The sequence below is a fragment of the Ambystoma mexicanum genome, chromosome 13 (assembly GCF_040938575.1).
Source record: "Ambystoma mexicanum isolate Mex_15411 chromosome 13, UKY_AmexF1_1, whole genome shotgun sequence".
NCBI classification, from domain to species: domain Eukaryota; kingdom Metazoa; phylum Chordata; class Amphibia; order Caudata; family Ambystomatidae; genus Ambystoma; species Ambystoma mexicanum.
The window spans coordinates 775,789,770-775,861,085 of record NC_090938.1 but is presented as its reverse complement, the minus strand read 5'-3'; the positions used below and the strand labels follow the sequence as shown (position 1 = coordinate 775,861,085).

Sequence of the window (71,316 nt, the reverse complement as noted above, 5' to 3'; positions counted from 1 at the left end):
TGCCTGGGTCACTTTATACCAGGACTTCCACTTCTGTCTGGGTCACTTTATACTAGGACTTCCACTTCTGCCTGGGTCACTTTATACCAGGACATCCACTTCCACTTCTCCCTGTGTCACTTTATACCAGGACTTCCACTTCTGCCTGGGTCTCTTTATACCAGGACTTCCACTTCTGCCTGGGTCTCTTTATACCAGGACTTCCACTTCTGCCTGGGTCACTTTATACCAGGACTTCCACTTCCACTTCTGTCTGGGTCACTTAATACCAGGACTTCCACTTCTGCCTGGATCACTTTATACCAGGACTTCCACTTCTGTCTGGGTCACTTTATACTAGGACTTCCACTTCTGCCTGGGTCACTTTATACCAGGACTTCCACTTCTGTCTGGGTCACTTTATACTAGGACTTCCACTTCTGCCTGGGTCACTTTATACCAGGACATCCACTTCCACTTCTCCCTGGGTCACTTTATACCAGGACTTCCACTTCTGCCTGGGTCTCTTTATACCAGGACTTCCACTTCTGCCTGGGTCACTTTATACCAGGACTTCCAATTCTGCCTGGGTCACTTTATACCAGGACTTCCAATTCTGCCTGGGTCACTTTACACCAGGACTTCCACTTCTGACTGGGTCTCTTTATACCAGGACTTCCACTTCTACCTGGGTCACTTTATACCAGGACTTCCACTTCTGCCTGGGTCACTTTATACCAGGACTTCCACTTCCGTCTGGGTCACTTTATACCAGGACTTCCACTTCCACTTCTGACTGGGTCACTGTATACCAGGACTTCCACTTCCACTTCTGCCTGGGTCACTTTATACCAGGACTTCCACTTCCACTTCTGCCTGGGTCACTTTATACCAGGACTTCCACTTCCACTTCTGAATGGTTCACTTTATACCAGGACTTCCACTTCCACTTCTGCCTGGGTCACTTTATACCAGGACTTCCACTTCCACTTCTGCCTGGGTCACTTTATACCAGGACTTCCACTTCTGCCTGGGTCACTTTATACCAGGACTTCCAATTCTGCCTGGGTCACTTTACACCAGGACATCCACTTCCACTTCCGCCTGGGTCACTTTATACCAGGACTTCCACTTCTGCCTGGGTCTCTTTATACCAGGACTTCCACTTCTGCCTGGGTCACTTTATACCAGGACTTCCACTTCTGCCTGGGTCTCTTTATACCAGGACTTCCACTTCCGTCTGGGTCACTTTATACCAGGACTTCCACTTCCACTTCTGACTGGGTCACTTTATACCAGGACTTCCACTTCCATGTCTGCCTGGGTCACTTTATACCAGGACTTCCAATTTCACATCTGCCTGGGTCACTTTATACCAGGACTTCCACTTCCACTTCTGACTGGGTCACTTTATACCAGGACTTCCACTTCCACTTCTGCCTGGGTCACTTTATACCAGGACTTCCACTTCCACTTCTGCCTGGGTCACTTTATACCAGGACTTCCACTTCTGCCTGGGTCACTTTATACCAGGACTTCCAATTCTGCCTGGGTCACTTTACACCAGGACATCCACTTCCACTTCCGCCTGGGTCACTTTATACCAGGACTTCCACTTCCACTTCTGCCTGGGTCACTTTATACCAGGACTTCCACTTCTGCCTGGGTCACTTTATACCAGGACTTCCACTTCTGCCTGGGTCACTTTATACCAGGACTTCCACTTCTGCCTGGGTCTCTTTATACCAGGACTTCCACTTCCACTTCTCCCCGGGTCACTTTATACCAGGACTTCCACTTCTGCCTGGGTCTCTTTATACCAGGACTTCCACTTCTGCCTGGGTCACTTTATACCAGGACTTCCAATTCTGCCTGGGTCTCTTTATACCAGGACTTCCACTTCTGCCTGGGTCACTTTATACCAGGACTTCCACTTCTGCCTGGGTCACTTTATACCAGGACTTCCACTTCCGTCTGGGTCACTTTATACCAGGACTTCCACTTCCACTTCTGACTGGGTCACTTTATACCAGGACTTCTACTTCCACTTCTGCCTGGGTCACTTTATACCAGGACTTCCACTTCCACTTCTGACTGGGTCACTTTATACCAGGACTTCCACTTCCACTTCTGCCTGGGTCACTTTATACCAGGACTTCCACTTCCACTTCTGCCTGGGTCACTTTATACCAGGACTTCCACTTCTGCCTGGGTCACTTTATACCAGGACTTCCACTTCCACGTCTGCCTGGGTCACTTTATACCAGGACTTCCACTTCTACTCCTGCCTGGGTCACTTTATACCAGGGCCTCCACTTCCTCTTCTGCCTGGGTCACTTTATACCAGGGCCTCTACTTCCTCTTCTGCCTGGGTCACTTTATACCAGGACTTCCACTTCCTCTTCTTTCTGGGTCACTTTATACTAGGACTTCCACGTCAACTTCTGCCTGGGTCACTTTATACCAGGACTTCCACTTCTGCCTGGGTCACTTTATACCAGGACTTCCACTTCCACTTCTGCCTGGGTCACTTTATACCAGGACTTCCACTTCCACTTCTGCCTGGGTCACTTTATACCAGGGCCTCCACTTCCTCTTCTGTCTGGGTCATTTTATACCAGGACTTCCACTTCCTCTTCTTTCTGGGTCACTTTATACTAGGACTTCCACTTCAACTTCTGCCTGGGTCACTTTATACCAGGACTTCCACTTCCACTTCTGCCTGGGTCACTTTATACCAGGGCCTCCACTTCCTCTTCTGTCTGGGTCACTTTATACCAGGACTTTCACTTCCACTTCTGACTGGGTCACTTTATACCAGGACTTCTACTTCCACTTCTGCCTGGGTCACTTTATACCAGGACTTCCACTTCCACTTCTGACTGGGTCACTTTATACCAGGACTTCCACTTCCACTTCTGCCTGGGTCACTTTATACCAGGACTTCCACTTCTGCCTGGGTCACTTTATACCAGGACTTCCACTTCTGCCTGGGTCACTTTATACCAGGACTTCCACTTCCACGTCTGCCTGGGTCACTTTATACCAGGACTTCCACTTCCACTCCTGCCTGGGTCACTTTATACCAGGGCCTCCACTTCCTCTTCTGCCTGGGTCACTTTATACCAGGGCCTCTACTTCCTCTTCTGCCTGGGTCACTTTATACCAGGACTTCCACTTCCTCTTCTTTCTGGGTCACTTTATACTAGGACTTCCACGTCAACTTCTGCCTGGGTCACTTTATACCAGGATTTCCACTTCTGCCTGGGTCACTTTATACCAGGACTTCCACTTCCACTTCTGCCTGGGTCACTTTATACCAGGACTTCCACTTCTGCCTGGGTCACTTTATACCAGGGCCTCCACTTCCTCTTCTGTCTGGGTCATTTTATACCAGGACTTCCACTTCCTCTTCTTTCTGGGTCACTTTATACTAGGACTTCCACGTCAACTTCTGCCTGGGTCACTTTATACCAGGACTTCCACTTCCACTTCTGCCTGGGTCACTTTATACCAGGGCCTCCACTTCCTCTTCTGCCTGGGTCACTTTATACCAGGGCCTCCACTTCCTCTTCTGCCTGGGTCACTTTATACCAGGGCCTCCACTTCCTCTTCTGCCTGGGTCACTTTATACCAGGACTTCCACTTCCTCTTCTTTCTGGGTCACTTTATACTAGGACTTCCACTTCCTCTTCTGCCTGGGTCACTTTATACCAGGACTTCCACTTCCTCTTCTTTCTGGGTCACTTTATACTAGGACTTCCACGTCAACTTCTGCCTGGGTCACTTTATACCAGGACCTCCACTTCTGCCTGGGTCACTTTATACCAGGACTTCCACTTCCACTTCTGCCTGGGTCACTTTATACCAGGACTTCCACTTCCACTTCTGCCTGGGTCACTTAATACCAGGGCCTCCACTTCCTCTTCTGTCTGGGTCATTTTATACCAGGACTTCCACTTCCTCTTCTTTCTGGGTCACTTTATACTAGGACTTCCACGTCAACTTCTGCCTGGGTCACTTTATACCAGGACTTCCACTTCTGCCTGGGTCACTTTATACCAGGACTTCCACTTCCACTTCCACTTCTGCCTGGGTCACTTTATACCAGGACTTCCACTTCCACTTCCACTTCTGCCTGGGTCACTTTATACCAGGACTTCCACTTCTGCCTGGGTCACTTTATACCAGGACTTCCACTTCCACTTCCACTTCTGCCTGGGTCACTTTATACCAGGACTTCCACTTCTGCCTGGGTCACTTTATACCAGGACTTCCACTTCCACTTCCACTTCTGCCTGGGTCACTTTATACCAGGACTTCCACTTCCACTTCCACTTCTGCCTGGGTCACTTTATACCAGGACTTCCACTTCCACTTCCACTTCTGCCTGGGTCACTTTATACCAGGACTTCCACTTCTGCCTGGGTCACTTTATACCAGGACTTCCACTTCCACTTCCACTTCTGCCTGGGTCACTTTATACCAGGACTTCCACTTCCACTTCCACTTCTGCCTGGGTCACTTTATACCAGGACTTCCACTTCTGCCTGGGTCACTTTATACCAGGACTTCCACTTCCACTTCCACTTCTGCCTGGGTCACTTTATACCAGGACTTCCACTTCTGCCTGGGTCACTTTATACCAGGACTTCCACTTCTGCCTGGGTCACTTTATACCAGGACTTCCACTTCCTCTTCTGCCTGGGTCACTTTATACCAGGACTTCCACTTCCTCTTCTTTCTGGGTCACTTTATACTAGGACTTCCACGTCAACTTCTGCCTGGGTCACTTTATACCAGGACTTCCACTTCTGCCTGGGTCACTTTATACCAGGACTTCCACTTCCACTTCTGCCTGGGTCACTTTATACCAGGACTTCCACTTCCACTTCTGCCTGGGTCATTTTATACCAGGACCTCCACTTCCTCTTCTTTCTGGGTCACTTTATACTAGGACTTCCACGTCAACTTCTGCCTGGGTCACTTTATACCAGGACTTCCACTTCCACTTCTGCCTGGGTCACTTTATACCAGGACTTCCACTTCCACTTCCACTTCTGCCTGGGTCACTTTATACCAGGACTTCCACTTCCACTTCCACTTCTGCCTGGGTCACTTTATACCAGGACTTCCACTTCTGCCTGGGTCACTTTATACCAGGACTTCCACTTCCACTTCTGCCTGGGTCACTCTATACCAGGACTTCCACTTCCACTTCTGCCTGGGTCACTTTATACCAGGACTTCCACTTTCACTTCCACTTCTGCCTGGGTCACTTTATACCAGGACTTCCACTTCCACTTCCACTTCTGCCTGGGTCACTTTATACCAGGACTTCCACTTCCACTTCTGCCTGGGTCACTTTATACCAGGACTTCCACTTCCACTTCTGCCCGGGTCACTTTTCACCAGGACTTCCACTTCCTCTTCTGTCTGGGTCACTTTATACCAGACTTCCACTTCCACTTCCACTTCTGCCTGGGTCACTTTATCCCAGGACCTCCACTTCCACTTCTGCCTGGGTCACTTTATACCAGGACTTCCACGTCTGCCTGGGTCACTTTATACCAGGACTTCCACTTCCACTTCTGCCTGGGTCACTTTATACCAGGACTTCCACTTCCACTTCTGCCTGGGTCACTTTATACCAGGACTTCCACTTCCACTTCTGCCTGGGTCACTTTATACCAGGACTTCCACGTCTGCCTGGGTCACTTTATACCAGGACTTCCACTTCCACTTCTGCCTGGGTCACTTTATACCAGGACTTCCACTTCCACGTCTGCCTGGGTCACTTTATACCAGGACTTCCACTTCCACTTCTGCCTGGGTCACTTTATACCAGGACGTTTGTTAGGTAAGAATTGATGTAGTAACACTGTGTGAGACTAAACAACACTTATCTGCTTGGTATTAGGTAACCCACTTTTTGGTATAGGTCTGTACTACACAAGTTGGTAGTGTGACTGAGCAGCCAGGCCTATCTCAAGAGGGATAAATGTGAGCTGCAGAGCTGTAGCAATGAAATTCATAACTACAAGTAACCAAGTAACACTTACACTCAAGGTTTCAGTTCTAAATAATTATTTATTTAATTAACATAAAGTTTTAAATACGCATTCGTTAAAAAGGCAATTCATGGAACAATGTCAATATACTTTAAAATCACTTTTCAGGATCAGCATAAGTTAATGGATAATCTTTGGATATGCTTCTTACACAATTCCTACACCCTGAGGTGACTTGATTCACAAGGAGAGTAAGAGAGTGGTTTCTTACCTGTAACTCCATTTCTCCAGCTTTGGTCATGGATTCACATGCTGTGAATATTTCCCGTCATCAGGCTGGGTAAACGCAGTAACTTTAATATAATGGTTTTCCTATGGAAAACTTCGACAGCTTGAGTGTCCTATCGACGTCCTTATGGGTGCTTTATGCTGCACCAATAGGACGTCCACTATATAGCCCCAACCCTGTGGCTTCCCTTCAGATTTTAACCTCTCCAAACAAGGAGGATACCTGAAGAGGATGTTTGCCTGAAGGGGGGAGGCCGGAGGGCACATGTGAATCAATGAAAGATACCAACGCTGGAGAAATGGAGTTACAGATAAGAAATGACTCCCTTCTCCAGCATCGGATCTTTCATGGATTCACAGGCTGTGAATAGACTACGTAGCAGTAAGAAGACCTGGAGGTGCAGAACAGGCAAACAGGACCTATAGTACAGGTAATGCAAACATCAACGGAAAGACCTTACTTTCAGATATTCGAAAAAAAAAAAATATATGAGCAGAGCCAAAACCCCAGAAGCTGCAGGGCTTACCTTACTGGAACAGGCGTTGAAGCACAGCACGCCCCACTTGCATCTCCTTAGCATGTTGTTGAAGCAGACAGTAGTGTCTGGTAAACGTGTGCGGTACTGCCCACGTCGCTGCCTGCCAAATATCACTAAGCGGTATGCCCACCCAAAGAGCCGCCGAAGACGCCGCAGACCTTGTAGAGTGAGCCCTGGGCGTTGACTGTAAAGGTTGGTTGGCTTTTTCGTGGCACAAAGATATTGTAGACGAGACCCATCATGATATACCTTGCTTTGAGATCGGCTTCCCCTTGTTGGAGGGGCCAAAGTCCACAAAATGTTGCCGAGATGTCCTGAACAACATAGTTCGGTCCAGATAGAACTTCAAAGCTCTCTTGACATCCAAAGAATGCAATGCCTTCTCCGCCGGAGAGGAAGCCTTTGGAAAAAAGGTAGGTAAGGCTATCGTAGAGTTTTTGTGAAAGTCAGACGGAAATTTTGGAATAAAGTGGGGATTCGCAGAAAAGAGAACCTTGTCCCTCATGAAACGTAGGTATGGAGGATCAATGACCAAAGCCTGCAGTTCCGACACCCTTCTGGAGGATGTAATGGCCACCAGAACAACGACCTTCCACGTGAGAAACTTCATCTTCGCCGTTGACATAGGCTCAAATGGTGGTTTTATGAGGGCCATGATTACCAAGTTGAGACTCCAGACAGGAGAAAACATATTTTTCTGAGGAAAAGACCTGAAAAGGCCCCTTAGGAAATGTTTAATCAACGCCTCACTGAACAGAGGTGTAGAGTTACTCCGCCGCATGAACCTTGAGATGGCCACCAAGTGGACCTTGATAGATGACAACGCTAGACCCTCCTTCGCTAGCAACAGAAGGTAAGAAAGGATTTGTGGAGGTGAAACCTGCAATGCTTGTAAGTATGGCTGCTGTGAACAACAGCTACAGAACCTTTTCCACTTACGGACATAAGACACATTTGTCGATGGTGCCCTTGCTGCTGCCAGGATGCAGCAACAATCCTGAGGAATCCTTAAATTCCCGAACTCTTGAGTGGTCAGGAGCCATGCTTCAAGGTAGAGGGAGCCTGGGTTGTGATGCCACCCCCTCCCTTTGTTCTGTGAAAGAAGATCCGGCTCTCATCCCAGGTGAAGAGGGTTGTCCACAGCTAGGTGAAGAAGACCCGAGAACCAAGTCTGTCCGGGCCAGAACGGGGCCACCAGAATCACCCTGCATGGAACCCGACGAATCATCTGAATCGTTTTCCTGATCAGGGGAAACAGAGGAAACGCGTAAGCGAACAGGCCCGTCCACGGAAACGAGAACGCGTGCCCTCTGGAGTCCGGATGAGACACCTGCTGGCGAAGAGACGACACTGCTTGTTCTGTGGGCTGGCGAATAAGTCCATATGGGGAGTCCCCCACTTTCCAAATATCCTCCCCACCTGAGCATCCTTCCGTCGCCATTCATGCATCTGAGCGGAGTCTCTGCTGAGGGCATCCGCTTGAACATTTTGAATCCCCTGGTAAGTAGAAAACCAAGATCTGAACCCTGTGTGCTAAGGCTCAGTGACAAATGTCCTGAGCCTCCCTGGACAGCAGCTTTGAATGTGTGCCCCCCTGTTTTCGTAGATAGAATATCATCATGGTGTTGTCTGTAAGTATCCGTACCACTGAGTCCTGAATGAGGGGTAGAAATGATTTGAGTGCCCAGTGAACTGCCCTCATTTCCAGAATGTTGATATGCAACGAAACCTCCCTGAGGGACCATAGGCCTTTCACCTGGAACTGGTCTAGATGAGGCCCCCGTTCCACCTGGGAGGCATCGGTCAAGATTGTGTACCAAAACTCTGGTTCCACCAGGGACATTCCTTTTACAATATTGCTGGAGTGAGTCCACCACAGCAGGGCGTCTACCAGAGACCTGGAGACGACTACCCTGTCCAACGAGGAACCCTGGGTCTGTGACCACCTTGACGCGAGAACCTCCTGCACAGGCCGCATGAACAGACGGCAATTCGGGATGAATGGGAGATGGAAGAAGATATGGTGCCAAGAAGAGACATGAACATGCGGACCGTGACTGACGTTCCCGGTACAAACGAGCCCGCCTGACCTGATAGAGTGCTGTTTGAAAATAAGCCCCCAGAAAAACCAAGTCCCTCGAGGGCATCAGACAGGATTTGCCAAAGTTGACTTCAAAGCCCAGACGCTGTAACAGGAGCATAGCTGTGCTGAGAGATTCCGATGTCTGTTGACGAGTTGCCCCCCTGATCAACCAGTCGTCCAGATATGGATAAACATGGTGTCCTTGCCTGTTGAGGTAAGCCGCCACTGGCGCCAGCCACTTGGTGAACGTCCTTGGAGCAGACTTTAGGCCAAAGGGAAGAACCGCAAAACTGGTAAAGCTTGTTGCCGACCATGAACCGTAGAAATCTTCGATGCCTGGGGTACATGGGGATGTGAAAATATGCATCCTCGAGATTCAATGATGCCAGAAATTCCCCCGGCTGCACGGCCCGGATGACATCTTGCAATGTTAGCATCCTGAATTTCTGGCTCTTGATATTTTTGTTGAAAGGTCTCGGGTCCAAAATGGGGCGCCATTTTCTGTTCAGGTTTTTGATGACAAAAGGTTCCTTTTCCTCTTTCCGACCTCAGGACTGTCTCTATAGCGCCCTTCTGCAGAATCAGACGCACCTCCTGACGCAAGACCTTTAGATGTGGCTGAGCTCTTTGTACCGGTGGAATAGGTAGTTGCGGATGCCGGAACTCCAACGAGTGGCCGTATTGGATGGCATCCAGCACCCATCTGTCTGTCGTGATCAACTTCCACTCGTCGACGTGGTGCGCCACTCTCCCCCCTAATCGACTGCCCTTGTGGCAGTCATTGTTGAGGCTTGGACTGACGGCCTCTTTGAGAGGAGGAGGAGCTCTCTTTCACTATCCTCGATAATACTAGTTCTGCTGTGAGGACTGGAAGGATCGTCGGAAACCCTGGGAGAAATAGGTAGGTTTACCATAACCTTTGTCCAGAGAACCTGCAAACCTTGAGTTCCCCGAGACCACACGAAAGGAGCGAAAGGGGCAAAAAGAATGTCTACCTTGCAGGGCTGTCAGGGACTTCGCCGTCTCAGAGTCCTCCTTCATATTCTTCAGCGCATCATCAATCTTCTCTCCGAAAAGATGTTCCCACTCGCAGGGCATGTCTACCACCTTCTGTCCGGAAATCAATACAGTGAAGTCAGGCTTGATTCCAAAGAACCACACCATTATTAACCTGCTTAATCCCAGTTTCCTATTATGATTCAACGCTTGTTCCCCCTCACAAACCAAAAGCATCGCCTCCTTCTCCGCTGCTCTTGCAGGTGGTCCAACAGAGGAGCCAATCTGTGCCACATTTCGCAGTCATACGGTGCCATGATCGCCAACGAGTTGGCAGCCTTGACCGTAGTAGCCCCCACCGTGAGGACCTTCTTGCCGAATGCATCCAGCTCACGGCTTTCATTGTTGGGGGGAGTCGCACACTTGTGCTGGGTCTGGGCCTTTCTACCAGCTGCAGCCGAAACAACCGATTCCGGTGTGGGCTGCGACGTCAGGCACTTTGGAGTTGACTCTGGTGTCTTGAACTTTTTCTCCAGGCGGCCCTTGATCGCAGGCTCTGTAAATGGGTGGCGCATCGTCCGCAGCCCCTCCTGCCACACATGATCCAATATGGCGATCGAGAAGACTGCCTTCCTCCTCTTCCCCATATGGTCAAACAAAAAACAGTCTTTCTTCTCCTCTGGAATGAGGCCAAACTCGTGACAGGCCTTCGCCATCATGGCATGAAAGGCTCCAATATCATCCGGCGGGGATGGCTGGGCTACTCGGAGCATCCATTTCTGGATCAGTATCCCAGGTATCCGCCCTTCGGGGCGATGAGGAGACCGTTGAGAGTGTCCTGCGGAACGCTATCCAGCTGTGACTCCACCAATTCCCCTTCCTCCTGATCCCTACGAGTCGGGCTGAACCCCCTGGGAGAAGGCGCATGCGGGCAAACCGGGGAAGACCTTCTGCGATGAGGCCCTCAACTACGAGGGGCTTCCGGTACATCCTTCTGAGTAGAAATGGTAGGCAAGTCCTGCATCAACTGAACAGCCGGAACCTGAGGCACAGGAAGTCTGGCATCCAACTGCCCCAGGAGTGCTTGCAACGTCGTCAACACCTGCATCGAGAGCAACGAGTGCGGATTCACCAGAGGATATTGAGGCAGGACAGTCCCCAGGCCCCCAGACGTGGATGGAAGAGAAGGCTGCAGGCCCAAAACCAAAGGATCCAGAAAAGCCTGCTCTTCCTCCTCCTCCTGGCCCAAGCCAAACCCATAGGGCGAGGGCGGCTCATCCTGAAGAATCTCGTTCAGGTGGATGGATGTAAATCCTGCCCCTGACTGCCACAGTGTCTCCCTGGAAGATGACTGATCCACTGCAGCCACCTGCTTCGCCATGGACATCTGCATTTCTGTCGCCGGAGCTCTCTTCAACAGAGGGGCTGTCGTTGAAACCATCGGCAGCAAGGTTGTCAATGGGGAAGCCACCAGTGTGGTCATCGACGGGGCCGTCACCCTCAGGGTCGTCGACGGTGTCACAGAAGTTAAAGTCGTCTTCAATAGAAGATCCCTCATCGAGGAAGCCATCGGCTGTGGATCGGTCGAGAACAGATCAGCCGTTGGCGTGGTCTTTTGCACCAATACCTCCTTAGCCGGTGAAGAGGGCCGTTTGGGCGAGGATCTGGAGCGGTGCTTCGTAGACTCATGGCCCAATGAAGAGTGATGCCTGTCCTTCGAAAGACGATTTCCTTGTTGACGAGGAGGATGAATGAGACCTGTTCTTCTCCTTGTTCGATGTTGAGGCCTTATGCGACAGTTCCGCAGGCTTCTGCCGGCGTGGAGCTGAGTCCTTCGGCTTAACTTCTGGCGCAGGCTTGGCATGAGAAGGGGCCCCGACCATGCACTACTCGGCACCGTACCTGCCCCCGCAGCCTCGCTGCCTCTATGCTGCGTAGGCGCTAGCTCCGCCGACTTTGCTCTCTGATACGATGGCAAACTCTTGGCCGAAGGAGTAGAGGCCCTGCCCCCGTGGGACGAGCCCACCTCCGAACCCGGATAGGATCCTTCGTTCAGCCAGCAAATGAGTCTCCGGTTCCGGTCCTTGAGAGTCTTGTGGGAGAACCCCCGACAGATAGCACAGTTGTTGGCGGAGAGATTGGGGTATAGGCAGTACAAGCAGTCTGCATGGCCGCCCCCTTCATAGACATTCTTAAGGCTGGAGGTCTCACACGGCCGAAATAACAACTTCTTCTGACCCACAGAGGACATGACGGGCCTAGAAGAGCCAAAGTATCCACTGGAAACGAAACGGCGAAGGTTCTAGAACAAAATGAGCAAATTCTCAGGAGAGAACACGAGATGATCCCAACAGTTTGGAAGACAGTTGAAATCTGAAGGGAAGCCGCGGGGCGGGCTATATAGTGGCCGTCCCATTGGTGCGGCATAAAGCACCCATAAGGACATCGATATGGCACTCAAGGTGTCGAAATATTCCATAGGAAAACCACCATATTAAAAGTTACCGAGGTTTCCCAGCCTGACGACGGGAAATATTCACAGTATGTGAATCCATGAAAGATCCAATTCTGGAGAATGGCATTTAGGTATCACACTAGTCATACTTTGCAGATTCTGAGGTTGCAGAAAGGAAAGGTTTAAGAAGGAAAAGGTTTAAGAAGGAAAAGGTTAAACAGGTTCTCAGTATATGTGAGGACACTTTAATCTTCCAATTAAATCTAGACAAGCCTTTCCCAGCAATATCAGTCTAAACATAGTTACCACCAATGAGGAAAATCAATATCAAAGTCAATGTGCTAGAAGAGTCTATAGGAAGCCAGGACAGCCAAAGCCAATTGGAACACAGTCTATGGAGCTGAGGCACTTCTTAGAATCAAGGTCTTGCACAAAGTTAGAGAGTTTGTTAAGGAAAATCACTTGTAGGATCACAAGCTGTTAACCCTGTGAAAAACAGAGTTGGAATCAAGTCTAAAGGTAAGCCACAGCAAATCTCAACTGAGAAAAGCACAGCTCAAAGACAATGAGGTAAGCAACCCAGTCTAGACAGTATCTCTGGTTTGAAGAAGAGTGGTCCAGCTGGATTCTGTCCTATTGCAGCGCTGCAGACCGTGGGTTCCTGACCCTCAGTCGTGGGGACAAGAGGAAGGACGTCTGCAGGGTCCTGCGGCAGCAATTTGTAGGTCGTTGGCAGCTACGGGCTCTTTTGGTTCAGCGGTACTTCGTGGTTTCAGCGCTTAGTAAACAGCACCGTCACAGATCTCGGATATCATTTGGGCTTCCATCACTCCTTGGTTCCTGCACTTTGGTGAGGGGTCTTGAGCTCTGGTCGTCCTGCTTCTGGAGGGTCCTTAGGAGACTCCTGGAGCTTCTATCTGGATTTCAGACGTTGCACTCGACTACGGATTTCTCTACCCCTGGCACTCAGTTCTTGCAGCAGCGAAGAAGTACAGCCAGTCGGGGAAGATGGTCCAGTGGAGTTCATTGTAAAGACTGGAGGCGGGGTCTGTACTTCTGCTCTCTATATGGTAGAGGAGAGGCACAGAGGACCCCAGCCAAGATTCTCTATTGCGGTAGCAATGGACGAGCAATCAAGGCCTAGCTTTTCAGGAGGTGATGCGGGCTGGTTCTTAAGTACAGTGTAGTCCCCAAGCCCCCACAAAGGAATGTCCACACGCTGCATTAGTTAAAACACAGTCTTTATATAATTAAGTTCAAGGTTATGTACACAATCACAATAACTCACTTTGTGCTCAGAAAATCTACAATGGCAAATATATACAGTTCTAAGTGGTACCACAATTATTATTAGATTCCATTAAAGTGCATCAACTGTACTCTGGTTAAATGTCACACAAATCAATTAATAAAGGTAACCAACAATAGACATAGGAGGAAAGCAGTTGGTTAGAACAATTGGCAGAATACTGGCACCTACCCCTAGGCACAGTCCTGTGTGGAGATCCCCCCACCTGGGCAACCTGTAAAGTAAAGATAATCACCAGCCCAGTCCATATATTGTTCTATAAGTCTTATTTCCTTCTATAATGTTTCTAGCACCCCAATGTACCTGGAATAGCAGAGTTCGACGTCGGGTCGTTGACTGATCCTTCTTGAGCGGCTCCCTTTAAGGGAGGAGCCACAGATCGTCGAGATCCCACGAGGAAAAAGGGTTGAACGACGACGGTGAGGTGGCAGCTTCGTTCCTAGCGGTGCTCGTCGACGACAGAGCGTTGGCGTCCTGCAAGGAAGAGGCATGCGGGGCACCTTGGTGACGATAGTTCAGGACCGCAAAGAGTTTGAAGAACTGTGGCCCAGCAAAAGCGTTGAGTCGTCGGCGTCTCTGTGGTCTTCAGGTGGCGGGAAACCCACCGGCGGATGCTCCTCGGCGCATCGGCGGCCTCGACTTTCTCCGGAGGGACAAAGCGGTTGACGGTGCAGGCGAGAGCGTCCTTGGATCAAATGTTACTTAGGCAAAGGGAGCACGGCGGCTCTGGTCAGTAACGGCGGTCGTCAACGGTGATGGACAACAGTGTCCGGGCGCTTCTCCTTGTGATTCCGCCGTGGTCCCCGTCTCCGGTCGGCAGCCTGTCGTAGGTCTGTCTACCAGGGAACGCTGGCAAAGATTAGCAATGCACGATGGTCCCTCGTAGCTCAGGAAGAGGGCGCTTAACCAGGTCCTCTCTGGGTCAGTCCTTGGAGACACAGCAGCTTTCAGATCGATGAAATAGAGCAGCAGCACGACTTCTCTTCCAGCAGGGCTTCAAGGTTAAGCATCAGGTTTACCCCAGTTACTCTTCGTAGTGAACTTCAGCTTCTGAAAAAATTTCCAGTGGTGGGAGGTTCCCAGATATACTATTCTGTCTCTCATCCACACTACTGGGTCACACTCAGCAGCCAATCACACAGAAGGGCATTCATACAGTCAGTCAGCCAATCAGGCATACAGTGCATTCAGGCCATACTCCTCCTTCACAGACACTCACAATAAGGAATGTGTATTGGGACAAGTACCTAGCCATTCAACACTACACACTGCATTCATACCAGTTTCGGGCAGGGCTGTCTCAGTCATTGTGTCAAACACCAGGAACCAGACATCCACAACAAGAAGTGCATATTGGTCACACACTCCATTCACCCAGGTGCCACCCACAGGGTGTACCCACAACATACAGTCACTGGGAAAGCTCCAGCCAGTCTGGCCTGGACTTCACAACAACACCATATATGGAACTTCCACCCAACAGCCAGTCAGGGGGAAAGGACAGAGTCGGGGCTTCCCAGGACTTTGGGAAAACAAGGTAACAGGCAATAGAAAGCAAGAGGCCACAGGGGCCATCTTGTTTCCTATCAGGAATCAACTGATTCCAATGGCAGGGCCTGGGTATCCCAACATGGAGGATACTCAGAGCACCTGTCAAATTCAGCATGGAGCTGCCACCAGCCCATACCCTGCTCTGTGGGCCACACACATGTGCCCAAAACCATACACTAGGGGTACATGGTTGCACCCCCACCCATGGGTGTCATAAGGGCATCCCATGGGTCTGTACACCAAACCAAAAACAGGAAGAGCTGCACTGCCAGGAGTCCCACATGGACTCCTGGGCAGAAAACAATACAGAACACAAATGAAAAAGGACTACAGGACAAGGACAGGGAGGCCCTGTCCCTCCAATGCATTTCCAGCATCACATTCATCTCGGGGTTAGTTGGTCCCAAGGGAAGAAGTGGTCCCTTCCGGAGCTTCTCTTTTGAAAGGGGAGTTTTAGCACAGCAGCAGGGCTTCACTGGGCAGTTCAAAGGTCCAGGAGGATGCAACAAGCTTCGTTCAAGGTTTCTTCGACAGTGGTCGACTCTGCCTCTAGTGGCAAAACCCTCGCGTTTTAAGCAGGTTTCTCCCATTCATGCACAGCCTAGGCTGTCAATCACACAGTGGGGTGGCTGTCCTGAAGGGACAGCCAGGCAGTCAATTAGGACTGGTTGCATCCAGGCACTCTGAGAGACAAAAGACAGGGGAGTTTTGAGAAACATCCCTCACATCCTGCCTTTCGAGACACACTGGAGCCGGAGGTGGGCTTCAGGGCTGAAGCCTGCAAAAGACAAAACAAACAAAGGGCTCAAATCTGGCTCAACGCACAGAGTAAAACGTAAGAAAGACCTCACAAACAGAAAATGGTGAAAAAAGAAGACCGGGCCATTTTGACGAAATGGTCACCCAGGGGTGCTATACTGCAGAAGAGGATTCGTCCTGCGGTAAAAAAGCACAATGGTAGGAAAATTAAACCACTGCCACCAGCCATTTAAAGTAGTGAGGGTAACATAAAAAATGTTACATGAGAATGTAGGATAAGGGGCTACTAGGTATCCCCCAGCACTACACATAAGATGGGGTGTGCTGGACCTACAAAGAGAAAAGGTAAGTAAAGTCAATTTCACTTTTTTTAAAAAATTGTTTTATTTTTTTTATTTACTTGTGTATAATCAAAAAGAAATTGATTTTTACAAGAAAAAGAAAACTAAGTTAAAATCAATTTCACTTTACTATTCTTGGGAACAGTAGTTCACACAAGAAAAGGTATTTAAACCTTATGAGAAATCTAAAAGGATTTCTCTGTGACACTGTACTGAAGGTGCTGTGTGTCGCCATACAAAAAGTAGATGCCTATGGGGTTTGTCAGACTCCAAAAACCGTGGAAAAAAAAAACATAATCCAAATCAGGTCAAAACACATGAGAGAGTGAGAAAAAGGTCTCACTCACTCCAGGATTCAAATTAAAAAGTCCTAAAGTCCAGCAAAAGAGCTGAGGGTTTCTAAGGTTGAAGGGAATTAGCACAGAAATGAGAATTCTCCCCAACAACTTCCACTTCAACTTCTGCCTGTGTCACTTTATACCAGGACTTCCACTTCCTCTTCTGCCTGGGTCACTTTATACCAGGACTTCCTCTTCTGCCTGGGTCACTTTATACCAGGACTTCCACTTCTGCCTGGGTCACTTTATACCAGGACTTCCACTTCCACTTCTGCCTGGGTCACTTTATACCAGGACTTCCACTTCTGCCTGGGTCACTTTATACCAGGTCTCCACTTCTGTCTGGGTCACTTTATACCAGGACTTCCACTTCCTCTTCTGCCTGGGTCACTTTATACCAGGACTTCCACTTCTGCCTGGGTCACTTTATACCAGGACTTCCACTTCTGCCTGGGTCACTTTATACCAGGACTTCCACTTCTGCCTGGGTCACTTTATACCAGGACTTCCACTTCCGCTTCTGCCTGGGTCACTTTATACCAGGACCTCCACTTCCACTTCTGCCTGGGTCACTTTATACCAGGACTTCCACTTCCACTTCTGCCTGGGTCACTTTATACCAGGACTTCCACTTCCACTTCTGCCTGGGCCACTTTATACCAGGACTTCCACTTCCACTTCTGCCTGGGTCACTTTATACCAGGACTTCTTCCACTTCTGCCTGGGTCACTTTATACCAGGACTTCCACTTCCACTTCTGCCTGGGTCACTTTATACCAGGACTTCCACTTCTATGTCTGGGCCACTTTATACCAGGACTTCCACTTCCTCTTCTGCCTGGGTCACTTTATACCAGGACTTCCACTTCCACTTCTGTCTGGGTAACTTTATGCCAGGACTTCCACTTCTGCCTGGATCACTTTATACCAGGACTTCCACTTCCTCTTCTGCCTGGGTCACTTTATACCAGGACTTCCACTTCCACTTCTGTCTGGGCCACTTTATACCAGGACTTCCACTTCCACTTCTGCCTGGGTCACTTTATACCAGGACTTCACTTCCACTTCTGCCTGGGTCACTTTATACCAGGACTTGCACTTCCACTTCTGCCTGGGTCACATTATACCAGGACTACCACTTCTGCCTGGGTCACTTTATACCAGGACTTCCACTTCCACTTCTGCCTGGGTCACTTTATACCAGGACTTCCAATTCCACTTCTGCCTGGGTCACATTATACCAGGACTTCTACTTCTCTCTGGGTCACTTTATACCAGGACTTCCACCTCCTCTTCTGCCTGGGTCACTTTATACCAGGACTTCTACTTCTGCCTAGGTCAGTTTATACCAGGACTTCCAATTCCACTTCTGCCTGGGTCACTTTATACCAGCACTTCCACTTCAACTTCTGCCTGGGTCACTTTATACCAGGACTTCCACTTCCACTTCTGCCTGGGTCACTTTATAACAGGACTTCCACTTCCTCTTCTGCCTGGGTCACTTTATACCAGGACTTCCACTTCCACTTCTGTCTGGGTCACTTTATACCAGGACTTCCACTTCTGCCTGGGTCACTTTATACCAGGACTTCCACTTCCACTTCTGTCTGGGTCACTTTATACCAGGACTTCCACTTCTGCCTGGGTCACTTTACACCAGGGCCTCCACTTCCACCTCTGCCTGGGTCACTTTATACCAGGGCCTCCACTTCCACTTCTGCCTGGGTCACTTTATACCAGCACTTCCAATTCCACTTCTGCATAGGTCACATTATACCAGGACTTCCACTTCTGTCTGGGTCACTTTATACCAGGACTTCCACTTCCACTTCTGCATGTATCACTTTATACCAGGACTTCAACTTCCACTTCTGCCTGGGCCACTTTATACCAGGATTTCCACTTCAACTACTGACTGGGTCACTTTATACCAGGACTTCAACTTCCACTTCTGCCTGGGTCACTTTATACCAGGACTTCCACTTCCACTTCTGTCTGGGTCACTATATGCCAGGATTTCCACTTCCGCCTGGGTCACTTTATACCAGGACTTCCACTTCCACTTCTGCCTGGGTCACTTTATACCAGGACTTCCACTTCAACTTCTGTCTGGGTCACTTTATGCCAGGATTTCCACTTCCACTTCTGCCTGGGTCACCTTATACCAGGACCTCCACTTCCGCTTTTGCCTGGTTCACTTTATACCAGGACTTCCACTTCCAACCCATCCTATGTTTTAGGATGCTCCGAGGTCCCAACTCCCCCTCCCTCCTTTTTACAAAAACACTGGGCAGAGGGTGACTGACAGTAACAACATCAATTTACACACATCATACTGGACATGTCCCGCTAATCGGGTCAGGCAAAGTCAGGGACTCGATGCTAAGTGCATACACCTGATACCGATTAGTTCTCCTCACACAAATAAGTCAGCACCCAAAGACACACAATCTGAGCAAGGTGGAACACGAGTACGAGCAGGGCTTCTGGGAAGAAAGCAACCCTACTCGAGCAGAACGATGGACCGAGGGATGGAAGCAGTGGGTCGAAAACCCCAAGAGTTCCTTACCGGAGGTTGTTGCCTCCGACAAGCCACGGACGACACGTGGAGAAGGCCAAGTGAAGATTGCATTGTGTTCCGAGGCCATCAGCGACCCTCCCGGGTGAACAGCAGAGTTGGGGAGGCCAGGTTAAGCCTGTGCTACTAACCTTGACTCGTGAACGGAAAATTGTAAAAACACAGAAGAGACACACACAGCCATTGAGTTGGGAAAGTGATCTGAAAGACCGGTGTATGTTAGAGGGTTTTGAAGTGGCAACATTTATGACAAGTGGAGGCTGCACGCGTGTGAATGAAACGCGAGGCGATTCAGACCTCTCAATGAACTTTAAAGTGAACAAGTAGCCGTGTAGACAGCAATACTAAGTGACAGAGTGGTCCAGTGAAAGGAAGTAGCCCACTCAAAAGTCTCCGTTACAAGTGAACTGTTTGAAACATAAGCGTATGATCAGCAAAAGTGAAATAAAGAAGAGAACTCCAAGTGACATTTAGTCGAAGTGGTCCTGTGAAGGTCATAGTTAAATCCATCGCACAATCTAAAGTCTTCGACTTGCTTGCATTGAAGAGACATTCTGAAAAGGAGTCCGAGCCAGACAGACGGAAACCCGAAGTGAGATAAGCTTGGGGAAGGGAGCCTCCTTGCTTGTTCGTGTTGAATTACATATTTAGAGGGGTCCGAGCCCGACAGAGGGAGACCCAAAGTGAGACAAGCTTGGGGAAAGGAGCCCCTTACTTCTTTGTGTTGATCTTTATTTTTTGTGAGTTCTGAGCTCGGCAGAGGGGGACCTTCGTGAACTGTTTTGGATGTAACCTTGTTTTGAAGTCAAAGAAAAGAGACTTAAACGTGGAAGATCAGGCGGGCCTCGATCCACGTGGTGAACGGTTTATTTTTATAGAAGCTGCGCCAGAGTGTGTCATCCTGCCTACAGGGACAGCCTTACTCCATGAGGTTTAACATGGGGAGGAGAGCTTGTTCAACCACACTTACTTATTTGAACATTGATTTTCCTTTCACATACATTTCTCCTTTTTACACTTTTGTACAAAGAATAGGGCAGGCATTGGATTTTGTGAACATAGGCCATTTTGATTTGACAGACTCCACTAGGACTGTGTTATTTATTATTTGATGGTCGAGACTACTCCCATCTGAGTTATAGGGCAGACTGGATTTTCTCCAACCCCAACCATTTCAATAAAGGATTTACAAATTGTACGCATTGTGTCAGTGCCATACTTGTGATACCATGCCTCCCATACAGCAGGCAATGGGCCTCATTACAAGTTTGTCAGTAGCCTTGCCGGTAAAACCAGCAGGCTGCCGCCAAACATGCATTGTTTCCGGCGCCCAGGAATGGGTTAATTACTGGGTCATTATGACCTTGGCGGACCCGGTAACTGCCCTTTCCTGGGCGCCGGAAAATGTTCTTCCCCATTCCCATTTGAGCCTATAGTGCTCAATGGGAATGGGGAAGGCGGATGCATCGGCACTGTTAACAACGGTGCCGGTGCATCCGTCGAGTTGTGCTCACGGGTGCCAGTCTGCCTGCCAGGTCAGACCTGGTGGACAGAAAGGCACCCGTGATCACAACTCGTAGTTTGCCGGTCCGCGAAGTACAGTACCGGCATGCTTACCGGTACCGTACTTCCCGGACCGGCAAACTCGTAATGACCCCCAATGTCTCTTTATCTCCTGAACATCAACTTTCTTATAGGGCCACTTTTCAACCATTCTTGTCTTTTTGTTAAGCCACAAACGACGTACTTTCAATGCAACCTCTATTGGCTTTGACAATGTTAGTTCATGACTAGTTGCTGTTCCTTTCACACCATAGTCATTCATTTACAAGCTCTACCTTTAAAGATGTTAGATTAGCCTCTTTTCCAGTTATTCTCAAAGAAACCTTAACTTTAGCTTCTTTTGGCTGAGGGCAATGCTTGTCCAACTTGTGGCTTAATGAAATGCTTGTTTTCTTTGGGTCACAATATTGAGGTTTAACACCCGGTTTCACAGGATTGCGGCGGCAAAACCACAGCCTTTTTGCCGCAATTATTTGTGTAAACGGCCATTTCTGATCCCCTCTCACTTTCAGTAGCTCCCTGTCCTGCTGCTGACACTTCCTCTCCAGCTCTGTGATCAGGCCCCTGTGGGTGGATTGCTGCTCTAGTTCTATAGGTTTCTGATCCCCTCTCACCTTCAGTAGATCCACATCCTGCTGCTGGCACCTCTGTTCTATCTCTGGGATCAGGCCCCCGTGGATGGATTGCTGCTCTAGTTCTATAGGTTTCTGGTCCCCTCTCACCTTCAGTAGATCCACATCCTGCTGCTGGCCCTTGCTCTCCAGCTCTGGGATCAGGCCCCTGTGGGTGGATTGCTGCTATAGTTCTATAGGTTTCTGATCCCCTCTCACCTTCAGTAGATCCACGTCCTGTTGCTAACACTTCCTCGCCAGCTCAGGGGTCAGGTCCCTGGCAGTGGATCGTTGCTCGTACAGGTCTATAGATTCCTGTCTCACCTTCAGTAGCTCCCTGTCCTGCTGCTGATACCTCTGTTCCATCTCTGGGATCAGGCCCCTGTGGGTGGATTGCTGCTCTAGTTCTATAGGTTTCTGATCCCCTCTCACCTTCAGTAGATCCACGTCCTGCTGCTGGCACTTCCTCTCCAGCTCTGTGATCAGGGCCCTGTGGGTGCTTTGCTGCTCCTCCAGTCGGGTCAGTTTCTCCTGAATCTTCTTCATCTTCTCCTCTTGCTCCTTCTCCAGTCTGCTGAGCAGCTGCTGTTTCTCCTTCTCCAGGAACTGCTTCAGGTGCTCAAATGTACTAAGGATGTTCTCTCTCTGCTTCATAATGTTTCCCTTAAAAATAGATTTAAACAAACAATAGACGCATTATATTTCTGATTATTATATTAACTATCATACAATATCTCACATATAACACCTGTAGTGGTTCCCTCTCAATAACTCTTAAAATCATAAACCTAACACACATGAATTACCGATTGGCAATGATTATTGTTTATAAACCAGTTTTTATTAAGTGTTCTCCATATTCCAATATTATTCATCATATCCTTGTTCAAATACACATGTTTGTTAGTGTTGACCATTCATCCTATCCCATTCCTGCTTCCTCTCCCTCATTTTACCGCTTGCTTCCCTTTCCCTCTATCCCCTGCCCCTCCCCCCTCCTGTAGTATCTTGTACCGATGTGCCCCTTCTCTCAGGCATCCACGCCCGATTTCCCCCATATCTTCTGACACTTCCTCATGGATTCCCCCGACCACCTATTCCTGTACGTGATCTGCTCCATTCTGCTGCAATGGTCCATTCCAATCTCTCAGGTTCCCAAAGTGGGCATTTCCTAGGTCTCCCATTTTGCCACTAGGTCCCTTTTTACCACCATTGATGGTATGTGCATCAGTGTCTCTTCCCCTTTACTTCCTTCAAACTCCCCTCTTATATGCAGTAACATCATCTTAGGAATGTTCCCACTTCCCTTCCACATTTGAGACACCGGCCATGCGTTACTCTACCCCTGTTATGCAGTCTATCTCTGGAATGGTACACTCTGTGCAGAATGTTGTATTGTATGAGCCTCATCCTGGATGATACATTAACTTCTCTTGAAGCCACTCGCGCTTCTATCCATTTTTCCTCCTCAATTGTTCCAGGGTCTCTTTCCCCATCTCCCTTTCAGGTGTGTCATGGGGGGTAGGGGGAGGGGGCATTTGTGTTTTTATTTGTGACTTGATATAGTGTTCTTATCCCTTTCCCCTCTATTTTCTCTGTGAATAGATTAATCTCCGGGTGAGGAGGGGGTGTTTGGGGAAGTCCAATTCCCCTCCAAATTGAGCTTCTACAGTGTGTTTTAGTCTCATGTATTTGAAGAATTCTTCCGGGCCGAGTCCATATCTTCCTGCATTGTTGGAATGAGTTATCTCTTTATTATCCACTATATCTCCCAGTCTGCATATTTTCTTTTCCACCCGACGTGGCTGCCTCTCTAGCTTTTGTTTCTCTTTAATATTGGGATTTACCCACAGTGGGGAGTGTCTGGTAGCTTTCCCCTTCCATCCCATTGTGTGTGTGACTTCCTTCCTGATCTGCACCAATCTCGGTCCAGCTGGGGAAGAGCACCCTTCCCCCAGCTTCCGTACAGTATCTGTAAGGGGGTTCAGCCTTCCATTCGTGACAGTTCCAGTCTTGTGTGAGCTAGATTTCCCCCTCCAAATACCCACTCATTTGCTACCAGCAGACGGGACGCTGTGAGAACCCTGAAGGTATCTCCCTAACTAGTTCCTAGGGATCTCCCATGCAGGTGGCTAGGACACGGCCATCGCTATTGGATCCAGTTCCTGGGGGAGCCCTTGTTGCTCTTCCTGGAACAAAACCACATTGACCCGAGTTCATTAGCTTGCTTATTACCCCTACTAGCCATGTTGCTAGTATCTTGGCTAGGACCTTTGCCTCTCCATTCAGCAAAGATATGGGACGGTACGAGGCACATTTATCGGTGGGTTTACCTTTTTTGTGTATTATCACTATTGTAGCCGTTCTCACGTCGCGTGGGAGTGTGCCTTGTGCACAGCCTTCCATGAACATGTCCCACATTGGCTTGACCACCTTGTCTCCCATGTATTTACAAAATTCAGTCGGGATTTTAGGCTCTTAATTGCCTCATGTACTTCCTCCATCGTTATCTCTTTATCCATTACTTGTCGCGTTTGTTCATCTATCTGTGGCAGGTTTACCCCATCTAAGTATCTCCCAATTTTGATCTATGTAGGCACTGGGACCGCCCTGTATAGCCCCTGGTAAAAATGTGCGTAGTCGTCTACTATTTTTTCCCCTTCTCTGTAGATTGTTCCCTCCTCATTACCAATGCCCCTAACCCACTTGGACTCCTCCTCCCTTTTCTCCAACCATGCAAGCATCCTTCCACCTTTGGACCCGAGTTCATGCACTCTGGCTTTCGTGGCCCAGCATGCCTCTGTTGCCTCGTCCGTCACCATTACTTTGTATTGCCCAGCAACTTTTAGCATCTCTATTTTAGATTATATTGCCTCTTTTCTGTCCTAGCCATATGTTCTACTACAGCCTCCAGCTTTTCCCTTCTTTCCTTCTTTCCTTCCAACATCGCCTTATTGCCGCCTCTGCCCTTCCCCTAACTACCATTTTATACTTTCCAAAGTGTGCAGCCACTATTCACTGTGCCCTCCTTCAATTCAAAGTATTTCTCCGTACAGTCTTTCATCTCCTCCCCTATTGTCTCGATCCCTAGTCGGTATGTGTTCAGTCTCCACTCCCCTTTCCCCTGCAGTCCCTCCCCTCTTATCATAATATACAGCGGGGCATAATCCAATATCCCTCTTGTCAGGTATTCCGCTTCTATTACCCTCCATTGAACCAAAAAGTAGTCTAAGCGAGACATTGAGTCGTGTGCTCAGGAATAGTACTAGAACTGTCTTTTATCGGAGCGTAACCCTCTCCACACATCCCGTAATCCTGTTGCCTCCATAAAGGTCACCAGCTTGGTGCGAATCTCCCCCCCTCCCCCGGAGTCCTCCCCCCATCTGAGGACATCTATTCGCCCGTGAAGGACGTCAGTAAAGTCACCTCTCACTAGGGTTACATTTGCACCATGTGTTGCCAGTATCGCTTGTATCTTGTTAAGAAAGTCCGGTTGTAATGGTGGAGGTGTGTATACGTTCACTATGGTAATTGCTTCCCCCCATAATTCCACCTCATAATTTGTGTATACGTTCAGTATGGTAACTGCTTCCCCCCATAATTCCACCTCATAATTTCACCTCAAATACTTTGCCACCAGCCCCCTCTAAATCTCATCATTTCGGCATTTCACAATCCTACATTCTCTGTGCATCGTTCCGTGTTGTGTCATTTGCCTCTGCGTTGTCCTTTGCCAGGTGTGAGATCCCTTACCTTGTTGTTAAGTCAAGTTGTAAACTGAACTGCATTTGCGCATGTCTAACGACCCATATTCTCGCCCTTCCTGCCCCTTGACCTCTCGAACAAACCCAACAACAGCCCCCTCCCCCACCTTATAGTTCCCCCCAACTTGAAGCATCTGGTGACCCCAAAACAACTATCGCCTGTCCCAACCCTTAATAGGGGTCTCAGGATTTGTAAGGGGGGCTTTGCCTGCTGGCCGCTCTGCCCGAAGTCTTGAATTTTACCCACTTGAGCCTGTTGCTTATTCGCTGTCGTTGCTCTCATTCTCCTCCTCCCCATCCATCCCCCTCCTCGGCCCATATCAATGTCAATTCTTTGCAGTCTATCGTGCATATCTGATGTTTCCTGACTTCCAACTGCTTTTCCCTTCTCCCCGTGGGGGCCAATTCTGTTCCTGCATTTTTGTTTTGCTCCTTCTGCTTTATCCATTGCTGCGGGATGATAGTTTCTGTCCAGTCCCATGCACCGGTAGGGCGTGTGAAGAACCTAACTTCCTGAGGGCAGCAGACTCTGAGTGTTGCTGGATAAATTGTGACATACTTAATTTCTTTTCCCCCAGCTTCCTGTGCACCGCGTCAAAGGATTGCTGCGCTTTTTGTACCGCTTTGGTGAAGTCGGGGTATATTGCAATCCTTGCCCCGTTATACTCGAGTTCCCTTCTTTCTTGCTGCTTGTAAGATTACATCTCGATTGAGGTAATTTAACAGTTTGGCAATGATTTGTCTTGGTGGGGCGCCTCGTGGTGGCTCCTTACTTGGTACTCTATGTGCCCTTTCAATTGAGAAACATTTAGCCAGCCCATGTCGTCCTAGCCATCTTTGTTTCCAGTGATCAAGAAACAGCTCCATGGATGGACCTTCTGTTTTCTCCGCTAGCCCACTCAGGTGTAAGTTATTGCGCCTTGATCTTCCATCCGCTTTGTCGATCCTTTCTTCCATGTGTTGCGTCCTTTTCTACATTTTTATCATGTCTCAAGGGGGTCATTACATCTTCGACAGACGATATACGCTCTTCTGCTTCTTCTACGCGCGCTGACACTTATGCAGGTACTAGCTCCGGAGACTGACATCCAGACCTACTGCGTCTATCCTTTGCTCCAGCTGTGTCTTTGCCTCGTGTATGGCTCTCAAGATTTCCTGGGTAGCCTGAGATTCTGTGTTTCCCCTGTCCTCCATTGTCAAATATGGTCTTGTCTCCAGTGCTTGTTGTGTTTTGGGCCCTCCTGTCCTATATGCATCAATCTTAGACTGATGGTTCGGTTTTTTGCCCTTATACTTATCCATTTTCATAATTGGGTGTAGCGTGGGTATCACACTTTTGCCCTCTGTATAGCCTTCCAGACAATTCCCTCTGCACTCTGCGCTGCCCCGCCCCCTCTATCTCCTTTGTCGCCGTGCCTCCTTGTAATTGCTCCTTTTCCAGCCCCTCCTAAGCAGGGCTTCCCATGCACTGATTCACTTTTGACCTGGGGGGAGGGGGCTTTTTAAAAATCCTGATGTGTCCCATGTTCCAATTCCATTCGCCCATAGGGCCCTGGTTAGCCGATGGTCTGAAGGCGACTCCCAGCGCCTGTCGATGGGTTGTAGTAGCTATTTGTGTTCCTTGTCGGTTGGCGCTGGGTACTGTTATAAACCAGAGGGTGTCTCATCCGCTAGTCCCCAGGGATCTCTCTCTCTCTCAGGTGGCCAGGGCACGGCCATCACCTTTGGATCCAGACCCTTGGGGTGGGCCAGTGTGGGAGGATCATCTGGGTGAGGGGTCCTTGGGGAGTGGGACACCTAGTGGAGAGATGCACTATCCCTTTCCCTCTAACACCTTTAACCCCTCCTACCAGGTTGGATACCGGGGAACTTTAAATCCCTCCCCTTCCCTACGTGAACACTGATACACAGACCGCCCACTCTGGGAGAAAACAGACTAATAACCGAGCAATGTACCTGACCCATCCCACTGCCATGGTCAGGCAGAGTCAGGCAATTACCTATGACAACACACACCTGACTTCAATTGAACTTCTCCACACGGATAAAAGGCAGAGTACGAGAGCACACTTTGAGCGAGGCAAAGCACACGAAGGAGCAGTTCTTCCCAGGCAGCAGCTGAGCCGATGGAGAGTGATGGCAGACTGAGAAAGGAGAACAAGGAAGGAGATACCCTTGACCTTTTTGACGAGTAATCTTTATACTCCTAGGAACTTGAAAGCAGCATGTGTATGGTCAACAAGGAAAACCAGAGAATCCTGCATTGTGTGTCTGAGATATCCAGTGCCGTCCTGCATGAATGACCAAGTCGGGGAGTAGCAGCAGCCGCCGTGGTATCGTCCTTGGCTCCGAGATCAAAGCCGCAAACTGAGAAATCAACGCAGACGGTGAAGTGAACGAAACTGTACGAGGCCGGTCTGTGTTGAAGCGAAGGTTGCAAGCGGCAACATTGTTACAAGAAAGAGTGAACATTGAAGCGTTTGATGAAAGACGTGGGTAAAGGCCAGCCGGCTGATGAATTGTTTGAACATTTATTAATTCCAATGAGGAGGTAACTGGGGCCATTAACCCAAAAGATCTTCTGGGTGTAGGATGTACAAATGATACAGAAGAAATAGAAGAGGAATCGAAGGAGTCGGCATACAATATTGAAGAAGCCGATATGTTCACATCCTGGATTTGCTCCAAGCCCCTAGACCGCAGTGCTTGCTTCGAGGGCTCACCCCTCTTTTCCCTCCGAGCAGGGACCACCTCTTGGATAGTTCGTAATACAGTCTCCGATATATTAGGAGACCGACCTGGTCTTTGTATTTCCATGCGAGGAAATGAAGCACTGAAGTCTCAGGAACCTTCTCTGTCCAGATTAAGTGTGGTATATAGAGAAACATTATTATTTGCAAAATGGGCCCCAGCTATAATCAGTGACGGTTCAGAAGAGATTGGAGGCACTGCAACACCACCAACAACCTTAGCTGTTTCTATCCACGCTCCTGGAGACCCCATTTACCCTAAGTTTAAAGTTTGTATGGTCTCCGGGGGGAACGGACCATCAGCGGCTTCTATCATTATCGCTCCTGCTAAAATGGCTGAATACAGATTGTCCGTAAACCTGATTGGAGTGCTCACTTGTCACAGTATTCAAAGATTCATGGAAATCCACTGTTGGGTTTGAGTGGGCTGGCACAACCCCTGTCAAAGGTCCACGCACTGCCGTTTGAAGGAAGTTGCGAATGTCTGAGGATGGCCGCTGTAGAATAATCGGCGGCAAGGCACTTAGCTGTTGCAGCAGAGGCGTCAATGGACAGTTAATTGTAGAATCAGTTGCAAGGCGAGGTGCTTGGAGCAACTTTGCCAGCATTGCGGACTTCAATGTATAGGCATAAGACCTATTCCCTATTAATTAAGTTATATTAGGTTACCAAAATAGTTGGCCACTTACCCATCTCTATACAAGGGTTGAAGTCATAAGAGTGTTCTGTTTCAGTACGATAAGGCCTTCGTAGGAGCCCCGCGGAAGCACCTCCCAGCATAATAGCCAAACAGCACTCTGTGTGCACTCTACGAGTGCGCGCACGTGGGTGTGCATGGCCCGCACCTTTTATGCAATCCCAGGTGCTTGTAGGCGGGATTTACAGCAGCCGGTAGAAAAAATGAAGTCCTTTGATAAAACAGCAATACGATGATTAAAAGCTCAGGGAGAGAAACGTCTTCTTTCTCGCAGTCTCTGAAGTGATGCAGCAAAACAGCACTCTGAGTGCACTCTACAAGTGTTGGTTTCTCCCCTACACCTGAAGAGCAGTGGGCCTTGGCGTGCATCCTTTGCTAGGGGGAGCTTTGGGGGGAAAGACAGAAGGCCCGGAGGTTGAGGTAGCTTGCTGCGTATCCTTTGGCAGAGGGGGCATGGGCAGGGGTGCAGGGCAGTTGACCTGGAGGCTGATGTAGCTTGGCGTGTATCCGTTGGCAGTGGGAGCTTGGTGAGAAGGGACAGGGCAGTGTGCCTGGAGGCGGAGGTAGCTTGGCGTGTATCTTTTGGCAGTGGGAGCTGGGGCGGGCGGCAGGGCAGTGGGCCTGGAGGTTGAGGTAGCTTGGCGTGTATCCTTTGGCAAAGGGGCTTGGGGAGGGGAGGCAGGGAAGTAGGCCTGGAGGCTGAGGTAGCTTGGCGTGCATCCTTTGGCAGAGGGAGCTGGGGTGGGGGCAGTAGGGCAGCGGGCCTGGAGGCTGAGGTAGCTTGGTGTGTATCCTTTGGCAGAGGAAGCTTGGGGAGGCGGGGCAAGGCAGTGGGCCTGGAGGTTGAGGTCGCTTGGCGTGTATCAATTGGCAGAGGAGGCTTGGGGAGGGGGTGCAGGGCAGTGGGCCTTGAGGTTGAGGTAGCTTGGCATGTATCCATTGGCAGGGGGGCTTGGAGAGGGTGGCAGGGCAGTAGGCCTGGATGTTGAGGTAGTTTGGTGTGTATCCTTTGATAGGTGGGGCAGGGAGGGGCGCAGGGCAGTTAGGCCTGAAGGCTGAGGTAGTCTGGCATGTATCCTTTGGCAGTGGGAGCTGGGGGGGTCAGGGCAGTGGACCTGGAGGTTGAGGTGGCTTGGTGTGTATCCATTGGCAGAGGGGGCTTGGGGAGGGTCGGCAAGGCACTGGGCCTGGAGGTTGAGGTAGCTTGGCATGTATCCATTGGCAGAAGGAGCTTGGGGAGGGGGGCAGGGCAGTAGCCCTGGAGTCGAAGGCAGTTTGGTGTGTATCCTTTGGCAGAGGAGGCGGGGAGGGGGGAAGGGCAGTGGACCTAGAGGTTGAGGCAGCTTGCTGTGTATCCTTTGGCAGAGGGGGCGGGGAGTGGGGGAAGGGCAGTAGGCCTGGAGGCTGAGGTAGCTTGGTGTGTGTCCTTTGGCAGCGGGCCTGGAGGTTGAGGTGGCTTGGCATGCATCTTTTAGCAGTGGGATCTTGCGGGGCCAGGGCAGTGGGCCTGGAGGTTGAGGTAGCTTGGTGTGCATCCTTTGGCAGAGGGAGCTGGGGTGGGGGCAGTAGGGCAGCGGGCCTGGAGGCTGAGGTAGCTTGGTGTGGATCCTTTGGCAGAGGGAGCTTGGGGAGGCGGGGCAGGGCAGTGGACCTGGAGGTTGAGGTGGCTTGGCGTGTATCCATTGGCAGAGGGTGCTTGGGGAGGGTAGGCAAGGCACTGGGCCTGGAGGTTGAGGTAGCTTGGCATGTATCCATTGGCAGAAGGAGCTTGGGGAGTGGGTGCAGGGCAGTAGGCCTGGAGGCTGAGGTAGCTTGGTGTGTGTCCTTTGGCAGAGGGGGCGGGGAGTGGGGGCAGGGCAGTAGGCCTGGAGGCTGAGGTAGCTTGGTGTGTGTCCTTTGGCAGTGGGCCTGGAGGTTGAGGTGGCTTGGCATGCATCTTTTAGCAGTGGGAGCTTGGGGGAGGCAGGGCAGTGGGCCTGGATGTTGAGGTAGCTTGGCGTGTATCCTTTGGCAGAGGAGGCGGGGAGGGGGGCAGGGCAGTGGACCTGGAGGCTGAGGTAGCTTGGTGTGTGTCCTTTGGCAGAGGGGGCGGGGAGTGGGGGCAGGGCAGTAGGCCTGGAGGCTGAGGTAGCTTGGTGTGTGTCCTTTGGCAGTGGGCCTGGAGGTTGAGGTGGCTTGGCATGCATCTTTTAGCAGTGGGATCTTGCGGGGCCAGGGCAGTGGGCCTGGAGGTTGAGGTAGCTTGGTGTGTATCCTTTGCCAGAGGAGGCGGGGAGGGGGGCAGGGCAGTGGACCTGGAGGTTGAGGTGGCTTGGCATGTATCCTTTGGCAGAGGGGGGCAGGTCAGTGGGACTGTTTGTGTAGAGTAGGCACTGCGATGACAGGGTGTGTGCTCTACTCTCCTAGTGGTGAATGGGTACAGACAGGTGTGTGTCCTTTTTAGCTATACTCTTTTGGTGGGGGCAGGAAGCAGTATTTTCTCTGGGCTCGGTCTCTCGCTCTGTATTTCTCCTGCTCCATACTGAAATGTGCTTCACAAAGTTATGTGCTGCTTACAACGCCACCTCTCACTGGCTCTCTTGAAAGATGAAAACATTCCTCCACATTTCTCTGTGATGTTCTGAGAGGTGAAAGTGTAGCCTCAAATGGCTGCTCTGGGTGCGGTACTCCATGTTTTGGTGTGAGCCTTTTGGCGCCGGCCATTTTGGCGCACCACTTTGGGCGCAGAGCCCCTTTCGCCACAGCCAGATTGGCGCAAAAACCAATTTGGCGCTAGCCTAACAAACGGGCGCGGGATAAATGAATACAAACTGTGGGGTTCTTAAATATTTATATTTCCCACACAAGGACAAGTTGCCCTGTGGACACGCGATGCGTATTGGGCAATAATGCCTTCCCTCGAGAGCAGTAATATCTCACATGTATGTACCTTACATATCGAACAGATTTTCTATATATGGCATGGAGCTAGGCTCTTAGCCAAAATGCACTTCGTCTTTGCACCTTTGCAGGGTTCGGGCATCACCTTGTAGCCAGGAGCACCGCAGGGGAACCAGGAGCAAGCAGAGATGCCCCTTTAAATGTGTATCCATTTTGTATGAACCATTGTGTTGATATGTATATTAGATGTGTTCCAATTCTTCTTTATTAACATTCTCAAATACTCAAAGTAAATGTCAGATTTACATGTTTGGAAGGCACCAGTTGGCTCTAGGAGCCAGAAGTAGCTCCTGGTAGCTGTTGGTTTCAAGCTAACCAGGCTCTACTGTGCTAGAAGCAGGATCTAAATAGCTTCCAGCTCCCCTCAATTTCGAACTCTGCCTTTGCATGACAATGAAAAGCTGGAAAGAGCAATTGAGCTGAAAGCGCCTAGGTCATGCTATCCAGTTGGGAGCGACGACGTGCATTTCAGAACCGAAGGTGAGTTTTCCCGAAGAGGTCTTGCCTGACTTTTACTCCCTCCCGTACAGGGATGAGGCGTGCAGCAGATCACTTGCAGATCTCTCGCGAAGCAGGACAGTTTGGCGCGGCTGTACTGCTCAGCAGCCTGCATGCCAGGGCACCGCCACATCCACACGAAAGTCACTTCGCCAAAACATGCCGGCGCCTAACAGTCCCTGCGCCCTGTCGGCTGTGCCCTAACGGCCGCGCCGAAACATCTGGCACCAGAACAGCCGCACCAAAATGTCCTGCTTTGTCTGGGTGTGCCTTGCTGGTGGTGTGGTGTGGTGTTGCTTTGTTTCCATCTAGTGGGAAAAAGTGTGAATTGATGTTGCACAGACTTGCTAAGCATTAAAAACAGGATAATGTGAGGGTCAACCTCTGCACGGCAACGGAGGACCAGTCCGTTACCTATGATAATGCCGGACACCGGTGCAGCGTGTAGACACGTCTTTATTTACCTTCACACTGAACTCCCCTTTCACCCCGGAATCCCTCCATAGCCCCGCGTCACTTCCTTCCCCGCTTGGCCCAACGTGGCTCCTCCCCTAACCCAATGACAGCGATGGGCTGTGCTACAGTGCACATTACATCTCCCCCCTTTTTAACACAATAGGTAAACGTTTTACCCCATCTATTCAATCAGTCTTTGGGGTTTTATGCGATCACTGAGGGTGTCTCTTGTCCTGGCGCTGCTGCCATAGGATCATCACCGGGTCTGCCGACCTCCTCTTCGTCCTCTCCCCGTCTCCTAGGTAGGAGTCCCCTGAGTCTGAGCTATTCCGGTCAGCTCGGGTGGGGTACCACGGGTGCGTGTCTACACCTGGGCATTTCCTGAAATGCAGTGTTTCGTGTGATTGTCTTGCGAGACCCTCGGTGTGTCATCAGCATCGTTCCTCTCTTATGTGTTATGACCAGCCGTTCAGGGGCAAAAGTGGGATCTTCCTTCCGACCTCTAGGTTGTCGCACTACCACCTGGTCTCACACCTCTATATTGTTTTCCTTGGCTCCCCGCCTGGCATCAGCCCTGCCCTTCGTTTTCTTTTTCTCCTTCCGATCACGGGCCTGGGCCTGTTCTACTGAGCTCTTGGGGTGATCAATCAGGCCTTCTGGTAGTCGGGACATACTGCCCTCCCAAACATGAGGGTCAGCAGGACACACTCCCGTGGTGCTCTGCGGGGTGTGTCAGTACTCTCTGAGCAGCTGGTGTAGGGTTTGTTTGAATGGGCTATTGGTGACATTGGCCACATGCAGAGATAGTTTGATGTTTGCCATGAATCGTTCTGCAATTCAGTTGGCTTGTGGCCATGATGGTGTAGTCCTCCTATGTTGAAAACCCATATACCTTGCAAAATGTGCAAAGTCCTGACTAGTAAATGGAGGACCATTGTTGGATTTGATGATTTTGGGGATTCCATCATAAGTGGAGAGCATCTGACCCAGCACAGGTATGACACAGGTGGCAGATGTGGACTCAATCACCTGAAGGAGGGCCTGGTGGTCTGTGACGACTGTGAACGCTTTTCTATAGAGAAACAAATGAAAATACTCACAGGCCCACACAACGGCCAGGCTCCCTTTCTCGGCCTGCAAGTATGCCTACTCTGTGTGCGTGAGGCTCCGGCTGGCGTATGCCACTATATACTGGTTGTGTGGATTGTCCTGTTGTGTCAGAAAAGCACCCAGGTCGACTGGGCTGACGTCCACGACCACCCCTCTGGTTCTGTCAGTGTGGAAATAAGCCATGTCCTCTGCCTTCGAAATGCTATTACAGATGTTCTCAAAGGCTTCCTGGCATTCCTGTGTCCTTTGAAATGTCTGGTCACGTTTTGTGAGGTGTCTGAGAGGCGTACTAATGGTGGTGTAGTCCTGCAGGTATCTTGATCAATAGCTAGAAAGCCAGAGGAACGAGCGTAGCTCGGACACATTCTGTGGTCTCAAGGCGGTGTGGAGCGCTGCTACTTTGTCATGGTCAGGTTGCATGCCTCGTTCAGAAAAGATGTGTCAGAAAACTCTTAATGAGCCCTTGTGGAACTAGCATTTGTTTTTGATCATTGTCAGCCCCACCGCCTCAAGTGCTGAACATACCCGGTGCAGTGTGGCATCATGTGTCTCTGTGGATCTTCCAAAGACCAGGGTGTCATCCGAGTAATTTAAGCAGTTAGGGATGTGTCGTATGACCTTATGAAATTCGTCCTGAAAGATTTCGGGCGCAGACGATATTCCGAAACTGAGTAGTTTATAATAGGCCCATATGTGTCACGAATGTGGTGATGTATCTCGACTAACGGACAGTTTATAGCTGGTGATATCCCTTTGTGAGGTCTCATTTCGAGAACACCTTTGCTCCGTGGAGTAAGTGAACCATGTCTGTGATTCGAGGCACCTGATGTCTCTCTCTTTGAATCACTTAATTTGCCCTTCTCATATCTACACATAGCTTCGGCTGCTTTTTTGGGGACCGGTACTATGGGGGATACCCAGGGCGTGGGCTCTATGGCGGGTTCAACGACATGTTGGTCCAATAGTTTCTTGGGTTCGTCCTCCACCTGTTTCTGTATGTTGACCGGTATGCCCCGATAGTGTTGGGCTATCGGCTTGAAGTCAGGGTCTATATGAAGTTGTGTTTTGCAGTTTCTGAGCTTGCCGAACCCTTTGAACAGTTTTGTGAATGTCCTTTCAATGTCTAAAAAGAGGTCAAGGCGCCCCTCTGCAAGAAAGAACACGGCACGATAACCTGTCCTGTGGGAACGTACCCACTCAGAGTCTTCAGCCACATGTTTTACCTCACTGTACCTTTCACAAAGGAGGAATAGCCATTTGCACATCAGTCTTTGCCCCTCCCACTTGAGCAGTCCAGCACCAAAATGCTAGGCAATCCTCCTTTGAACAAGAGTACCAAACCAACAGCAACCCCAGACAGGTGTTTTCAACTCGTAGAGGACGTGTACCAGCCCCATGTCTAATGCGGTCTTGAAACTGAGGATACACCCACTGTTGGTATCTGTCTTGAGCACGTGGAGCTGGAAGCGTGCTGCATGTGCTTTGTGTGAGCAGACTGCTGGAATTACTCCTCTGCATGGCAGAGGTGTGTGGACCCGTACAGGTAGATGTCTATTGTCGACGGTCTTAGCTTTGGGGCTGTGGGAGCATGTTGTATGCCTCCACACTTAGGATGTTTACCGTTGTCGATGAAGAACTCAGCGAGGATGTCATTAATATGCATGATCAGCGTCGGGCTATGCTCCTTAGTCACATCATTGTTCAGTGACCATATGTAGCCCTTTTTCCTCTGATCATCTTTGGACGATACAGAGTCACTGCTTGGCAGGGATTGTACTTCTATGTAGCGGACATGTCGCCTGGAGCGCCACTGTCTGTGTCCGTCAGATGCTTGTTGTTCACTGTGGTGGTATGATCTGGTGCTCTCGCAGTCATCCAGCCTGTATCTTCTTGTCTCACTCCCAGACCCGGCCTCGTGTGAGCTTTCCTGCGCGCCTCTCCACCTCTCTTTTGGCAGTCTTTTTCCTTGTGTCGCTAGGGGTGCATTCTTGCAGACTGCCTGTAAGTGGTCTTCGCCTCAGCAGGCTGCGCATTTTTGTCCCAGCGCGGGGCACGCACCCACATGGGGACACTCATAGCCACACTTGAAGCATGTGGCGTCATCATGCCGGAGGGCATTGTTGATGGCCAGAGTGAGTTTGTTCACACTCTCCCCTTCTCCCTGTTGGGGTTGTATGGTCACTTTGGTCATGTTTTCCATTTGTTGATCAATGACGGATTCCATGTGGGCTAATGTGAGTATTTCCTCGAGGGACCTCTGTTTCTGCAACAATTTCTTTCCAAAAGCCTGGGAATCGCATCCCGCAATGACCTGGGAGCACAACGCTTCATTGTTAGAATACCTGTGGAACTCGCAATGTTAGATCTTGATGCGCAGTCTCATGACAAAGTTGTCAAGTGTTTCTCCCTTCTCTTGGCGAGTCGTGTGGAAGATGTGCCTCTCATAATCCACATTTGTGTGGGGTGTGAAGTAATTTGAGGGCATTTCATGTAGGTCGCGGAATGATGCTGTCTATGAGGCAATTACCTCGCCTACAATGTCGTTCACAGAAGGGCCCACTGCGAGTGAGAGCATGTTCTTCACCCTAGTGTCATCGGTGAGTCCCATGGCTCCTACATGGAATTTAAAGTCCCTTAGCCATCGCACCCATCTTGCTGATGTTGCGCAGATCAAATTCAGGAGGCAGGTGCATAACTTGCATCTCACCTGAGGGTGGCTGAAAGGAGTCTGAACGTTTTGCTGACACGGTTGCAGGTACCTCACCGTCAGACATGGCTAGATGATACTGGTGACGGGGCACAGAATTAGCCTTCCTTCTCCACTTCCCCCTTGTCTTGTACACTCAGGTATCACCTCCTTGCAGTGGTGTGCCTCAGCCAGCAGCACTATCAATATATGAGCTTGTTGTACTCTGCTTCAATTGCCGTGGTTTGACCTGGTAAAGGTGTACCCCATTATACCATTTAAGGGGAGCAGGCTTGCGGGGGTGTCCCCCGCTCCCTTTAAATGGTATAATGGGTCTGGGGGTTGCAGGGGTGTCCCCCGAATCCTTTACATGATTGTGGCGCAAAAAACCACAGCATTTTTTGCAGCGATATTTTGTAATCACAGCCATTTTTTGCCGCGATTTTAATACATGGAACCGCACAACATTGCAGATACGATGTCTCCTTTGGGCCTCATGGAGTGTGGGTGGGGTCCATACATGTACAGGAACTGAGAGCTGATTCTTACACAGGCACTGACATTTCCAATTACTCTACACACGTGTCTCCCAGCACAGTGCTTAAAAATCAGGGTATTTAAATAGTGTAAATCATACATTACTTGCATTTACTATACTGCACGAATACAATGAAATAAATAAAATCACACAAAGGCATATTGTTTATGTTGCATGATTATAAATCAACAAATATCTCCAAAAAACGTCAATCACAGATTGAAAAAGATTGTGGCGTGTCTGAGAAAATGTTGATTTTTATGTTTTTTCCAGATTTCATTTAAAAAAAGCGTCAGCTGCGTGCCATCTAATGCTTGATAAGTTTGCATCATCTCCAGTGGAGGTGACTGGGTCTTCATCTTGACATTTCAGTCATGTGATCTCACACTAAGTGAAACCCTGATCACAGGCTGTGTGCATGTGTGTGGTTGATTTGCTTTGCCAGTATGGTTGCTTGTTTTTCAGGGTTTTCCGAGTGTTCCCACACTATGAAATAGTCTGTCCAGGGTTGGTGCCCGGCCACTCTGGCTTGTCTTCTTCCTAGATTAGTGCCCTGGCCACCCCTCCTACTGTCTTTGGGTATTAGTGAAGTGACTAGCCCACTTTTCCCCCTTCTCTGTGGCCTGGGCCATCACCTTTTCTTTCTCTGCTTTTTCCTTTGCCAGGGCCTGAGCCTCCTCTTCTTCCTCATTTTATTTAGGCCTAGTTTGGGCATTTGCTCTCTGTGCATTTTACTTAATCCAGAGCTGTGGCCTATTTTTCCTCCACCTTCTCCTTGGACACTCTACTCTACTCCCTCTCTGGCCAGTGCTCACACCTTGTCTCTCTCTTCTTTACTTTAGTCACAGCCTCTTGCCTTTATGTTGGCTGCCTTTTTGTTGGCCACAGCTTCAATCTCCTCCTTGGACAAGCTACACTGCTCACCCTAGTCTCCTCTTCCACCTACCTCCACTTGCCAGGTTTTCCCTTTCTCTCTGCCCTCTTCTGCTGGCCGGTTTCCTTTTCCACTCTATCGCCCTCCACTTGCCAGGTTTTCCCTTTCATCCACCTTCTTCCACTCTCCGAGTTTTCTTTCTCTCCACCTTCCTTCATTGCTCTGGGTTTTCTCTTTCTCGTCGCCTTTTTCACTCTCCAGGTTTTCTCCTTATTCCGCTTGCCAGGTTTTACAGCCTGCCTCCTCCCCACTCCTCTGAGGGTTGCCTCCACCACTCCACTGTCCTAGGCCCCTTATCCACCAGTTCTCCAGCTCTCTAAATGACAACACACCAACTCTTTAATCCAATACTCTCTATCACTGCTGCCCAGGGAACTGGACTTTATAAGGGTCTGAACGGAGTAGCTTCTCCCTGAGTGGCTGGACATGTCAGCTGCTTTGTCTGAGCATGCTCACTGCCATGAATGCTACGTAGTCCTGGGTTTGTGATAGAAGTCTTAAACTACGCAAGCTGCTATTTTGGATTTCTTTTCTGTGTGGAGATGTGAGCTGCTGCCTCCGCTCTCCCCCTCGGGATGCAGGACTGCCCCGTCTTGGAGTCCAGTCTACTCAGCAGGTTAGTTTGTGTGCTATAGACTTCTTTTGTTGAACTGGGAGTTTAGAAGCAAATTCTCCTGGATTCTGTGTTAAGTGGGTGTTTCTTCCATTGCTTTCAATGGGGCGTTGGTTGCAGGAAACAGTCTTTCTACCAGTGGTGAAGCTGTAGGAAAAACATGTGTTTCCCGTTCTTCAAGTCTTCCTGTTGGGGGGAAGAAGTGAAGTCCTTGCTGTGTGCCCGATTCCTGCACAGAGAAGAGCTGTGCTTGTACCAGTCATCCTTGCCGTTAACTGGGAAAGAGGTGTGTGTCTTCCATAACAGTTCTCTTGAGGGCTGTGGAGCTACTTCTGTGAGATGATTAGGGTTCCCCCATTGTCTTCTTTCCCTGGATCTGCTCCAGGTTTCCCCTTTGTGAAAGGGAATTCTGGGAGATGTAGTCCTTATGTGTTTGGTCCTTCAAAATGTTCTGGGAAGCTTGTCCTTGGGATATGTTTTTAAGAGTTCTTCCTGGTACTGTTGGCTTTAAGGACCTGGTATTGTCATTCCCTGATCCTTGTAACGATGACCGGCAGGTCACTTCATCATCCTTCCCAGACTCTGCAGTATTTAAATAGACTGGTGTTTTGGAAACCCCCATGTACATATGTGACTGGGACATGCCCATACTGGTCAGCTTCAAGCCCCACAGCTAAAGCACACGTGTCCCATAGGGACTGGAAAGTGAGACTGGAAAGGGAAAAAGGTGGGGTAAATGGGGTATGGTACCATGCAAGGACACAAGAATCTCCCTAACACTGAAAGGATAGACATTCACAGACTGTGCTTCCTGCCACTGGCTTCAGAGGCTCTGGATGTCTCGCAGACAGGCTATAGCACTATTGGGACTCGGCACCCAGGGCACGTTTAATCCCATTAGCCGTCCGGGAAACACAGGCAACCATTTTTCACTGAATAAAACCCATATAGATCTCACCAGCAGATCCATAGGAAAGTCTGGGAGTATAGGAGGTGCTCTCTCTCCAGGATCGAACATTTCCTTAAGCATCAGGGTGAATGCAAGTGGTCCTGGTGAAAGTGTAGGTTCTCTCACATGTTCCCAAATACAGTATGTAAGAATATGGAATCCCAAAGCAGCAGTGACACTACAAACAGAAGTGAAGGCGCGACTTTGGAGACTTCTAGAGTCAGCCTTGGGTTCAGGTTCTGAGGGCAGCATCCACTTATTGTGGGGTCAAAAGACAGCCCCAGAGTGACACAGATGGAAGGGCCATGCTAGGCCCCTATTGTCAGAGTGAAGTTGGCTGTGAGTACCATTGAAATATAAAAGCCAGTACAAAAGAGTGATTTCGACATAAGGCCTAGTGAAATTGAAAGAAATTATGTAAAACTGCAGCAGTGCACGTGGAAAGAAAAGACACCTTTGAAACACTGCACATTTGGAAGATAAAAAGGAGGAATGATGCCTGACATTTAAGAAATAAAGTCAAGTTACGGATTGTGTTTATCAGGAATAAAGAGACTTAATTTCCATCATATAAAATGATAGCCTGTAAAGAGAAAGGCATATTTTGTTTGGTGTAAATTTGAACAGTGGTTCCTTATGTAACTATGGCCTATCTGTGTAAATAATAACAAGAGTGGACTTATTTCTGTTTCAGCATTCTGTAAGGAAAGTGTTTATTTCTTGCCAGCAAGCCTGGATGCAATACAAAATGTCATGTGTAAATCTGTTTCTTAAATTTAAATGCTATTTCTCAGAATTGTGCATGGAACTGAACTGTGACCCCCCCATCCCCCTCACCACCCAGACCTTTGTGCTGGGTTCATCAAGGATACAGGGATGGAGCTTCAGTTAAAAATATAAAGAAATGTTGCAAGAGAGATCTGAACTGCAGCGATACAGATACGCCAGCAAGCAGAAATGACCCGTAAAGTCAAATTTTCACATTAACTGTCCATAAGCCGTCAACAGGGTCCTTTGAAGCCAAGGAGGAAGAGGATAGAATAAACATTGGCCCGAGCATATTAAAGGGAATAAAAAGCCCTTTGGGACCATGTAAAAACAAATTTTGTGTGATACATATAACTTGAGTTAGGAGAAAAATTATGATTCTGGCACGTTCATAATTCTGAAGAACTGGAAAATTGGTAGAGTGTTAGATTGTGAAATTAAGATGTAAAGGGTGGAGTGTAAGATTTATTGCTATTACGGTGAAAAATTATAGCTTCGCCTAGGAAGGGCGTGTCGACATAAATTAATATTGTCCGACTCGCCATAAAATGTAGAATCCAAAAATATATAGGTTCATGCAGTTATCTGAAAAATCAGGGTAGCTGCCACGTTGTGAGATTTTTCAACACAAAAAGGTAAAACCCACCTGGCTTTTTGGTATAATGAATCTTTCTCCTCCCTCAGCCTCCATCATTTACACCCCCTAACTCCTTGTCCTATTAGCAGGCAGAGGGCGTATTGGGGGAAGGGAGAAGGAGAGAGCTGGCCAATCTGTAGCGTGGGAAATATGATAATACTGGAGTGTCACCAGCCCTATGAGATCAGTTTTCTATCTAAGATTGACTTGCTGATCTTTCTTTGACTTTTCGACTCTTGGGACCTTTCTCTGGACTTTTGATTTTTCCCTTGACTTTCCCACTCTATTGCTGGAGGTAGTCGGCTTGTGGATTCTTGCAGGGAACTAAAAGAGAGACAGGAGAGCTACCAAAGCCTTAACATTGCATGGAAGGCAGAGACTGGTAAACCTAGAAGCTAGCTCGGCCTGCCATTTGAGGAGCCAGAGGAAGCCTGGGTGCTGGGGACTACCCTTGACTGAAGCCTGTGACCAGATCTGTGCTGTCTTCAGTGGAGCCCTGCTGTTTCCCTGGATGCCCCATAATCAAAGCCTCCCATGTAAGTAGACTAATCTGAATGCCAACAAAAGCGTGGCAGTGGGGGGGGGGAAATCGGCCAGCCTTAATCTCCATCTCGCATAACGGGTAAGGGGGTGGAACTGGGGAGACCCTTGGCACATTTTATTAAATCTAATTAAAATTAATTCCACTATAGAAAATTACTATATCCATTTAAATTGAATTGTGTTGGGAACTACCTGCCTTAATCCTTTTCATTAAATCATGGGGAGGGCGGAAGCTGTGTAGATCCTTAGCGCATTGAATTAAAGTTAAATCCATTAATTCCCATATAGAAAATCACAGGATGAGTGTTGTTGGAGTTCGAAACTAACAAAGTTCATGCCCAGTGTGTTAGAGCCGGTATAGACAATAAAGTACTTGGGTGACTATACCTTTCTGAAAACCTTGTCTTCTGTAACGAAGGGGGTGTCCACAATCCCAAAATAAGTAACCCTAAAACACTGCTATTCCAGTGAATGTAGAGGCTGCAAAACAAAATTTCCCATTTATTTACTTGCATCCCAAAACAATTATCTCAAAGCCCTGCATTGCATGCAAATAAAAAGCCCAAAACGATGTTCCCATTGTGTTCCTTTCTTAACTTTGCCTTACAAATAAAAAACCCAAAATGATTTTGCTTCTCTATTCCCACTCCCTGTACCTTGCCTTCAGATCAGAGGGGTCATATCTAATTGATGCCTGGAGGGTGGGTGTTGCTGGGAGAAAGGAGTATTGTGCCAAACTAAGCAATCACTGTGTGTTTTGTATTTTTCCTATTGTTTAATTTGCAAGAATTCTGATGTAAATAGTGACTGCCAACTTCAAAATGTTACCTGTTTCATAACACAACTGAAAGTCCTTTAAGCCTGTGTTAGTCAATTGGTGCAAGACATTTGAATTTGTGATATTGTGTAGTGCCGCAGCATTGGTGGTTGATGTTTTGGTTGCTAGTCTTCTTTGTCAAACCTTAAATAAATATATATTCTTACTATGCACCGGCCTGGTTCCTCGTAGCTCATTGGTTGTACAGAGGATATTTGCCGGGGTGTTGTGAGATGGTTTGGAGGCCTCACTAAAGTTGAATCTGTACAAGCACTTTGGGTGCACGCCACCTTGCTTGGGGGCACGGAGGGCGGAGAAACTCCCTGAGTTGAGAGTGACTGCCTAGTATATCGTGAAATTATGTAAAGGTGCTCGTAGCATGAACAGCAATCTATAGACCTGGGACATAGTGCAAGAGCGTCACTCATCATTGCCCCCATGACTCACCTCTACCACTCATTACACACTATTAGAGGGCTTATATACACCCCCTATTGCGCTTACTATGGAATGGTATCCACAGCAGCTCTCTGTGCTGTTGTTCCATTATCTGTACCTTTCGGGGGGCCCTTAGGTCTCTGACCCCCATTTATGCTTTTTGTCACTTTCATCTCTGTACTCTCATGGGATGTCTTGTATCTCTCCCCTCCAGCTCTACTCTCTGTACTCTCAGGGGATGTCTCGTATCTTTCCCATCCAGCTCAGCTCTCTGTACTCTCAGGAGCTGTCTCGTATCTCTCCCCTCCAGTTCTGTACTCACAGGGGATGTCTCGCATCTCTCCACTCCAGCCCAGCTCTCTGTACTCTGGGGATGTCTCGTATCTCACCCATCCAGCTCTGCTCCCTGTACTCTCAGGGGATGGCTCGTATCTCTCCCCTCCAGCTCTGCTCTCTGTACTGTTAGGATGTCTCGTATCTCACCCATCCAGCTCTGCTCTCTGCACTCTCAGGGATGTCTCACATCTCAGCCATCCAGCTCTGCTGCCTGTACTCTCAGGGGATGTCTCGTATCTCTCCCATCCAGCTCTGCTCCCTGTACTCTCAGGGGATCTCTCACATCTCACCCACCCAGCACTGTTCCACGGACTCTCATAGGCACCCTCGTGCCTCTCTGCCCTGAGCCTCTCTACACATATATGAAGGCATTACTCTCACCTCAAGCTCGGATGATTTCCTGCTTTCTTCCTCTCCCCACTCCTGCAGCTCCTTCAGCTCGTTTTTCAGATGCTCCATGTGGCTGTAAAGTTTATCCTAAAAGAATAAAACCAGTGTGTTAGTCAAAAGATATCCTGCAAATACATAATCTACACAGAACAAGGCAGAAGGGTCCCAGGACATCCTAGCCGGTTACCTATGCTTGTTTATAGTCTATTAAGAATATGTTCTTAAGATCACTTACAGTCTACAATGTATGCTCCCTCAGACTCCCCGCTGCTCCCATAGGCTAATGTACAGTCTATAGAGAACACTCCCTCAGACTCCCGACTGCCCCCATAGGCTAATGTACAGTCTATAGAGAATGCGCCCTCAATCTTCTAGCTGCTCCCATAGCCTAATGTACAGTCTATAGAGAATGCTCCCTCAGTCTTCTAGCTGCTCCCATAGGCTAATGTACAGTCTATAGAGAATGCTCCCTCAGTCTTCTAGCTGCTCCCATAGACTAATGTACAGTCTATAGAGAATGCTCCCTCAGTCTTCTAGCTGCTAGCATAGACTGGTCTACAATCCATAGCTAATCTTTACTTTACTTACTTTACTTTAATTATTTGTTTAGCGCAGACCTTGGACCCGTAGGCATGAGGGCGCGGACTGGACAGTTCAGGCAATATGCAGGTGGAGAGAGACTCAAAGATAGAGAGGCCAAAACGAGATTATGCAAACAGCCAAGTGTTTAGCTTTCTTTTAAATGGATCGAGCTCGTATGGAATCTGAGGTCAGGGGGAAAATCATGCCAAACCTTTGGAGCAACGATAGAGAAAGCTCCCCTTTCTGTCTTCCTGGTTCTGCATCTCGGGATCATTAGTAACTTTTGATTATTAGATCTGCGAGATCTACACACAGCCTTTTCCTCAATAAAGACCTGCAGATAACTGGGCATGATGCCAAGAGTGCATTTGAAAGTGATCACAAGGAGGCGAAAACGTATTCAGACCTCCACCCGGTGCCAGTGCAAAGCTCTTCTAGCCTCTGAGACATGGTCATCACCTCTTTGTTTTTGCTTTGTCAGCCCGAGTGGGACGGGTATGCCCAGACGTGGGTCCCGTGCCTGCTGGGCCTAGAGACCCAAGCTACTCCTCACTGATGAGCCCCGACAAGGGGGAAACATGTTTGGGGATGCTTGTGGTCTCGTGCAGAAGGAATGTGACCTAGCAGTTCGGGCTGGACTTCCCCTTTTGGGATGGGGCCAAGCCTGATTTGCATATGGTCTTTCCCCTTCTGTAATGGCTTGTCAGGCGAAGAACGATGGTCTGGAGGGTTGCCCCGAGCAATGCCAGTGGTTAAGATTCAGTCTAAACCTTCCAGCCATCACCTCTTTGTTTTTGCTTTGTCACCCCGAGTGGGACGGGTATGCCCAGATGTGGGTCCCGTGCCTGCTGGGCCTAGAGACCCAAGCTACTCCTCACTGATGAGCCCCGACAAGGGTGAAACATGTTTGGGGATGCTTGTGGTCTCCTGCAGAAGGGATGTGACCTAGCAGTTTGGGCCGGACTTCCCCTTTTGGGGTGGGGCCAAGCCTGATTTGCATATGGTCTTTCCCCTTCTGTAATGGCTTGGCAGGCGAAGAACGATGGTCTGGGGGGTTGCCCCGAGCAATGCCAGTGGTTAAGATTCAGTCTAAACCTTCCAGCCATCACCTCTTTGTTTTTGCCGTGTCTAGAGAGGCCCATGACCGCCCTCACAGCCCCGTTTTGAATTATTTGTATTCCGATTTGCTAAGACCAGCTAAAAGGCTACCGCAATAATCTAATTTAGCACCAATTATTGCTCTTGCTATAGTCTCTGCATTGGCCTGTGTTATAAGGGGTCTGAGGTGAGCAAGAAGTTTAATATAATACGCAGCCGCTGAGACCAAGCTGCCCACATAGGCCTTCATTGTGACAAACTGGTCGAAGGTGACACGCAGCATTTTAACTTTCTTGAGGGGGGTTATCTTAACATCCCCCAGTTGGAAGACATCATAGGCAGAGCCCAGTTTGGACAGCATGGGCTGCGAACCAACAATCAGAACTTTGGTCTTAGACCTATTCAGGGCCAGATCATTCCATAACATCAATTTATCGATAAGACCTTAGACCCTGTTCAGCTCTTCTTCATCACAATCATGAGATCCCCCAAAGGGGACGACACACTGCGTATCGTCCGCATAGTTGATGAATAACATCCCTTCCTGTTCCAGCAAGGCGAAGAACGGCGCCATACGAATATTATACAGTGAGGGGGAAACACAGGCCCCCTGCGGGACACCGTATTCCACTGGTATCGAGGCGGCCTCGGCCTCCTCGGAGCAGACTCTGCTTTCTCTATTTAAAAATGATGAAACCCAGCGTATAGCAGCTGGAGAGAAATTGCCCACTTCCTCTAGCCTGGAGACCAATATTGCATGGTCTACCAGGTCGAACGCGGCCGACAAAACCAATAGCATAAGCATGGATGAAAGTCCATTGTCCATTCTATCCAGGAGCCTGGATTTCAATTCCAGTAACGCAGTCTCCGTGCCGTAGCCTACTCTAAATTCAGATTGTTGGCAGTTCAAGATAGGGTATTTGTTTAAGTGTTGGTCAATTTGCCCGTAAGCAACCCGGTCGAGGATTTTCAATAGAAAGGGCGTATTGGTGATGGGCCTATAGATTTTTGGCTCATCCAAAGCTAGGCCAGGTTTTTTAAGAATTGGGATAACCCAAGATTGTTTAATATCTGCCGGAACGTGACCCTCAATGAGCGAGGCATTCACGAATTTGCAGATACCTGCAAGTAAGGTCGGGGGGCAGGTTTTTATAATCAAGGCCGAACAAGGGCTGCCTTTGCATCTAGTTGTTTTAAGGTGCGTCACCACCTCCGACAATTCATCAACATTGATTGGAGAAAAATGTTGTGACGCTCAGTGCAAGGCTTGCTCTGATCTAGCAAGGAGGCAACTGTCTTTCCCGAAATGTCTGCCTTGATGCCCTTCAATTTATTGACCATGGCATCTTGGATACTCTGGCACCATGTCACATCTTTCAAAACAGGCCCGGCGTCTGGAGGAGTGGTGGATTCCTGCTCTTTGAGTAATTTAAAGAGTTCTTTGACCTCAGATTTGGCATTTACAATCCTTTCGTTGATAAAGTTTTTCTTCGCATCAAGGACAGCCAGTTTACACACTCTGGCTGCACCTTTATAGGCCACCAGAGTTCCTGGTGCCGGATTGGTTTTCCAGTCATAACAAGGTTTCCTCATATTAGATTTTAGCTTTTGCAAGTCCGGGGAATACCATGGTTTATGTTTTACCTCCTTCCGGATTTATTTATGTTTCACTGGTTCTAAGTTATTTGTAATGTCCTCCAAGTTAGAGATCGAGTCTTTAGACATCTCCACCACCGGGTCCTTGGGTGAGAAATGTATATTAGGTCTCAGCAGTTGTTCTATTCTAATCCGCGTAATTAGCCTGGAATTTCTAGCAATGATATCCGACATCCCCTTATTTCTAGGTTTTATTGGGAAATCAGTCTGGATATCGAAGTGCACAAACGAATAGTCAGACCAGGGCAGGGAGATACCTGGAGATCTTTCCTAACAACATTAGTGGCCGAGATCCAATCCAAACCTAGGTTGGCCAAGGTCATATCCAACTCTACTCCCCGGGGGTCTTCATTGTGACCCAGCCAATAGTTAAAGTCATAGAGGTCCTAAGGTCATCAATCCTCATATCCTTTCCCCCATTAAATATGAATGGTGACACCAACCACGACACATATGTAACCAGATCTGAGATCCTTGACTGCCACAAACACACCTAGTTCTCCTCAGCAGACCCTCCTACAGTGGGAGACTTATGGTCCCGGAACTTGCACCCTCAACAGAAACACCCACAGGGAGGCTTGGGATATCCACACATGGCACACGTGAGGGCATGTGTGAGGTCACATGCTGGGCACATGCCACGTTACGTGCATTGCACTGATCAGAGAGTAAAGGTTAAGCAGACACCTTAACATTAACTATGATTTACTGTGAAAATACAACCGGGAGGGTAGGGGGGGGGCTTTAACATGCATTATCGGCCCACACCCTAGTTATAGGCCAGAAGTGAAGCCACTGGCGTTCCATCTGGTACTGACACTAATGTACAGTAGACTCCCAGCACCACCTCCTTGGTAAGAACGCATTTCACAGTGATTTACACTTAAATGGCCTGTCACTGTGAGATGTAAACAAAGAGAATCAAGCACTGGCAAAGCCAGTAGCTTTGGCTTTGTAAGTGTAGAGGGTATGTTTTTTGTCAATCCCCAATAGCCCAAAAAAAGGCTTATCCTCCGTCCTATGAGAGTTGAGCAGAACATGTCTATTCTTCCTCTGGAGTCGAGCAGCACCAGCCTCGCATGTGATGGGACTGCGCCCCAGAGCTGGGTCCAACTATTGCCCATCTGCAGAGAGCTCGCCATTGGGTGAAGTGGGGGGCTGAAGTCGAGTAGCACCAGCCTCGATGGTGATGGGGCTGTGCCCCAGGGCTGGGTCCAACCATTGCCCATCTGCAGAGAGCTCGCCATTGGGTGAAGTGGGGGCTGCAGTCGAGTAGCACCAGCCTCACGAAATGGGACTGCGCCCCAGGGCTGGGTCCAACCATTGCCCATCTGCAGACAGCTTGCCATTGGGTGAAGTGGGGGCTGCAGTGGAGCAGCACCAGCTTCGCATGTGATGGGACTGCGCTCCAGGGCTGGGCCCATTGCCCATCTGCAGAGAGCTCGCCATTGGATGAATTGGGGGGCTGCAGTCGAGCAGCACCAGCCTCGCATGTGATGGGGCTGCGCCCCAGGGCTGGGTCCAACCATTGCCCATCTGCAGAGAGCTCGCCATTGGGTGAAGTGGGGGGCTGCAGTCGAGCAGCACCCGCCTTGCATGGGATGGGGCTTTGCACCAGGGCTCCAACCATTGCCCATCTGCAGAGAGCTCGCCATTGGGTGAAGTCCCATCTGCAGAGAGCTCACCATTGGGTGAAGTGGGGGGATGCATTCGAGAAGCACCAGCCTTGCATGGGATGGGGCCCAGGGCTGGGTCCACCATTGCCCATCTGCAGAGAGCTCGCCATTGGGTGAAGTGGGAGCTGCAGTCGAGCAGCACCAGCCTCGCATGTGATGGGGCTGTGCCCCAGGGCTGGGTCCATTGCCCATCTGCAGAGAGCTCGCCATTGGGTGAAGTGGGGGCTGCAGTTGAGCAGTACCAGCCTCGTGTGTGATGGGACTGTGCCCCAGGGCTGGGTCCAACCATTGCCCATCTGCAGAGAGCTCGCCATTGGGTGAAGTGGGGGCTGCAGTCGAGTAGCACCAGCCTCACGTAATGGGGCTGCGCCCCAGGGCTGGGTCCAACCATTGCCCATCTGCAGAGAGCTCGCCATTGGATAAAGTGGGGGGCTGCAGTCGAGCAGCACCAGCCTCGCATGTGATGGGGCTGCGCCCCAGGCCTGGGTCCAACCATTGCCCATCTGTAGAGAGCTCGCCATTGGGTGAAGTGGGGGCTGTAGTCGAGCAGCACCAGCCTCGCATGTGATGGGGCTGTGCACCAGGGCTGGTTACAACCATTGCCCATCTGTAGAGAGCCCGCCATTGAGTGAAGGGGGGGCTGCAGTCGAGCAGCACCTGCCTCGCGTGTGATGGGGCTGCGTCCAACCATTGCCCATCTGCAGAGAGCTAGCCATTGGATGAAGTGGGGGTGTTCGGGGGCTGCAGTCGAGCAGCACCAGCCTCGCATGTGATGGGGCTGTGCCCCATGGCTGGGTCCATTACCCATCTGCAGAGAGCTCACCATTGGGTGAAGTGGGGGGCTGCTGTCGATGAACACCAGCACCGCATGTGATGGGGCTGCGCCCCAGGGCTAGGTCCCTTGACCAGCTGCAGAGAACTCGCCATTGGGTGAAGTGGGGGCTGCAGTCGAGTAGCACCAGCCTCACGTAATGGGACTGCGCCCCAGGGCTGGGTCCAACCATTGCCCATCTGCAGACAGCTTGCCATTGGGTGAAGTGGGGGCTACAGTCGAGCAGCACCAGCCTCGCATGTGATGGGACTGCGCTCCAGGGCTGGGTCCATTGCCCATCTGCAGAGAGCTCGCCATTGGATGAATTGGGGGGCTGCAGTCGAGCAGCACCAGCCTCGCATGTGATGGGGCTGCGCCCCAGGGCTGGGTCCAACCATTGCCCATCTGCAGACAGCTCGCCATTGGGTGAAGTGGGGGGCTGCAGTCGAGCAGCACCCGCCTCGCATGGGATGGGGCTGTGCACCAGGGCTCCAACCATTGCCCATCTGCAAAGAGCTCGCCATTGGGTGAAGTCCCATCTGCAGAGAGCTCACCATTGGGTGAAGTGGGGGCTGCTGTCGATGTACACCAGCCCCGCATGTGATGGGGCTGCGCCCCAGGGCTAGGTCCCTTGACCAGCTGCAGAGAGCTTGCCATTGGGTGAAGTGGGGGCTGCAGTCAAGTAGCACCAGCCTCATATGTGATGGGGCTGCGCCCCAGGGCTGGGTCCAACCACTGCCCATCTGCAGAGAGCTCACCATTGGGTGAAGTGGGGGCTTCAGTCGAGCAGCACCAGCCTCGTGTGTGATGGGGCTGTGCCTCAGGGCTGGGTCCATTGCCCATCTGCAGAGAGCTCGCCATTGGAGGAAGTGGGGGCTGCAGTCGAGCAACACCCGCCTCACATGTGATGGGACTGCGCCCCAGTGCTGGGTCCAACCATTGCCCATCTGCAGAGAGCTCGCCATTAGAGGAAGTGGGGGGCTGCAGTCGAGCAGCACCAGCCTCGCATGTGATGGGGCTGCACCCCAGGGCTGGGTCCAACCATTGGCCATCTGCAGAGAGCTTGCCATTGGGTGAAGTGGCGGGCTTCAGTCGAGCAGCACCAGCCTTGCATGTGATGGGACTGCGCCCCAGGGCTGGGTCCAACCATTGCACATCTGTAGAGAGCTCGCCATTGGGTGAAGTGGGGGCTGCAGTCGAGTAGCACCAGCCTCACATAATGGGGCTGCGCCCCAGGGCTGGGTCCAATCATTGCCCATCTGCAGAGAGCTCGCCATTGGATGAAGTGGGGGGCTGCAGTCGAGCAGCACCAGCCTCGCATGTGATGGGGCTGCGCCCCAGGGCTGGGTCCAACCATTGCCCATCTGCAGAGAGCTCGCCATTGGGTGAAGTGGGGGGCTGCAGTCAAGCAGCACGAGCCTCGCATGTGATGGGGCTGCCCCCCAGGGCTGGTTGCAACCATTGCCCATGTGTAGAGAGCTCGCCATTGGGTGAAGTGGGGGATGCAGTCGAGCAGCACCAGCCTCGCATGTGATGGGGCTGCACCCCAGGGCTGGTTACAACCATTGCCCATCTGTAGAGAGCTCGCCATTGAGTGAAGGGGGGGGCTGCAGTCGAGCAGCACCTGCCTCGCGTGTGATGGGGCTGCGTCCAACCATTGCCCATCTGCAGAGAGCTAGCCATTGAGTGAAGGGGGGCTGCAGTCGAGCAGCACCTGCCTCGCGTGTGATGGGGCTGCGTCCAACCATTGCCCATCTGCAGAGAGCTAGCCATTGGATGAAGTGGGGGTGTTCGGGGGCTGCAGTCGACCAGCACCAGCCTCGCATGTGATGGGGCTGCGCCCCAGGGCTAGGTCCCTTGACCAGCTGCAGAGAGCTTGCCATTGGGTGAAGTGGGGGCTGCAGTCAAGTAGCACCAGCCTCATATGTGATGGGGCTGCGCCCCAGGGCTGGGTCCAACCACTGCCCATCTGCAGAGAGCTCACCATTGGGTGAAGTGGGGGGCTGCTGTCGATGAACACCAGCCCCGCATGTGATGGGGCTGCGCCCCAGGGCTAGGTCCCTTGACCAGCTGCAGAGAGCTTGCCATTGGGTGAAGTGGGGGCTGCAGTCAAGTAGCACCAGCCTCATATGTGATGGGGCTGCGCCCCAGGCTGGGTCCAACCACTGCCCATCTGATGAGAGCTCACCATTGGGTGAAGTGGGGGCTTCAGTCGAGCAGCACCAGCCTCGTGTGTGATGGGGCTGCGCCCCAGGGCTAGGTCCCTTGACCAGCTGCAGAGAGCTCGCCATTGGGTGAAGTGGGGGCTGCAGTTGAGCAGTACCAGCCTCGCGTGTGATGGGACTGTGCCCCAGGGCTGGGTCCAACCATTGCCCATCTGCAGAGAGCTCGCCATTGGGTGAAGTGGGGGCTGCAGTCGAGTAGCACCAGCCTCACGTAATGGGGCTGCGCCCCAGGGCTGGGTCCAACCATTGCCCATCTGCAGAGAGCTCGCCATTGGATAAAGTGGGGGGCTGCAGTCGAGCAGCACCAGCCTCGCATGTGATGGGGCTGCGCCCCAGGCCTGGGTCCAACCATTGCCCATCTGTAGAGAGCTCGCCATTGGGTGAAGTGGGGGCTGTAGTCGAGCAGCACCAGCCTCGCATGTGATGGGGCTGTGCACCAGGGCTGGTTACAACCATTGCCCATCTGTAGAGAGCCCGCCATTGAGTGAAGGGGGGACTGCAGTCGAGCAGCACCTGCCTCGCGTGTGATGGGGCTGCGTCCAACCATTGCCCATCTGCAGAGAGCTAGCCATTGGATGAAGTGGGGGTGTTCGGGGGCTGCAGTCGAGCAGCACCAGCCTCGCATGTGATGGGGCTGTGCCCCATGGCTGGGTCCATTGCCCATCTGCAGAGAGCTCACCATTGGGTGAAGTGGGGGGCTGCTGTCGATGAACACCAGCACCGCATGTGATGGGGCTGCGCCCCAGGGCTAGGTCCCTTGACCAGCTGCAGAGAACTCACCATTGGGTGAAGTGGGGGCTGCAGTCGAGTAGCACCAGCCTCACGTAATGGGACTGCGCCCCAGGGCTGGGTCCAACCATTGCCCATCTGCAGACAGCTTGCCATTGGGTGAAGTGGGGGCTACAGTCGAGCAGCACCAGCCTCGCATGTGATGGGACTGCGCTCCAGGGCTGGGTCCATTGCCCATCTGCAGAGAGCTCGCCATTGGATGAATTGGGGGGCTGCAGTCGAGCAGCACCAGCCTCGCATGTGATGGGGCTGCGCCCCAGGGCTGGGTCCAACCATTGCACATCTGCAGACAGCTCGCCATTGGGTGAAGTGGGGGGCTGCAGTCGAGCAGCACCCGCCTCGCATGGGATGGGGCTGTGCACCACGGCTCCAACCATTGCCCATCTGCAAAGAGCTCGCCATTGGGTGAAGTCCCATCTGCAGAGAGCTCACCATTGGGTGAAGTGGGGGGCTGCTGTCGATGTACACCAGCCCCGCATGTGATGGGGCTGCGCCCCAGGGCTAGGTCCCTTGACCAGCTGCAGAGAGCTTGCCATTGGGTGAAGTGGGGGCTGCAGTCAAGTAGCACCAGCCTCATATGTGATGGGGCTGCGCCCCAGGGCTGGGTCCAACCACTGCCCATCTGCAGAGAGCTCACCATTGGGTGAAGTGGGGGCTTCAGTCGAGCAGCACCAGCCTCGTGTGTGATGGGGCTGTGCCTCAGGGCTGGGTCCATTGCCTATCTGCAGAGAGCTCGCCATTGGAGGAAGTGGGGGCTGCAGTCGAGCAACACCCGCCTCACATGTGATGGGACTGCGCCCCAGTGCTGGGTCCAACCATTGCCCATCTGCAGAGAGCTTGCCATTGGGTGAAGTGGCGGGCTTCAGTCGAGCAGCACCAGCCTTGCATGTGATGGGACTGCGCCCCAGGGCTGGGTCCAACCATTGCACATCTGTAGAGAGCTCGCCATTGGGTGAAGTGGGGGCTGCAGTCGAGTAGCACCAGCCTCACGTAATGGGGCTGCGCCCCAGGGCTGGGTCCAATCATTGCCCATCTGCAGAGAGCTCGCCATTGAATGAAGTGGGGGGCTGCAGTCGAGCAGCACCAGCCTCGCATGTGATGGGGCTGCGCCCCAGGGCTGGGTCCAACCATTGCCCATCTGCAGAGAGCTCGCCATTGGGTGAAGTGGGGGGCTGCAGTCAAGCAGCACGAGCCTCGCATGTGATGGGGCTGCCCCCCAGGGCTGGTTGCAACCATTGCCCATGTGTAGAGAGCTCGCCATTGGGTGAAGTGGGGGATGCTGTCGAGCAGCACCAGCCTCGCATGTGATGGGGCTGCACCCCAGGGCTGGTTACAACCATTGCCCATCTGTAGAGAGCTCGCCATTGAGTGAAGGGGGGGGCTGCAGTCGAGCAGCACCTGCCTCGCGTGTGATGGGGCTGCGTCCAACCATTGCCCATCTGCAGAGAGCTAGCCATTGAGTGAAGGGGGGGCTGCAGTCGAGCAGCACCTGCCTCGCGTGTGATGGGGCTGCGTCCAACCATTGCCCATCTGCAGAGAGCTAGCCATTGGATGAAGTGGGGGTGTTCGGGGGCTGCAGTCGACCAGCACCAGCCTCGCATGTGATGGGGCTGCGCCCCAGGGCTAGGTCCCTTGACCAGCTGCAGAGAGCTTGCCATTGGGTGAAGTGGGGGCTACAGTCAAGTAGCACCAGCCTCATATGTGATGGGGCTGCGCCCCAGGGCTGGGTCCAACCACTGCCCATCTGCAGAGAGCTCACCATTGGGTGAAGTGGGGGGCTGCTGTCGATGAACACCAGCCCCGCATGTGATGGGGCTGCGCCCCAGGGCTAGGTCCCTTGACCAGCTGCAGAGAGCTTGCCATTGGGTGAAGTGGGGGCTGCAGTCAAGTAGCAGCAGCCTCATATGTGATGGGGCTGCGCCCCAGGCTGGGTCCAACCACTGCCCATCTGATGAGAGCTCACCATTGGGTGAAGTGGGGGCTTCAGTCGAGCAGCACCAGCCTCGTGTGTGATGGGGCTGCGCCCCAGGGCTAGGTCCCTTGACCAGCTGCAGAGAGCTCGCCATTGGGTGAAGTGGGGGCTGCAGTTGAGCAGTACCAGCCTCGCGTGTGATGGGACTGTGCCCCAGGGCTGGGTCCAACCATTGCCCATCTGTAGAGAGCTCGCCATTGGGTGAAGTGGGGGCTGCAGTCGAGTAGCACCAGCCTCACATAATGGGGCTGCGCCCCAGGGCTGGGTCCAATCATTGCCCATCTGCAGAGAGCTCGCCATTGGATGAAGTAGGGGGCTGCAGTCGAGCAGCACCAGCCTCGCATGTGATGGGGCTGCGCCCCAGGGCTGGGTCCAACCATTGCCCATCTGCAGAGAGATCGCCATTGGGTGAAGTGGGGGGCTGCAGTCAAGCAGCACCCACCTCGCATGGGATGGGGCTGTGCACCAGGGCTCCCATCATTGCCCATCTGTAGAGAGCTCGCCATTGGGTGAAGTCCCATCTGCAGAGAGCTCGCCATTGGGTGAAGTGGGGGGATGCATTCGAGCAGCACCAACCTTGCATGTGATGGGGCCCAGGGCTGGGTCCACCATTGCCCATCTGCAGAGAGCTCGCCATTGGGTGAAGTGGGGGCTGCAGCCGAGCATCACCAGCCTCGCATGTGATGGGGCTGTGCCCCAGGGCTGGGTCCATTGCCCGTCTGCAGAGAGCTCACCATTGGGGGAAGTGGGGGCTGCAGCCGAGCATCACCAGCCTCGCGTGTGATGGGACTGCGCCCCAAGGCTGGGTCCAGCCATTGCCCATCTGCAGAGAGCTCGCCATTGGGTGAAGTGAGGGCTGCAGTCGAGTAGCACCAGCCTTGCATGTGATGGGGCTGCGCCCCATGGCTGGGTCCAACCATTGCCCATCTGCAGAGAGCTCGCCATTGGGTGAAGTGGGGGCTGCAGTCCAGTAGCACCAGCCTCGCATGTGATGGGGCTGCACCCCAGGGCTGGTTGCAACCATTGCCCATCTGTAGAGAGCTCGCCATTGGGTGAAGTGGGGGCTGCAGTCGAGCAGCACCAGCCTCGCATGTGATGGGGCTGCACCCCAGGGCTGGTTACAACCATTGCCCATCTGTAGAGAGCTCGCCATTGAGTGAAGGGGGGGCTGCAGTCGAGCAGCACCTGCCTCGCGTGTGACGGGGCTGCGTCCAACCATTGCCCATCTGCAGAGAGCTAGCCATTGGATGAAGTGGGGGTGTTCGGGGGCTGCAGTCGAGCAGCACCAGCCTCGCATGTGATGGGGCTGTGCCCCATGGCTGCGTCCATTGCCCATCTGCAGAGAGCTCACCATTGGGTGAAGTGGGGGGCTGCTGTCGGTGAACACCAGCCCCGCATGTGATGGGGCTGCGCCCCAGGCTAGGTCCCTTGACCAGCTGCAGAGAGCTTGCCATTGGGTGAAGTGGGGGCTGCAGTCAAGTAGCACCAGCCTCATATGTGATGGGGCTGCGCCCCAGGGCTGGGTCCAACCATTGCCCATCTGCAGAGAGCTCACAATTGGGTGAAGTGGGGGCTTCAGTCGAGCAGCACCAGCCTCGCGTGTGATGGGGCTGCGCCTCAGGGCTGGGTCCATTGCCCATCTGCAGAGAGCTCGCTATTGGAGGAAGTGGGGGCTGCAGTCGAGCAACACCCGCCTCACATGTGATGGGACTGCGCCCCAGTGCTGGGTCCAACCATTGCCCATCTGCAGAGAGCTCGCCATTTGAGGAAGTGGGGGGCTGCAGTCGAGCAGCACCAGCCTCGCATGTGATGGGGCTGCACCCCAGGGCTGGGTCCAACCATTGGCCATCTGCAGAGAGCTCGCCAGTGGGTGAAGTGGCGGGCTTCAGTCGAGCAGCACCAGCCTTGCATGTGATGGGACTGAGTCCCAGGGCTGGGTCCAACCATTGCCCATCTGCAGAGAGCTCGCCATTGGAGGAAGTGGGGGCTGCAGTCGAACAGCACGAGCCTTGCATGTGATGGGGCAGCCTCCCAGGGCTGGATCCAGCCATTGCCCATCTGCTGGGAGCTCACCATTGGGTGAAGTGGGGGCTGCAGTCGAGCAGCACCAGACTCACATGGGACTGTGCCCCAGGGCTGGGTCCACTGTCCATCTGCAGAGAGCTCGCCAGTGGGGGGCTGCAACTGAGCAGCACCAGCCTCGCGTGTGATGGGGCTGGGTCCAACCATTGCCCATCTGCAGAGGGCTCGCCATTGGATGACGTGGGGGCTGCAGTCGAGCAGCACCAGCCTCGCATGTGATGGGACTGTGCCCCACGGCTGGGTCCAACCATTGCCCATCTGCAGAGAGCATGCCATTGGGTGAAGTCCCATCTGTAGAGAGCTCGCCATTTGATGAAGTGGGGGCTGCAGTCGAGCAGCACCAGCCTTGCATGTGATGGGGCTGCACCCCAGGGCTGGGTCCAACCATTGCCCATCTGCAGAGCGCTCGCCATTGGGTGAAATGGGGGGCTGCAGTCGAGTAGCACCAGCCTCGCATGTGATGGGGCTGCACCCCAGGGCTGGGTCCAACCATTGCCCATCTGCAGAGAGCTCGCCATTGGGTGAATTCCCATCTGCAGAAAGCTCGCCATTGGATGAAGTTGGGGGCTGCAGTCAAGCAGCACCAGCCTCGCATGTGATGGGGCTGCGCCTCAGGGCTGGGTCCATTGCCCATCTGCAGAGAGCTCGCTATTGGAGGAAGTGGGGGCTGCAGTCGAGCAACACCCGCCTCACATGTGATGGGACTGCGCCCCAGTGCTGGGTCCAACCATTGCCCATCTGCAGAGAGCTCGCCATTAGAGGAAGTGGGGGGCTGCAGTCGAGCAGCACGAGCCTCGCATGTGATGGGGCTGCCCCCCAGGGCTGGATCCAGCCATTGCCCATCTGCTGGGAGCTCACCATTGGGTGAAGTGGCGGGCTTCAGTCGAGCAGCACCAGCCTTGCATGTGATGGGACAGAGCCCCAGGGCTGGGTCCAACCATTGCCCATCTGCAGAGAGCTCACCATTGGAGGAAGTGGGGGCTGCAGTCGAGCAGCACGAGCCTCGCATGGGACTGTGCCCCAGGGCTGGGTCCACTGTCCATCTGCAGAGAGCTCGCCAGTGGGGGGCTGCAACTGAGCAGCACCAGCCTCGCGTGTGATGGGGCTGGGTCCAACCATTGCCCATCTGCAGAGGGCTCGCCATTGGATGACGTGGGGGCTGCAGTCGAGCAGCACCAGCCTCGCATGTGATGGGACTGTGCCCCACGGTTGGGTCCAACCATTGCCCATCTGCAGCGAGCACGCCATTGGGTGAAGTCCCATCTGCAGAGAGCTCGCCATTTGATGAAGTGGGGGCTGCAGTCGAGCAGCACCAGCCTTGCATGTGATGGGGCTGCACCCCAGGGCTGGGTCCAACCATTGCCCATCTGCAGAGCGCTCGCCATTGGGTGAAATGGGGGGCTGCAGTCGAGTAGCACCAGCCTCGCATGTGATGGGGCTGTGCACCAGGGCTGGTTACAACCATTGCCCATCTGTAGAGAGCCCGCCATTGAGTGAAGGGGGGGCTGCAGTCGAGCAGCACCTGCCTCGCGTGTGATGGGGCTGCGTCCAACCATTGCCCATCTGCAGAGAGCTAGCCATTGGATGAAGTGGGGGTGTTCGGGGGCTGCAGTCGAGCAGCACCAGCCTCGCATGTGATGGGGCTGTGCCCCATGGCTGGGTCCATTGCCCATCTGCAGAGAGCTCACCATTGGGTGAAGTGGGGGGCTGCTGTCGATGAACACCAGCACCGCATGTGATGGGGCTGCGCCCCAGGGCTACGTCCCTTGACCAGCTGCAGAGAACTCGCCATTGGGTGAAGTGGGGGCTGCAGTCGAGTAGCACCAGCCTCACGTAATGGGACTGCGCCCCAGGGCTGGGTCCAACCATTGCCCATCTGCAGACAGCTTGCCATTGGGTGAAGTGGGGGCTACAGTCGAGCAGCACCAGCCTCGCATGTGATGGGACTGCGCTCCAGGGCTGGGTCCATTGCCCATCTGCAGAGAGCTCGCCATTGGATGAATTGGGGGGCTGCAGTCGAGCAGCACCAGCCTCGCATGTGATGGGGCTGCGCCCCAGGGCTGGGTCCAACCATTGCCCATCTGCAGACAGCTCGCCATTGGGTGAAGTGGGGGGCTGCAGTCGAGCAGCACCCGCCTCGCATGGGATGGGGCTGTGCACCAGGGCTCCAACCATTGCCCATCTGCAAAGAGCTCGCCATTGGGTGAAGTCCCATCTGCAGAGAGCTCACCATTGGGTGAAGTGGGGGGCTGCTGTCGATGTACACCAGCCCCGCATGTGATGGGGCTGCGCCCCAGGGCTAGGTCCCTTGCCAGCTGCAGAGAGCTTGCCATTGGGTGAAGTGGGGGCTGCAGTCAAGTAGCACCAGCCTCATATGTGATGGGGCTGCGCCCCAGGGCTGGGTCCAACCACTGCCCATCTGCAGAGAGCTCACCATTGGGTGAAGTGGGGGCTTCAGTCGAGCAGCACCAGCCTCGTGTGTGATGGGGCTGTGCCTCAGGGCTGGGTCCATTGCCCATCTGCAGAGAGCTCGCCATTGGAGGAAGTGGGGGCTGCAGTCGAGCAACACCCGCCTCACATGTGATGGGACTGCGCCCCAGTGCTGGGTCCAACCATTGCCCATCTGCAGAGAGCTCGCCATTAGAGGAAGTGGGGGGCTGCAGTCGAGCAGCACCAGCCTCGCATGTGATGGGGCTGCACCCCAGGGCTGGGTCCAACCATTGGCCATCTGCAGAGAGCTTGCCATTGGGTGAAGTGGCGGGCTTCAGTCGAGCAGCACCAGCCTTGCATGTGATGGGACTGCGCCCCAGGGCTGGGTCCAACCATTGCACATCTGTAGAGAGCTCGCCATTGGGTGAAGTGGGGGCTGCAGTCGAGTAGCACCAGCCTCACGTAATGGGGCTGCGCCCCAGGGCTGGGTCCAATCATTGCCCATCTGCAGAGAGCTCGCCATTGAATGAAGTGGGGGGCTGCAGTCGAGCAGCACCAGCCTCGCATGTGATGGGGCTGCGCCCCAGGGCTGGGTCCAACCATTGCCCATCTGCAGAGAGCTCGCCATTGGGTGAAGTGGGGGGCTGCAGTCAAGCAGCACGAGCCTCGCATGTGATGGGGCTGCCCCCCAGGGCTGGTTGCAACCATTGCCCATGTGTAGAGAGCTCGCCATTGGGTGAAGTGGGGGATGCAGTCGAGCAGCACCAGCCTCGCATGTGATGGGGCTGCACCCCAGAGCTGGTTACAACCATTGCCCATCTGTAGAGAGCTCGCCATTGAGTGAAGGGGGGGGGCTGCAGTCGAGCAGCACCTGCCTCGCGTGTGATGGGGCTGCGTCCAACCATTGCCCATCTGCAGAGAGCTAGCCATTGAGTGAAGGGGGGGCTGCAGTCGAGCAGCACCTGCCTCGCGTGTGATGGGGCTGCGTCCAACCATTGCCCATCTGCAGAGAGCTAGCCATTGGATGAAGTGGGGGTGTTCGGGGGCTGCAGTCGACCAGCACCAGCCTCGCATGTGATGGGGCTGCGCCCCAGGGCTAGGTCCCTTGACCAGCTGCAGAGAGCTTGCCATTGGGTGAAGTGGGGGCTGCAGTCAAGTAGCACCAGCCTCATATGTGATGGGGCTGCGCCCCAGGGCTGGGTCCAACCACTGCCCATCTGCAGAGAGCTCACCATTGGGTGAAGTGGGGGGCTGCTGTCGATGAACACCAGCCCCGCATGTGATGGGGCTGTGCCCCAGGGCTAGGTCCCTTGACCAGCTGCAGAGAGCTTGCCATTGGGTGAAGTGGGGGCTGCAGTCAAGTAGCACCAGCCTCATATGTGATGGGGCTGCGCCCCAGGCTGGGTCCAACCACTGCCCATCTGATGAGAGCTCACCATTGGGTGAAGTGGGGGCTTCAGTCGAGCAGCACCAGCCTCGTGTGTGATGGGGCTGCGCCCCAGGGCTAGGTCCCTTGACCAGCTGCAGAGAGCTCGCCATTGGGTGAAGTGGGGGCTGCAGTTGAGCAGTACCAGCCTCGCGTGTGATGGGACTGTGCCCCAGGGCTGGGTCCAACCATTGCCCATCTGTAGAGAGCTCGCCATTGGGTGAAGTGGGGACTGCAGTCGAGTAGCACCAGCCTCACATAATGGGGCTGCGCCCCAGGGCTGGGTCCAATCATTGCCCATCTGCAGAGAGCTCGCCATTGGATGAAGTAGGGGGCTGCAGTCGAGCAGCACCAGCCTCGCATGTGATGGGGCTGCGCCCCAGGGCTGGGTCCAACCATTGCCCATCTGCAGAGAGATCGCCATTGGGTGAAGTGGGGGGCTGCAGTCAAGCAGCACCCACCTCGCATGGGATGGGGCTGTGCACCAGGGCTCCCATCATTGCCCATCTGTAGAGAGCTCGCCATTGGGTGAAGTCCCATCTGCAGAGAGCTCGCCATTGGGTGAAGTGGGGGGATGCATTCGAGCAGCACCAACCTTGCATGTGATGGGGCCCAGGGCTGGGTCCACCATTGCCCATCTGCAGAGAGCTCGCCATTGGGTGAAGTGGGGGCTGCAGCCGAGCATCACCAGCCTCGCATGTGATGGGGCTGTGCCCCAGGGCTGGGTCCATTGCCCGTCTGCAGAGAGCTCACCATTGGGGGAAGTGGGGGCTGCAGCCGAGCATCACCAGCCTCGCGTGTGATGGGACTGCGCCCCAAGGCTGGGTCCAGCCATTGCCCATCTGCAGAGAGCTCGCCATTGGGTGAAGTGAGGGCTGCAGTCGAGTAGCACCAGCCTTGCATGTGATGGGGCTGCGCCCCATGGCTGGGTCCAACCATTGCCCATCTGCAGAGAGCTCGCCATTGGGTGAAGTGGGGGCTGCAGTCCAGTAGCACCAGCCTCGCATGTGATGGGGCTGCACCCCAGGGCTGGTTGCAACCATTGCCCATCTGTAGAGAGCTCGCCATTGGGTGAAGTGGGGGCTGCAGTCGAGCAGCACCAGCCTCGCATGTGATGGGGCTGCACCCCAGGGCTGGTTACAACCATTGCCCATCTGTAGAGAGCTCGCCATTGAGTGAAGGGGGGGCTGCAGTCGAGCAGCACCTGCCTCGCGTGTGACGGGGCTGCGTCCAACCATTGCCCATCTGCAGAGAGCTAGCCATTGGATGAAGTGGGGGTGTTCGGGGGCTGCAGTCGAGCAGCACCAGCCTCGCATGTGATGGGGCTGTGCCCCATGGCTGGGTCCATTGCCCATCTGCAGAGAGCTCACCATTGGGTGAAGTGGGGGGCTGCTGTCGGTGAACACCAGCCCCGCATGTGATGGGGCTGCGCCCCAGGCTAGGTCCCTTGACTAGCTGCAGAGAGCTTGCCATTGGGTGAAGTGGGGGCTGCAGTCAAGTAGCACCAGCCTCATATGTGATGGGGCTGCGCCCCAGGGCTGGGTCCAACCATTGCCCATCTGCAGAGAGCTCACAATTGGGTGAAGTGGGGGCTTCAGTCGAGCAGCACCAGCCTCGCGTGTGATGGGGCTGCGCCTCAGGGCTGGGTCCATTGCCCATCTGCAGAGAGCTCGCTATTGGAGGAAGTGGGGGCTGCAGTCGAGCAACACCCGCCTCACATGTGATGGGACTGCGCCCCAGTGCTGGGTCCAACCATTGCCCATCTGCAGAGAGCTCGCCATTAGAGGAAGTGGGGGGCTGCAGTCGAGCAGCACCAGCCTCGCATGTGATGGGGCTGCACCCCAGGGCTGGGTCCAACCATTGGCCATCTGCAGAGAGCTCGCCAGTGGGTGAAGTGGCGGGCTTCAGTCGAGCAGCACCAGCCTTGCATGTGATGGGACTGAGTCCCAGGGCTGGGTCCAACCATTGCCCATCTGCAGAGAGCTCGCCATTGGAGGAAGTGGGGGCTGCAGTCGAACAGCACGAGCCTTGCATGTGATGGGGCAGCCTCCCAGGGCTGGATCCAGCCATTGCCCATCTGCTGGGAGCTCACCATTGGGTGAAGTGGGGGCTGCAGTCGAGCAGCACCAGACTCACATGGGACTGTGCCCCAGGGCTGGGTCCACTGTCCATCTGCAGAGAGCTCGCCAGTGGGGGGCTGCAACTGAGCAGCACCAGCCTCGCGTGTGATGGGGCTGGGTCCAACCATTGCCCATCTGCAGAGGGCTCGCCATTGGATGACGTGGGGGCTGCAGTCGAGCAGCACCAGCCTCGCATGTGATGGGACTGTGCCCCACGGCTGGGTCCAACCATTGCCCATCTGCAGAGAGCATGCCATTGGGTGAAGTCCCATCTGTAGAGAGCTCGCCATTTGATGAAGTGGGGGCTGCAGTCGAGCAGCACCAGCCTTGCATGTGATGGGGCTGCACCCCAGGGCTGGGTCCAACCATTGCCCATCTGCAGAGCGCTCGCCATTGGGTGAAATGGGGGGCTGCAGTCGAGTAGCACCAGCCTCGCATGTGATGGGGCTGCACCCCAGGGCTGGGTCCAACCATTGCCCATCTGCAGAGAGCTCGCCATTGGGTGAATTCCCATCTGCAGAAAGCTCGCCATTGGATGAAGTTGGGGGCTGCAGTCAAGCAGCACCAGCCTCGCATGTGATGGGGCTGCGCCTCAGGGCTGGGTCCATTGCCCATCTGCAGAGAGCTCGCTATTGGAGGAAGTGGGGGCTGCAGTCGAGCAACACCCGCCTCACATGTGATGGGACTGCGCCCCAGTGCTGGGTCCAACCATTGCCCATCTGCAGAGAGCTCGCCATTAGAGGAAGTGGGGGGCTGCAGTCGAGCAGCACGAGCCTCGCATGTGATGGGGCTGCCCCCCAGGGCTGGATCCAGCCATTGCCCATCTGCTGGGAGCTCACCATTGGGTGAAGTGGCGGGCTTCAGTCGAGCAGCACCAGCCTTGCATGTGATGGGACAGAGCCCCAGGGCTGGGTCCAACCATTGCCCATCTGCAGAGAGCTCACCATTGGAGGAAGTGGGGGCTGCAGTCGAGCAGCACGAGCCTCGCATGGGACTGTGCCCCAGGGCTGGGTCCACTGTCCATCTGCAGAGAGCTCGCCAGTGGGGGGCTGCAACTGAGCAGCACCAGCCTCGCGTGTGATGGGGCTGGGTCCAACCATTGCCCATCTGCAGAGGGCTCGCCATTGGATGACGTGGGGGCTGCAGTCGAGCAGCACCAGCCTCGCATGTGATGGGACTGTGCCCCACGGTTGGGTCCAACCATTGCCCATCTGCAGCGAGCACGCCATTGGGTGAAGTCCCATCTGCAGAGAGCTCGCCATTTGATGAAGTGGGGGCTGCAGTCGAGCAGCACCAGCCTTGCATGTGATGGGGCTGCACCCCAGGGCTGGGTCCAACCATTGCCCATCTGCAGAGCGCTCGCCATTGGGTGAAATGGGGGGCTGCAGTCGAGTAGCACCAGCCTCGCATGTGATGGGGCTGCACCCCAGGGCTGGGTCCAACCATTGCCCATTTTTGCAGAGAGCTCGCCATTGGGTGAATTCCCATCTGCAGAAAGCTCGCCATTGGATGAAGTTGGGGGCTGCAGTCAAGCAGCACCAGCCTCGCATGTGATGGGGCTGCGCCCCAGGGCTGGGTCCATTGCCCATCTGCAGAGAGCTCGCCATTGGGTGAAGTGTGGGGCTGAAGTCGAGCAGCACCAGCCTCGCATGTGATGGGACTGCGCCCCAGGGCTGGGTCCAACCATTGCCCATCTGCAGAGAGCTCGCCATTGGATGAAGTGGGGGCTGCAGTCGAGTAGCACCAGCCTCGCATGTGATGGGGCTGCGCCCCAGGGCTGGATCCAACCATTGCCCATCTGCAGAGAGCTCGCCATTGGGTGAAGTGGGGGCTTCAGTCGAGTAGCACCAGCATCGCATGTGATGGGGCTGTGCCCCAGGGCTTGGTCCATTGCCCATCTGCAGAGAGCTCGCCATTGGGTGAAGTCCCATCTGCAGAGAGCTCGACATTAGGTGAAGTCCCATCTGCCAAGAGCTCACCATTGGATGAAGTGGGGGCTGCAGCCGAGCATCACCAGCCTCGCATGTGATGGGACTGCGCCCCAGGGCTGGGACCAACCATTGCCCATCTGCAGAGAGCTCGCCATTGGGTGAAGTCCCATCTGCAGAGAGCTCGCCATTGGGTGAAGTGGGGGCTGCAGTCGAGCAGCACCAGCCTCTCATGTGATGGGGCTGCACCCCACAGCTGGGTCCAACCATTGCCCATCTGAAGAGAGCTTGCCATCGGATGAAGTGGGGGCTGCAGTCGAGCAACACCAGCCTCGCATGTGATGGGGCTGTGCCCCAGGACTGGGTCCATTGCCCATCCGCAGAGAGCTCGCCATTGGGTGAAGTGGGGGCTAGTGGGGGCTGTAGTCGAGCAGTGGGGAAACAGGTCTCGAGTCAAAAGTGGGTCTGCAGTCAAAATAAGTGACATTTTAAGGGTTAATTCGTGAACAACCTCCATTTATGTATTTCCTTAAAGGAAGGGCCTCATTGGAAGCCAGGCCACCACTTTGCCAGTTTATGGGTTTGGAACCCACACCAACAATCTGCTGCTTTGACATGGAGTTAATACTGGCATGTAAAGCTGCAGCCACTGTCCATGCATAATTACTGCATATCCTGTGGGATTCCATAATGGGGAATAGCAGCAGCCGTGCAGTGCATTACTGACCAAGACATGCCACACACACAACCTGCACTCTGTGGCAGCCTCCACAAAGTATGAGATGCAAGGTCCCAAACATGCCAGACACCATTGTACTGTTGGGCATCCTGGAACTCAGTAGGAAATTTAGGTTCCCAAGACATGCCACGTACACCCTCTGTACTCTTGGGCAGCCCCCACTCACCAGGAGCCTTAGGATCCCAAGACATGGAACATTCATCACGTGTACTCTTGGGCAGCCCCCACCCAGCACCTGATTCTGAAACCAGCGCATATCATGTACATAGGTTCTATCCATGGCATGTGTGCTCTCTGGGGGCGAGGGCATCGTGGGATATGTGGTTCCTGTCTGGTCACATATGCATCTTGTACATTTGGTCAGCCTTATTCTGTGGCAACCCTTTGGTCCCAAGCTTGCCATATGAACATCGTGTGCTCTTGAGTATCTTACTATAGACCACACTGTGACCTTTGTGAGCTCAGACCCTTCACATAATATGCATTGTGTGCCCTTAGTCAGCCTCCTATACGGCGTGCACCCTAAGGTCCCAGACCTGTCTAATGCACACTGTGGTACTTTGGACAGACTCTTTGATTCCTGCTCTTTCACATACTCTACTTGTGCTCCTGGGCACCCTTCTGAGGGTGCCTTTTGCCACCAGTCAAGTCACACACAGTGTGCTCTTGGGCCCTTCTTTATAGGACACACTGTGTGAGCTCTATGCTGCAGAGATACCTGCCACACACTCAGGTGTGTGGTTCTCTTCACTGTGCAGCTGCACGTGCTGGACCTCCACCTTTAGGGGTACACTGTGGCTATAATGAGTGCCATCATATCCACAACGTTACCCATCTTCCCCGGGAGACTGCCCCCCACGAGTCTCCTTGACCTACATACAGCACACATACTGTGTAATCCTGGACACTAGTGTCTGGAATGGGAAGCATTATGCACCGCCTCCTTTCGCCCCAGGGCTATAGTGCAAACTACGTACTCCTGCACAGCCTCAGAAATGAAGAGCATTGTGTGAGAACCCCCCATGTCCCAGACCTACAGCACACACACCTTGTACTCCTGGGCAGGCGCTGGGATGGGGAGGACTGTGTAAGAACCCTGTGTCCCTATATTACACATACACCTTGAACTCCTGGACAGATGCTGGAATGGGAAGCACTGCGCAGAGACCCCACCCATGTGCATGGCCTACAGCACACATACCTTGTACTCTTGGGCTGCTTCTTGGATGGGGAGCACTGTATGGTAAATTCACCTATGTGCCTATAGCACACATACCTTGCACTCCTGGGCATTCACTGGAATGGGGAGGACTGTGTAAGAACCCATCCCTCTCCATGTCCCTATAGCACATATACCTTGTACTCTTGGGCTGCTTCTTGGATGGGGAGCACTGTGTGAGGCTTGTGATCCCGTGACATGCTGCAGACCACACAGATGGCTCTCTGGTCATCCTCGCAGAAGAGTTTCAGTTTCTCTTCGTGTTCTCTGCACAGATTCTCCTCCTGGGGGGTCGTATTGGGAAGGTGGAGCTGTTTTAACATCTCCACCATGTTTGCCAGCTGCCAGTTGGGTCGGAGGGTTTTGTTCTGTGAGGTTTTCCTGCACTGAGGGCAGGGGAAGTTTGCCTCCAGTGCCTCCCAGCACTGAGTGATGCAGGACAGGCAGAAGGCATGTCCACACTCCACAGACACCGGCTCTGTGAAGTATTCCAGGCATATGGAGCAGGTGGCCTCCTCCTTCAGCCCCTGGAGTGGGGCGGCTGCGGCCATGTTCCTGCTCAGCTGCAAAAAAATGTTTTACTTTCAGTTTCCTTTCTCATCAGAGCCCCTGAAGGGGGCGTGTCAGTCCCTTCTCCTTCCTTAAACACCCAGGAGGAGCGCGAGGTATTTACTGGCTGTGGGACATGCCTATCAAGCTGGGTGGGCGTGTCCTCAGTTGAGCAGGCACTGGTGTGGACTTGGAACAAAAAGAGACCTTGGAAAATGCTTGAGAAGAGCCCCCTCCTCACCCCATCTCATTACCGCGAGTAGGCAAGAGCAATCCCTGGAAGGGGGAGGATTTCGAGGGGTTCCCCCTGCAGAAAGCTTTTAAAATGCAGTTTCAACCAATTTTTTCACGCACATAATGTCTTCTTTTTGTTGGTGTGTTTTCAAGCGCCATGAGTTGTAGAGCTGCTTCGGAGCACTGTCCAGAGTTTTGTATTTAACACTGCATAGCACCGTGAAACGCATTAGCCTCATGTTTAGCGTCTTTATTGTGCAAACGGTGTGTGGTCACAAATTGTGGGTCTGCACAGTTTTTCCTGATTCCACTTCCGAGGTAATCCAATAAGCGACCCAGGCAGCGATGCTAGAGGCGGGATGTATTCCCATGCAGCTGTGACCCAGGCAGCAATGCTAGAGGCAGGATGTGTTTCCATGCAGCTGCGACCCAGGCAGCAATGCTAGAACCGGGATGTAGTCCCATGCAGCTGTGACCCAGGCAGCAATGCTAGAGGGGGGGTGTATTTCCATGCAGCTGCGACCCGGGCAGCAATGCTAGAGGCAGGATGTTTTTCCATGCAGCTGCGACCCAGGCAGCAATGCTAGAGTCAGGATGTATTCCCATTCAGCTGCGACCCAGGCAGCAATGCAAGAGGCAGGATGTATTCCCATGCAGCTGCGACCCATGCAGCAATGCAAGAGGCAGGGTGTATTCCCCTGCAGCTGCGACCCGGGCAGCAATGCTAGAGGCGGGATGTATTCCCATGCAGCTGCGACCCGGGCAGCAATGCTAGAGGCAGGATGTTTTTCCATGCAGCTGCGACCCAGGCAGCAATGCCAAAGGCAGGATGTGTTTACATGCAGCTGCCACCCAGGCAGCAATGCTAGAGGCAGGATGCCTTGCATGCAGCTGCGACCCAGGCAACAATGCTAGAGGCAGGATGTATTCCCATGCAGCTGTGACCCAGGCAGCAATGCTAGAGGCAGTATGTATTCCCATGCAGCTGTGACCCAGGCAGCAATGCTAGAGGGGGGGTGTATTCCCATGCAGCTGCGACCCAGGCAGCAATGCCAGAGGCAGGATGTGTTTCCATGCAGCTGCCACCCAGGCAGCAATGCTAGAGGCAGGATGTATTCCCATGAAGCTGCGACCCAGGCAGCAGTGCTAGAGGCGGGATGTATTCCCATGCAGTTGCGACCCAGGCAACAATGCTAGAGGCAGGATGTATTCCCATGCAGCTGTGACCCAGGCAGCAATGCTAGAGGGGGGTTGTATTTCCATGCAGCTGTGACCCAGGCAGCAGTGCTAGAGGCGGGATGTATTCCCATGCAGCTGTGACCCAGGCAACAATGCTAGAGGCAGGATGTATTCCCATGCAGCTGTGACCCAGGCAGCAATGCTAGAGGGGGGTGTATTCCCATGAAGCTGCGACCCAGGCAGCAGTGCTAGAGGCGGGATGTATTCCCATGCAGCTGCGACCCAGGCAACAATGCTAGAGGCAGGATGTATTCCCATGCAGCTGTGACCCAGGCAGCAATGCTAGAGGGGGGGGGGTGTATTCCCATGCAGCTGCGACCCAGGCAGCAATGCTAGAGGCAGGATGTGTTTCCATGCAGCTGCGACCCAGGCAGCAATGCTAGAAGCGGGATGTATTCCCATGCAGCTGTGACCCAGGCAGCAATGCTAGAGGGGGGGTGTATTCCCATGCAGCTGCGACCCAGGCAGCAATGCAAGAGGCAGGATGTATTCCCATGCAGCTGCGACCCATGCAGCAATGCAAGAGGCAGGGTGTATTCCCCTGCAGCTGCGACCCGGGCAGCAATGCTAGAGGCGGGATGTATTCCCATGCAGCTGCGACCCGGGCAGCAATGCTAGAGGCAGGATGTTTTTCCATGCAGCTGCGACCCAGGCAGCAATGCCAGAGGCAGGATGTGTTTCCATGCAGCTGCCACCCAGGCAGCAATGCTAGAGGCAGGATGCCTTGCATGCAGCTGCGACCCAGGCAACAATGCTAGAGGCAGGATGTATTCCCATGCAGCTGTGACCCAGGCAGCAATGCTAGAGGCAGGATGTATTCCCATGCAGCTGTGACCCAGGCAGCAATGCTAGAGGGGGGGTGTATTCCCATGCAGCTGCGACCCAGGCAGCAATGCCAGAGGCAGGATGTGTTTCCATGCAGCTGCCACCCAGGCAGCAATGCTAGAGGCAGGATGTATTCCCATGAAGCTGCGACCCAGGCAGCAGTGCTAGAGGCGGGATGTATTCCCATGCAGTTGCGACCCAGGCAACAATGCTAGAGGCAGGATGTATTCCCATGCAGCTGTGACCCAGGCAGCAATGCTAGAGGGGGGTTGTATTTCCATGCAGCTGTGACCCAGGCAGCAGTGCTAGAGGCGGGATGTATTCCCATGCAGCTGTGACCCAGGCAACAATGCTAGAGGCAGGATGTATTCCCATGCAGCTGTGACCCAGGCAGCAATGCTAGAGGGGGGGTGTATTCCCATGCAGCTGCGACCCAGGCAGCAATGCTAGAGGCAGGATGTGTTTCCATGCAGCTGCGACCCAGGCAGCAATGCTAGAAGCGGGATGTATTCCCATGCAGCTGTGACCCAGGCAGCAATGCTAGAGGGGGGGTGTATTTCCATGCAGCTGCGACCCGGGCAGCAATGCTAGAGGCAGGATGTTTTTCCATGCAGCTGCGACCCAGGCAGCAATGCTAGAGTCAGGATGTATTCCCATTCAGCTGCGACCCAGGCAGCAATGCAAGAGGCAGGATGTATTCCCATGCAGCTGCGACCCATGCAGCAATGCAAGAGGCGGGGTGTATTCCCCTGCAGCTGCGACCCGGGCAGCAATGCTCGAGGCAGGATGTATTTCCATGCAGCTGCCACCCAGGCAGCAATGCTAAAGGCGGGATGTATTCCCATGCAGCTGCGACCCGGGCAGCAATGCTAGAGGCAGGATGTATTCCCATTCAGCTGCGACCCAGGCAGCAATGCAAGAGGCATGATGTATTTCCATGCAGCTGCGACACAGGCAGCAATGCAAGAGGCAGGATGTATTCCCCTGCAGCTGCGACCTGGGCAGCAATGCTCAAAGCAGGATGTATTTCCATGCAGCTGCGACCCAGGCAGCAATGCTAGAGGCAGGATGTGGTTCCATGCAGCTGCCACCCAGGCAGCAATGCTAGAGGCAGGATGTGTTTCCATGCAGCTGCCACCCAGACAGCAATGCTAGAGGCAGGATGTATTCCCCTGCAGCAGCGACCAGGGCAGCAATGCAAGAGGCAGGATGTATTCCCATGCAGCTGCGACCCATGCAGCAATGCAAGAGGCGGGGTGTATTCCCCTGCAGCTGCGACCCGGGCAGCAATGCTCGAGGCAGGATGTATTTCCATGCAGCTGCGACCCAGGTAGCAATTCTAGTGGCAGGATGTATTTCCATGCAGCTGCAACCAAGGCAGCAATGCTAGAGGCAGGATGTATTTCCATGCAGCTGCGACCCAGGCAGCAATGCTAGAGGCGGAATGTATTCCCATGCAGCTGCGACCCAGGCAGCAATGCTAGAAGAGGGATGTATTCCAATGCAGCTGCCACGCAGGCAGCAATGCTAGAGGCAGGATGTATTTCCCTGCAGCTTCGACCCTGGCAGCAATGCTAGAGGCAGGATGTATTCCCCTGCAGCTGCGACCCGGGCAGCGATGCTAGAGGCAGGATGTATTCCCATCCAGCTGCGAGCCGGGTAGCAATGCTAGCAGGAGGATGTATTCCCATGCAGCTGCGACCCAGGCAGCAATGCTAGACGCGGGATGTATTCCCATGCAGCTCCGACCCAGGCAGCAATGCTAGCGGCAGGATGTATTCCCATGAAACTGCGACCTAGGCAGCGATGCTAGAGGCAGGATGTATTCCCAGGCAGCAATGCTAGAGGCAGTATGTATTTCCATGCAGCTGCGACCCAGGCAGCAATGCTAGAGGCAGGATGTATTTCCATGCAGCTGCGAGCGAGGCAACAATGCTAGAGGCAGGATGTGTTTCCATACAGCTGCGACCCAGGCAGCAATGCTAGATGCAGGATGTATTCCCATGCAGCTGCGACCCAGGCATCAATGCTAGAGGCAGGATGTATTCCCATGCAGCTGCGACCCGCGCAGCAATGCTAGAGGCAGGATGTATTTCCATGCAGCTCCAACCCAGGCACCAATGCTAGAGGTGGGATGTATTCCCATGCAGCTGCGATTTGGGCAGCAATGCTAGAGGCTGGATGTATTTCCATGCAGCTGCGACCCAGACAGCAATGCTAGAGACAGGATGTATGTCCATGCAGCTGCGACCCAGGCAGCAATGCTAGAGGTGGGATTTATTCCTATGCAGCTGCGACCCGGGCAGCAATGCTAGAAGCGGAATGCATTTCCATGCAGCTGCGACCTAGACAGCAATGCTAAAGGCAGCATGTATTTCCATGCAGCTGCGAGCCAGGGAGCAATGCTAGAGGCGGGATGTATTTCCATGCAGCTGCAACCTGGGCAGCAATG

General features: G+C 52.7%; 1 protein-coding gene across 1 annotated transcript; it reads right to left on the bottom strand.

Annotated features, from left to right (window-relative positions):
* Positions 1-21,043: 21,043 nt before the first annotated feature.
* Positions 21,044-66,575, bottom strand: LOC138520573 (tripartite motif-containing protein 12A-like). The gene is made up of 4 exons (XM_069632910.1): positions 66,155-66,575; positions 43,256-43,351; positions 21,651-22,063; positions 21,044-21,569 (listed from the first exon to the last, which is right to left on the bottom strand). Exons 1-4 carry the CDS (start codon positions 66,566-66,568, stop codon positions 21,044-21,046), a joined length of 1,449 nt encoding a protein of 482 aa, XP_069489011.1. The 5' UTR covers positions 66,569-66,575.
* Between the last annotated feature and the right edge of the window lie 4,741 nt (positions 66,576-71,316).

Excerpts from the sequence above, each read along its gene's own strand:
- LOC138520573 (XM_069632910.1), bottom strand. The coding sequence starts at position 66,568 with ATGGCCGCAGCCGCCCCACTCCAGGGGCTGAAGGAGGAGGCCACCTGC. Across the intron at positions 43,352-66,154 it reads AAGCAGCCCAAGAGTACAAG|GATAAACTTTACAGCCACAT; the intron begins GTATATGTGCTA and ends TTATTCTTTTAG. Across the intron at positions 21,570-21,650 it reads ACCCCTGAGCTGGCGAGGAA|GGGCCTGATCCCAGAGCTGG; the intron begins GTGTTAGCAACA and ends ATCCACCCACAG.